The 72,089-nt window shown below is 31.3% G+C and overlaps 7 protein-coding genes and 1 non-coding gene across 8 annotated transcripts in view; 5 read left to right on the top strand and 3 right to left on the bottom strand.

Moving 5' to 3' along the window:
- LOC132926245 (zinc finger MYM-type protein 1-like) overlaps nucleotides 1-1,691 on the top strand; it is a 3,910-nt gene extending 2,219 nt beyond the window's left edge. The window contains exons 3-5 of the mRNA XM_060990583.1: nucleotides 1-1,135; nucleotides 1,205-1,428; nucleotides 1,659-1,691. The exon at nucleotides 1-1,135 is cut by the window's left edge and continues 463 nt beyond it. Coding sequence (XP_060846566.1) covers nucleotides 1-1,135; nucleotides 1,205-1,428; nucleotides 1,659-1,691 — 1,392 coding nt within the window. The remainder of the gene's footprint in view (nucleotides 1,136-1,204; nucleotides 1,429-1,658) is intronic.
- A 13,009-nt stretch (nucleotides 1,692-14,700) lies between these two features.
- LOC132926244 (E3 SUMO-protein ligase ZBED1-like) lies at nucleotides 14,701-17,866 on the top strand (the record flags this gene model as incomplete). The annotated part of the gene is made up of 5 exons (XM_060990582.1): nucleotides 14,701-14,814; nucleotides 16,483-17,181; nucleotides 17,270-17,521; nucleotides 17,577-17,640; nucleotides 17,757-17,866. Coding segments are annotated over exons 1-5 (1,239 nt in total), but the record flags the coding sequence as incomplete, so codon positions are not given.
- A 24,759-nt stretch (nucleotides 17,867-42,625) lies between these two features.
- Nucleotides 42,626-43,615, top strand: LOC132926243 (uncharacterized). Its single transcript, XM_060990581.1, has one exon. It carries the CDS (start codon nucleotides 42,626-42,628, stop codon nucleotides 43,613-43,615), a length of 990 nt encoding a protein of 329 aa, XP_060846564.1.
- Nucleotides 43,616-48,312: 4,697 nt separating this feature from the next.
- On the bottom strand, nucleotides 48,313-53,304 carry LOC132926242 (uncharacterized). Its single transcript, XM_060990580.1, has 3 exons — nucleotides 52,973-53,304; nucleotides 52,257-52,509; nucleotides 48,313-48,460 (listed from the first exon to the last, which is right to left on the bottom strand). The coding sequence occupies exons 1-3, from the start codon at nucleotides 53,302-53,304 to the stop codon at nucleotides 48,386-48,388; spliced, it is 660 nt and encodes a 219-aa protein (XP_060846563.1). The 3' UTR covers nucleotides 48,313-48,385.
- On the top strand, nucleotides 50,061-51,904 carry LOC132923912 (uncharacterized). The gene is made up of 3 exons (XM_060987909.1): nucleotides 50,061-50,217; nucleotides 50,670-50,823; nucleotides 51,331-51,904. The coding sequence occupies exons 1-3, from the start codon at nucleotides 50,061-50,063 to the stop codon at nucleotides 51,902-51,904; spliced, it is 885 nt and encodes a 294-aa protein (XP_060843892.1).
- Nucleotides 53,305-64,599: 11,295 nt separating the features above from the next.
- Trnad-guc (transfer RNA aspartic acid (anticodon GUC)) lies at nucleotides 64,600-64,671 on the top strand. The gene has a single exon. It is a non-coding gene; the product is annotated as a tRNA-Asp (tRNA).
- Nucleotides 64,672-65,418: 747 nt separating this feature from the next.
- LOC132926241 (putative nuclease HARBI1) lies at nucleotides 65,419-67,333 on the bottom strand. Its single transcript, XM_060990579.1, has 4 exons — nucleotides 67,100-67,333; nucleotides 65,910-66,239; nucleotides 65,695-65,839; nucleotides 65,419-65,627 (listed from the first exon to the last, which is right to left on the bottom strand). Exons 1-4 carry the CDS (start codon nucleotides 67,331-67,333, stop codon nucleotides 65,419-65,421), a joined length of 918 nt encoding a protein of 305 aa, XP_060846562.1.
- Nucleotides 67,334-69,575: 2,242 nt separating this feature from the next.
- On the bottom strand, nucleotides 69,576-71,175 carry LOC132926240 (tigger transposable element-derived protein 4-like). The gene is made up of 4 exons (XM_060990578.1): nucleotides 70,761-71,175; nucleotides 70,050-70,694; nucleotides 69,794-69,978; nucleotides 69,576-69,728 (listed from the first exon to the last, which is right to left on the bottom strand). The coding sequence occupies exons 1-4, from the start codon at nucleotides 71,173-71,175 to the stop codon at nucleotides 69,576-69,578; spliced, it is 1,398 nt and encodes a 465-aa protein (XP_060846561.1).
- Nucleotides 71,176-72,089: the final 914 nt, after the last annotated feature.

Raw genomic sequence — 72,089 nt, 5'->3', positions numbered from 1 at the left:
TGTGCAAATTTTGTGTCTATACAAGCCGACGAAACTACCGATGTATCGTGCAAATCACAAATGAGTATTATTTTAAGATACGTTGTTGACAACAACATTGAAGAGAGATTTATAGGTTTTTTTGATGTATCAAAAGATAAAAGTGCTGTTGGGCTCTCAAATATTTTATTGGCAGAAATAACCAAATGGAATATAAACGATAAAATTATATGTCAGACTTATGATGGAGCGGCCGTCATGGCTGGAAACCAAAATGGAGTCCAAGCCATTATTAAAAAAACTTATCCAAAAGCCCTATTTATTCACTGCTATGCCCATCAACTGAACCTAATTTTTTTACATGGGTCAAAAAATATTAAGTCCGTCCGTATTTTTATAAGCGACCTTACAATGTTTCACACATTTTTCAGTAGATCACCAAAACGAACTGAGCTGCTTCGGGAAAAAGGTTTTAAGTTGCCAAAAAGTTGTGAAACAAGGTGGAATTACCATTCAAGAGCAGCAGCTACTATAAGTACACATTTTAAAGAACTACAAAAAGCGATATCGTATGTAACAGAGGGGGAAGACTGGGATCCGATTTCTATAAGTACAGCGTATGGGTTACTGCATAAATTATCAAATCAAAAATTTGTGTATTTATTATGTCTGTTTCATCGAATATTTATATACTCGGATCATGTATTTTTAATACTTCAAACAAAATGCACTGCGGATGTACAAACTTGCATAAATGAAATAAAAAATTTATCTACACAATTATCAGCTATGAGAAATGACCAAAATACTATAACCGAGTGTTGCGAGTCTGCAATGGAATTGAATAACGAACTTCAATATACAGACAAAGATATAAATAGTCTCAAAAATCTGACGTATGAAATATTGGACTCAATAATTATCCAAACTGAAGTTCGATTTCAAGATTTTCACGTTTTGAAATTTATTGAGCTCGCAAACAACAATGAGTTTATTAATTACAAAAAACATTTTCCAATTGAGAAACTAAATCAACTACTAAAAGTTTTCCCAGGAGTATTCGAACAAGAGAGATTACAAAATGAATTAACAGTTATTTACAATGATAATAACAAACATCTTCCACCAAAAGAATTGCTGAATTATATTATTAAAGGTTGGTACATAATCATTATTATTTTTAAAATCTATGTATTTAATTATAATATAATCATATTTGTTTCAGCTGAGTTACAAGAAGTGTACGTAGAGCTTACAAAATTGTTACAATTAATTTTGTGTATTCCTGTAACAACGGCTTCTAGTGAAAGAAGTATGAGTACTTTAAAAAGAATCAAGACGTTTCTAAGAAATACAATGACACACGATAGATTCTCAAATTTGTGTACTATGGCTATCGAGAAGAAAATGTTGAGTGAATTAGCTACTGACCCAACATTTATTGACAATGTCATTGACTTATTTTCTAAGACAAAAAATAGAAAAATAGATTTAACGTATAAATTAACGTAAATTTGTTTTTAAACTTCATGTTAATGCGAGTTGCACATATACAGTTTATTATATTACATTTTATTTTGTTTTGTTGGTTATAATTTATAAATTATAATACATTTGTTTTATTACATCAAATATTATTATTTTGGAAGTTTTTAAATATAATTTAATTTTGTTTTTAGTTTTTGAACATTTATTTATTACCGTTTAGATAATGGCCATAGTTGCCGGGTTCAAGAAAAAAAGAGGGGGTCTAGGCGTATTAGTGCCATTTTTTTTTCAGTGTCTCCCCAACCAAAAACCTCAAGCCTCGCTACTGGTAGGTAGGTATCTAGTGTTACCTCATAGTGTTATTTTACCTCTGATGTATTGTTGGACGCCATTGAACTGCCCACTCATCGATGCAGCACCATCATAACCTTGTCCTACAAGAAATTTTTTTTCGAGTCCAAATTGCTCTAGCAACTGAAGTATAGAAGTAGATAATCCTTTACCAGTCATATCACGAACAATTGAAAATTCAAGAAAATCTTCCATAATACAGTTTGACACACCGTCAACGTATCGTACACAAAAAGACATTTGTTCTAACCGAGATACGTCTTGTGTTTCGTCTACTAAAATAGAAAAATATTTTGTATTTCTGATATTTTTTAATATATTTTCTTGTATTAAATTGCCACAAATAGTAATGATTTCATTTTGAACATTAGGACTAGTGTAAGATGCAAAAGAAGTTGCGTTTTTTAAATGTTTGTCTAAAATAGGATCAGTCAATGATTTAAATCTTAATAAAGATCTAAAATTCCCGTCATTTGTTTCTATACTTTCATCATATATTTTTCCACTGTCATTATTACCTCTTAAAGCAATATTTTGTTTTCCACATAAAATTAAGGTTTCAATTATTGGACGAAGAATAGATCGATTTTCAATGACTTGTTTTTTTCGTGAAATATCTATCTCATTTGCAATATTATTATTAATTGGTAATTTTTGGGCGGTGTCCATGGATTTTTTAATAACTCGTACTTTTTTGCATCATTTATATTATTAGAAGCTGATAAAAATAATCCAATATCCAGAGAATAATTTTTTAACGATTCATTATCTATATTTGTATCAAGTTGGGTCTCCAAAGCGTTTGGTACATCAACTTCGGTTGCAATATTTTCAATACTACTCGATTCACTTTCAGTTTCTTCATTATTTTTAATTTTTTTTACACCAAAATTGAATAAAGATGGTTGATCACTATTTCTTTTCATTGTAAAAAAATAATAATAAAATATAAAATATTTAATAAATTTGGTTAATCAGTTTTCATAAGTTAGAACTCGCAAAAATAACCAAAACACTATCGCACTCGTTACCGTTCTAATACCGAACACAGACTAAAACTAAACGATCGTCATCGTTTAATGATTTTATTATTGTAGACTGTAGTTTAGAAATTCAATAGAAATTTTTGTTTCGATCGAGTAGATACGGAAATAAGATAAGATAAGATTATCCTAAAAGTATGAGTTTTCTAGGTATATCGCAAATCGCAACTATACAGTTCTGTGTTCGGACGTAGTTCTCAGTAATCACCTCGATCATTCAACTATAATACTATAATATAGGTATAAACGTGTATTTCATACCCGACTAATAAACAGAGAAAACTAGTCACAAACAGCTAATTATAAAAATATTTTATAATAATAGGAATATAATAAATTTGACTTAATTTTTAAAGAAATTATTTCGGGGGGGTTTGAACCCCAAACCCCCCCTGTATACGTGCCTGTACAAAATATATATTTTTTATTATTTGCCTGATTCGAAATATGTATTTAAATTTTTATTTTTTCAAATTACAATTATATTTAATTTTTAAAATTATATTATTTCAGTTAACACCCGCAGTAGCTGGTCAAATGCCGAATTCAAAATGTTTAAAAAGAACAATAAACGAGTTAGAAAAATTGTTGAACACTGGTTTTCGGACGGAACATTTTCAAGTTGTCCAAATTTATTTTATCAATTTTATACTATCCATGCAGTATTTCATACTGAAATAATATCTTTGGTATACGCTTTGCTACCAGATAAAAAAGAAACGACATATGTAAAATTATTTCAAGCTTTAAAATCAATAAAGTTTGGTTTATGTCCAAAATCCTTTGTGGTAGATTTTGAAAAAGCAGCAATTAATGCTATTAAAAATTAATTTCCAAATACAAATATTCATGGATGTTTTTTTCATCTGAGTCAAGCAGTTTGGAGACAAATACAACACCACGGTCTGTCAAAACAATATAGCGACAATGTTAATTTTGCATTAGAGGTACAAAAATTACCAGCTCTTGCTTTTATACCTGCAGATAAGGTAATTCAATGTTTTGAAATATTATTAGAAAGCCCATATTATGCCGAAAATGAAGAGATGTTATCACCCCTAATAACCTATTTTGAATGTACATGGATTGGTATTTTAGGCAGGAGAGGAAATCGCCGACCTCCATTGTTTCCAATTGAAATCTGGAATTGTTTTAATCATATTAAAGAAAATCTACCTAGAACAAATAACAAAATAGAGAGCTGGCACAATGGATTTTCAGCAATGGTAAGTTGTACGAGACCAATCATCTTAGATAGATTGTTTGAAAAAAGAAGAAAGTTTGAATAAAATGATATCAGAACAATTTCTTGCTGAAAAAAAAAAAAGTATAAGGATTTATAAAATAGACTCTTGGAAGTATGTTCAAATGTTGACAATCATCCATTAAATTAAATTTTACTAGGTATTTCCCATAATTTTAATTTTTGTTAATAATAAGTTTCGTTTTTCCTATATTTAATTTTAATTTGACATAAAATGAGTAAGCCCAATTTAGAGGATTTTGGCCATAATATTGAAAAAAATAGTCTAATAACTTTTGTAAGTCTTCATCAATATTCGAAAGGAATGTGTATAATTTGTTTTTAAATGCCTCTTCATCCAACTCTGTTGATAAATCATTAAGTATTTTACGAACAGTGATTCGTTTTTCTTAATTATTTATTTTCGATAAATTTTTTCGCCATGCTTCATGTACGTGCCATATACAAAAGAGTTTTTGTTTCACAGGGCCCATAATTTTTACCCAGCTATTAAAATAAGACATCTGCATATCCGACATTATGGTTTTAGGCGACACATTACCAATTCGGATTTTTATTTTTTCAAATAGAACACTAAAAACTCTTCATAATTTCTATTAGATAATAAGAAAGCAACTGGATAGCCTTCACAGTCAACATCTATTACTAACATTGTATGTAAAATGAAGTCATTAGGATTTGTACCATGTGTACCATCAAAACAGATGGTTTTATACCCATAACGCTTCAAAGTTTGCTCTTGATTATGGTCCATGTATCCTAATGCAAAATCATTTTTTTTTAATGTGGGAAACTCCTCATCTAAAACTCCTTCATCTTTGTAAAAAATAATTGCATTTTTATTTTTTATTGTAAAACTGGCTATATTTTTAGAATCATCTTTGTACAATGCTGGAAAAGGTTCATTCAGATTATACTGCTTAGCAATATTTGCCACATCGTGGTAATTCAACAAATCAATACGACTGCATCGTTGCAAATCTTCATCGTTTCGCTGCGTTGATTCGTATTGTCCTAACAAAACTTTAAGTGGTACACTTAAGGACAACTTATTGGCAATGGCTAATTTCTCGTTGGGATTTAAACTTATATGTGGTGTTAAGAACCACTGATTTAACTAGTATATGTATATGTTAATATTATTGTATGTATATTTGTGAGCCGTCGTCGGGCTCAAGGAATGTGCTGATGAAGCCATCGAGACCCGACGACCGGCCTGGACGCCCCGCGCATAGAACGCGAGTGCGCCAGTCCAGGATTGGAGACAGAGCATTACGTTTGTACAGAGCATTCAGAACCTTATTTTTTCATTAATATAGTTGTACGTTTATTCTTAATTACAAATACAGAAAGTTAACTTGTCCGAAAGTGTTTGTGAATTTATTTGTGAGGACATCTCAGGATCGTCCATAACATTTTTGGTGGCAGCGGTGGTATACGCCCAACACCAGTATCTCGCTACTACGGACATCAAACGGGCAGAGACTTTCAAAGATATATTGAAAGAAAAACGAACAATCGAACCATATCATTCCAAACAGAAAATCATTACCAAGGACATAAAAAACTACGGTAATATTTAAAACACAAAATATTACATTTCAATAATATTTCAAACAAAAAATAAAACACGCAGAATATAATATAAAATTTATATAATTGTATATTATATTACGTGTTGGCTGTATTGTGTGTATATATAACTATATCCGTCTACAATACGAATAAACAAATACGCATGGTCAGCGTATTCGGATTTCGGAGGCGACATAATACGTAGAATTTTTACTGATATTGTCGCAACTGTCATCGTCATAATTTCGAAGACGCACGAACCGTCATCGGGTGCCGCCTAAAACCGTGATTGCACGAGTGTGCCCGACCGGGGACTTCGAACGAAATTTATCGAAAGGTCGTGTTGCCGCCGAGCGCGTATTAAACTATTAATTTTGGAATTATTTTTGGCACGCTTTTTAAACGTTTTTCACCTGAACGATGACATACATATTTTGTGATAGTACATTTTTTGGTTTCCACCACACAGCTATAAAAAATTGAAAGTATGATTTATGTTCTAAATCAATTTTCCATCTTTCAAATTCTTTTATATTTTGGAACTGTAATTGTTCATATTGGAAGACAATTCTGTGGTCTTTATGGTAATGTTCGTTAACAGGTTAAGCGCCACGTAGGATCTATTGACCTTTCATTCGACTTTTCAAAATGATTCTTATTAAATTCAGTAGGTTTGTCTAAACATTTTTTTATATTTCATCGAGACGAAAGACAATTATCACTTTTGTTCACATATTAACTATTGATTATCTTTCTTACCTGAATTGAATGCACACATAAAAAATGTGATGGATCTTAGAACCCTACGTGGCGTTAATGACAAGTGTAGGGTCATTAGATCCTTTATTCAATTTTTAGTGTTATGTAAAAGTACAATTTTTAACTTATGATATAAAATACACATTCATACATCAGATATAATGAATAATAATACATTTTATTTTGAAATTAAAAAAAAAAATTACATAAGATAACATATGCAATATAATATATTGTAATTTATATATTAATAAATGATTATAACTGTAAATAATGTCTACAATACATTTTTGTGTTTTTTTATAAAGCAATCTCTACACATTTGTTGTTTACATCCTTCACAATGAGTAAATACTTTTCTTGTTTTGTTTTGAGCTTCTAATCTACCAAGATTTTCCGACTTCTGCGCATAACACGGCTTACACATTCTTTTTTTTTGTGTTGTAACTAGTAAGTGTTTTAAGCCTGGTGAAATAGGCTGAGGAACATTTGGTTTGTATAGTAGCTGCTTGATAATTTCTTCTTTGAAAGTAGTTATTGTTATAGATTTATTTTTGGTTACAGACTTAAATAATGATAATGCATTGACCGTTGCTGTGGATAGAAGAATATCAAAGGCCACTTTTTTATACCATTTAATAGTCTTCTTCAAAGGTGAACTGTAAGATGACATTTGATCAGAACGGTCTATGTACGATTTTCCTGTATTATAATCTTCGACAACGAGTGGTTTTTTTATTATCGTATCCCTTTTTTGTATTTCTATTATTTGGTCAGAGTGTTTGGTTGTGATTAATAAAATGTCACGTTTATCCCGCCATTTAAGAATAACTACGTTAACTACTTCACTGTTGTTCAGCCAATTTACTATGCGTTCGTCCATTTTAAAACAAACAAGAATTTAAATGTGTCAATCACGAAACACGTTCCTCGACCGACTGTGTTGTATCGTAATATTACGATAGGTTTACCACTTATTATATCACAGTAATAAAGATTATTATTATTATTATTATTAAAACTGACGAACTAATTGTGCGATTACAAATCGATAACGATGGAAATTTTCCAAACACTTTCTATTTATACATTAGGCCATATAATTAAAACGCCGGGGTATTTCAATGAACCATTTTACAAACTTGCCCTACAGGCCACGCTCTATTTGAATTCCATAAGAAAACATGTAAAATGAAGGTTTTGCAGACCCTACGTGGCGATAAAGACAAGTACTGCACGACGGGCTTCAAAACCCTACGTGGCGCTATTTACAAGTCACATCGACGGGTTAATAGACCCAACGTGGCGCTTTATCCAAAACTCAATTTTTTGGCTTGGCGCTTAACCTGTTAATAAGTTTTCTAGTGTCAAAATCTTGTTCACACAAGAGGCATTTAAAATGTTTAACCTGCAAAAAGGTTATGTAAAACAAATGCGAATTATAATAATAACTATGTTGTATAAAATATAACCTTAGGACAATCAGTAGTCTTGTAATTAAAGCATCGTCCACTGAGATGCTTTGATAAATCATTCTTTCGGGTATATTTCCTTGAACAATGAGCACATTCCTATAAAATTCAAAAAATACCATAATGATATGATATGTTTCAATGTTGAATATAAATATTTAATAATTATTATTAAATATAAGTAAATGTGACATATTATGACCACCAAAACTAAATACTATACACTCAAACTGTGCTCCGCAGAGCCCTAGGACTCCGCGGGCACATTGGTATTTCAATTTTTTTGGGGCTCCGTGAATTTTTTTTAGCATTTCAAGGCTCCGCGAAAAAAAAGTTTGAGAACCGCTGCACTATAATATTATTCTATGTCCACTTACAAAATAATCTCGGTTCAACAAGTGTTTAATTAAAGTTCAATAAAATATATATAATATGTATAATATATTATTATTATTACATATTATGTCTAAAAATTACAAATAATATCATCCATGATGATAATATGTATAAGCTTCAATATTAAATTTTATTATATTAATTATAATATTTAAATTCACGCGGTAATTTGAATGCTATCGGTGGTATCGCCTATCACGTATAATGTTAATATCCAAACAGTGACTCCGCAACACTAATACTCGCCGCCGGAATTGAGGCATTAGTTGGCTCGTTCCGAAAAGTGTGTCTTGTTCCGCCATAATATGCAAACACGTCAATGTTTACAAATATTAACAGATAACAAGCAATACTAGATTATCATTTTGGTGAATAGTGAATACTGATTAGTGATTACTGTTCTGTCTTCAGGGTGAATTTACACCAGAATATAGTACAATGCTACAAATGTCAAAGACACGGGCACACGGCCCTAAGATGCAGTCAGGAGCATCCAACATGCAAATTCTATGCGGGTCAGCACGACGGTCGGGAGTGTGGCGATAAATCCAAACTGAAATGTGCAAACTGCAAACAGGCGCACCAAGCCTCAAGCACTACCTGTAAAACGAAACAGCAAGCAGTTCGAAACCTACTAAGGCGAACTGACTTTGGCCATCAATGATCATGTCCATTAAGATCGCACAACACAATCTTAACAAACTAAGGATTGCTAGCTACCAACTCGCTGACATGTGCAAAGCAAGCAACGTAGACGTGGTGCTTCTACAAGAGCCAGTAATGACCAACGGGAAGGTAGTTGGATTTTAAATGTGCAGACAATTGCATACTGGTAAAACAGCCGAAGCGGCCATTATAATCATTAATGAAGAACTGCCCACATTGAGCCTCGAGCAATATAAGACCAACAATACTGTGGCTGCCAGGATAAGTTCAAGAGATGGGTCAATCACCGTAGTGTCCTCTTATTTTAGGTACTCTGTAGCTACGAATACCTTCCTAGAACAGGTAAGACCTATTCTCGACGCAGAGCCTAGCACTGTAATAGGAGCCGATGTCAATGGTCTCTCGAGTCTATGGCACTGTCGGGACACTAACGACCGAGGCCGCGCCGTTGAACAACTAATTGACGACTATTCGCTCCACGTTGCCAATAGGGCTGGGACAATGAATACCTACGAACGGCCTGGTATGGGCACTTCAAACATAGATGTTACCCTCATGACAGAAAGAGCCAGCGCAAAATTGTCGAACTGGTCAATAAGCGATGACATGGATAGCGACCATCGAGTCATCAAATTTACAGTCATGGTAACTAGACCAGTCCTGGAGCCAAGAAGTGCAAGGTTCAACACCGGAAAGGCCAACTGGAGAAAGTTGACTTCGTATATAGAACAACACCTAAATGAAATAGACGAGAGCTCGGTGAACAGACATGGCGAAAGTCTGACAAACCTTCTGAGAGCGGCCACGGAAGTAGCTGTGCCACGGTCTAAAACGGGCAACCACCGAATAGGTCGGCAACCTGGTGGACAGATGAATTAACCAAATTAACGAAGACTCTTGAAAGGTCCCGGCGCCTTGGACAGAGGACCGGAGAGCCAGATGTATACAGAGGCCATCGAAATCAATACCTAGCGACGATACGAAAAGCCAAGATGGCAGCCTGGCGTAAATTAGCAGGAGACCTAAACACGAATCCCTGGGGAAAGGCCTTCAGGTGGGCTAAGAGGAAAGGTCCCGCCCCCTGCACAGTGTTGGGAACCCTAAAGAAACCGGATGGCACACACACGGAGTCCATCGAAGAAACAGCAAAGCAATTGCTCACTACGTTTGTCCCGGAGGAAACAACCAACCAAGAAATAATGTACCACGGTCCTGTGTGTGAAATGAAGGAAAGTCTTTCTAGCCAAGAAATTAAGTACTCCATTTGGAGAATTAAGCCTGACAAAGCCCCGGGCTTGGATGGCTTAAATGGAAGGATAATTAGAAAAGCTTGGCCAATCCTAAGTACGACAACTACAAGACTCTACAACACGGCGCTAAGAGAGTGTCAATTTCCCCTGACCTGGCGCAATGCTAATATTATAGTAATCCCCAAAGGAGGAAATAAAGACCCGGCTACAACAAGCGCCTATAGGCCAATCAGCCTACTACCGGTGCTAGGCAAAGCACTTGAGACTTTTATAATAAAGAAAATTGAAAATGAGACAAGGCTGAGCGAGATTGGCGAACAGCACGGGAACAGCACGGATTCGTTCAGGGTAAGTCCACCATAACGGCTATCGATACCCTTTATAGTTGGGTAAATGATGAAAGCAGTCGCCACGTAATCGGAACCTTTTTGGATACCACAGGCGCCTTCGACAACGTTAGCTGGGGGCCCCTCATGAAGCAGCTCGAAAGAATAGGTGCATCGCTAAGGACACTAAGAACTGTGGAGTCATATCTCACGAGTAGACGGGCACACCTTACGCTTGAGGGCAGGACGTACCAAAAGAAGCTAGAAAGAGGGTGCCCACAGGGCTCTCAGTTAGGACCCACTTTGTGGAAGATTGCTATGTCGGAGCTGTTAGCCATGCCTAACGAAGAAAACGTCAAGGTAATCGCCTATGCAGACGATATAGTAATATTAGTTGGTGCGGCAAGGCATGGAACGGCCGTAAAAAGAACCAAGATGCATATAGACAGAGTTATAAAATGTGCCTCAACGTATAAGCTGAGTTTCTCGCAGACCAAGACGCAAGTACTATCCTTAAAGGGAGGTGTCAAGCCGGGATACCAGATCCGCTTTGGCACAGGGCAAATGGCTCCAATACTCACAGCAACAGGCTCAGTAAAGTATCTGGGTGTGGTACTTGACCCGCGTCAAAGTTACTGGGACCACGTTCAAGCATTAGCTGAAAAATCAAAAAGTCTGTACAGCAGACTAAGGACGCTCACATCAGCTAATTGGGGCATCAGCCAGTTAACATCTAGAGTGCTGTACAGAGCGGTGTTTCTGCCCAGAATAACCTACACGGCTGAGGTCTAGTCAGCAGGAGCAAAGTGGAAAAAAGCTGAAAAGAAATTGTGTAGTATCCAAAGGCCCCCGCTGCTAGCGATGACTGCAGCGTACAAAACAGCATCGACCAACTGCCTGTCGGTAGTCGCGGGAGTCCTCCCTTTGGACTTGGAAATATTAAAAATCGCGGCCTTGAGAAGAGCCAGGAAAGGGGAGATAACCCAAGAAAAATACTAAAATCAAATAGACGAGATCTTTGAGACATGGCAAAACAGATACATGTCCACAGATAAGGGCGAATGGACCAAGGTAATGATACCAGAAGTTAAAACGCGATATGGACTTCCGATGCCCCTGGATCACTACACAACGCTACTAACAGGACACGGTGATTTCAAATCAAAATTATTTAAATTCAAGTTAGTGGCATCACCCAATTGCGTATGCAGGAACGGATCAGAGACTGTGCAACACGTCATGTACAGATGCCCGAAGACACAAGTCCATCGGGAGGAATTAATAAGGACCATGGCTGAAGAAAACGAGGGTTGGCCACCCAGAGATGGAGCCTTCCTAAAAACGAGAAGGACGTATGAAGCGTTAAGGAAGTATGTTAGAAAAATCCTAACAAACAGAACGGAAAGATAAGGAGGTCAGGACGCTGCCACACCGGCAATACGGTGATAGGCTCAGACTCGGGGTGACCTGGGTGAGCACGCATGGCGCGAGTGGCACAAGCGGCGGGTCACGCTCGAGCGCGTCCTGACCGGGGCGTGCTCACGCGTCTAGGACGAGGAGTTTCGGCCCTGCTGCAGGGGGCCGTTCAGAATTTCGCAGCAGTATTCCCTGCTTGTCGTAAAAGGCGACTGAAAGGGACTGGCCAGCAGGGGCCGGCGTCTGGGACGCGAACACACCGAAACCTTCGGGGATTAGGGTGTTGTGAGGTTCTGACCGTGACCTCATGAAGAACGGGTCGATCACTTCGGTGATGCCTCCAGGAGGCATGGCACAGGCTACCGAGCCTAAACTCGGGGGTCACGGCCACCGCGCCGGCAGTGAGCGCTGCCCGGTAAGGGTCCACCATGAACCCACGGTACACGGCCCAAATCATGGTAGGATCACAGCTGAGGCTTAGGCCGACGAAGCTCGGTCCGGGCATCACACCATTGATGTGCTTTCCTAACAGGGACGATAATGGTACTTCGGAATGTGGGGGGCCCCGCGGCGCTGAGCAATTGGCAACGTGCCCCCTCACGGCGGTCGCGCACCGGTCCCGGCCGGGTCGCGGTCGTTGGCGGATTGGTTTCGGAGTGGAAGTAGCAGGAGCTACCATGTGGTTAAAAGACTGATGCTTGGTCTAGGGGAAAGCTGCTGAGTGAGACTACTCCTTAGCGCTCACCCAGTCTACCGGTGGGGCTATATGCACCGGAGGTTGCCCGTAACCAAAAACGGGAAGCGATGAGGATAGCTCGCGGTCCGACCAGGGCGGTGAAAGGCACGTGCAAGCCTCAATCAACGGTACGCGCGGACACTCTCCCGACTTCGGTGGGAACTAGCTCCGTGTGGGGCTAGTGGTCCATCGACGACCCGCGATCGATGCTCGCTGGATAACACCGGCGGACACCGATCGTGAACTTCCGTGGCTCTTGACTAGCGCACAGCGCTAATATAAGGTCCACCGTTGTAGCTGCAAGGCACCAAACCCGGGAGTCTTCGTGTTCTGTCTTCAATGTCTTCAGTTCTTTACTATACAGTTAAGTAAAAACAGAACATCAGAAAGCAAAATAATAATTAATAGAAACCATTATATGATCTCAATTCTCAGTTTTGGTCTACAACATATTTCCGATGGTTAGTTGGGGTACAACAAACTTTCGCAACATCGGTGCTGGGTACGTACATTCAAAACTTGTTAAACTAAAAGAAGCATACTGAAATTTAATAAACTTGATAAATTTAGTAATATGTATATTAAGGTAGGTATATATAATAAAATATAAATACGATACATAATATATACAGTAGATACAAAATACAATTTGATACCAAATATTGAATACATGATTTAATTTAATATTACTGGTGTGAAAATAAAACAATTTTATTGAGTTTTTGCCTTTTACTATCTGGATTTAAGTAGTTACAAGAAAACATTTTACCATATGACCTAAGTCTAATATTAAGGAACTTTTTTACTAAAATTGTAATGAGAGTAGTTTTATGTGGTTTATCAAGGATTGTTATGTTTGGACAATTTAATGATGGGAAAATGGATGTATTCAAAGAAAATATATTAATACAATTATATAAGATTCTAGTTTCTAAATTCTGTACATTAAGGATTTTTTAATTTGATAAAATATTAATAGATAATTTTCAGCTTCGCAAATAATTTTATATGCACTTTCTGATCCACTGATCAAACTACCACTATTTTTTAATATTGTGTATTGTGTATAAGAATGTGTATTACAATAGTCGTGGTCTGTAAAATCTTTAAAAAGACATTGTTTACACGACTCACAGTCTAGTATTTTTATTTCTGTTTTATAATATAACCTAAAATAAAGTAAATAATATTGTCTTTGGCTTCTTTCCTATTAGTACTTAGATTATTTAATAGCGACATCAGTGGCGGTTTTGGGGGTGAGGCAAATGAGGCGGCGCCTCATCTAAAAAATTAGGATGAGGAATAGTATGTTTTGTTAAGATAATTAGTTATTATATTACAATTTTCTTTGTTTCATTTATATAAAATATTATTAACAATCAAAATTCCACCAAAGTGAAATGTCAAAAAAAAAAATTGTATTTTAATAAAAATCTGGCCCTTAATATTGTATTAGTTAATGCGGGAATACGGCTGTACGACAACGGGATACACGTTGTGTTAGACTAAACGTCACGATTTCGTTGTCCGGCGGTCGGCTGGTCTCGTAATCATCCGACCGTACCAGTAAGAGCGATCCGCTGCCAGTGCCTCTCACGTGCTGGTGTATTTAGTATTACTAAATTATACGTAGCTCGCACTAACACGCGCCGTACGCATAACACTATTCCATAGGTGATGATTGAGGCGGCATGTTAACATTGGCTCCGTGACTCGGCCGACGAAGATACACAAATTTAATTATTGAATTATCAGTGTTGGTGACACTGCGTCAAAATCAGATAAACAATGTACAATTCATACAGTAATGGTACAAATTACAACACTGCAGCTATCTTATATTTGTATTTCATATTTTCATTTATCAGTGCTATTTAACTAATTACTTTTATCTCGTACTCGTAGAGTCGTAGACCATACTACTGTAGTCTCGTATTTGTGTGCGAATATTATATTATATTGTGTAATATTCTGGAATTATGGACCCTATAAATGATCCAGTAGTTATATTACTTGAAACGCCTTTTAGGCGTTGGAATATCATTCATAAAAATGATTTTGTTAGAAAATCACTTGACAAAAAAGGTGGCAAAGTACGACTGTTAACCCAGTAAACAATTGGCCATTATAAATATTTTCCCAATAATTGTTAACGGTTTATATTAATCGATAAATGTTTATACAAATATTAACAAATAATGGTTATAGATTATTGAGCGAGTATTGTTGTACTAACATTTGTGTATCAATTGAATAATAAAGGACATAACAATATTTGGTTCTTAACTTTTTAATATCTATAAACAATCATTAGGTATCTAATATTTAATAATTAGTTTTTATCAAACATTTGTGCAGTAATTAAATAAAAAGAACACACAAATGTTTTCCTTAAAAATTTGTTCAACTATAAACAATCGTTAGACATATAATTGATTCCTGTTACCCTAACTGTTAATATTTGAATTCAAGTAGTTGTAATAGATTAATAAGTTGGCCACCAAACTAAGTATACCTAGTAGGTACGTACTACTGCAATACCTACTAGTGATGTGCATGAAATCCGAATATCTGAATTATCCGGATATCCGTATATCCAAATCCGGATTTGAATCAAATTCTTATCCGGATTTCCCGAATTATCCGGATTTATGGATTTGCTTTCTATGTGACTTCAGAGTTCAGACTTACAAACATTTTTAATGTATGGCAAAATAGTTTTATTTTAATGAAAATTTAACAATAAATTAATACTTAAGTTGTATGATTTTTTTTATATTTATCATAATTTCAATGGTTATTTATAAGTATCATAAGTCATAACAATCGTTCGAAATGTATATGTTTCAAATAGTGTATAGTGTATACCCAATTAACTAATCTTTACTGCATAACCTTCGAATGGTTATTGAAAAAGGTTTTTTGATGATAAGTTAAATTTATATTACAACAATAATTGTTATCGATATAATTACCTACTCGGACATGTTCTCTTACAATTATCAAATAAAAATTATCTTAAAATATCGAAAAATATCAAGTGGAGACATACTTGTAGGAATTAGGAATAGTATTTCTGTTACATCAAACGTGTAAACATTGATTTTTACTATAATGCCTCCAAGTCAAATTTGGAATTTTTTTACGCGTGGCGAATCAAATAAAACTGCTATATGTTCTGTATGCCACGATGTTTCAAAAAAATATGGGATCTACATCTATTTTGTGGACACATTATAATCGGTGGCATAATCCCACAAACGAAAAATGAAGAACAGCACGCTAATGAATATATAGGGTAAGCAGGTTATCAATACTACATTGTTTATGCTTAATTATTGAATAATAATTTTTATTATAGTTTATAAAAATTCCAAAATATTTTTTTGTAGAGAAATTGATAGTAATGAGAGCAATAGCGTGAACAAATAGCTTCAACATCTTCAACTTTCATTTCTTCTCAGTCAACTTCCTCGTACTCAGCCGGACCTGCTTTGAAACGTAAAAAGCACTACCATAACATTAGTAAAAAAAATTCAAGACCATTAGATAAAAATCAATGTGAAATTATTACGCAAAGTATTTGAAAAATGATAATTGTTGATATGTTACCATTTAGTACAGTAGAAAATAAAGGTTTTCGTTCATTAATTTCAACAATTGAGCCACTTTATACTATTCCATCGCGAAAAAGCATTACTACACGTATTGAAAAAATGTATATAGATAAATCACAAACTATCAAAAATATCATAGAAAACATTAATTATATTTCTTTAACAACTGATGGTTGGACATCAACAGCAATTGATTCATATTTAACATTTACTGCTCATTATTTTGATGATAATTGGAAATTATGTAGTGTAACTCTTTCAATTGAAGAAATACAAGAAAGTCATACGGCTGAAAATTTAAAAGACAGTATTATAAATGTTATAGAGTCTTGGAATTTAAATAGTAAAATAACGGGAATTAGTCATGATAATGCTGCAAACATTTCAAATGCTGTAAAACTATTTTACGATCAAGATATTTACTCAAATCGTTGCGCTGCTCATACACTACAATTAGCCGTGAATAAATATTTAGATTTAAGAACATATCGTCCTTTATTAAAAACCGCGTCAAAAATTGTTGCTAGTTTTCGACAATCTTCTAAAAGAACATATGCCTTAGAAAATTATTTGGTCGAGAAAGAGTGCAAAAAACTTAATCTTAAACAAAGTTGTCCTACACGTTGGAATTCTACTCTGGATATGTTAGAACGATCGTTGGAACTTCTTTCAGCTGTAGTTGTCATTATGTCTGATCGGACACTTTTTAATAGTAAGATCGCGAAAGATCAAGAATTACTTGAAGAAGACTGGGAAAAAATAGAAATACTTGTTACTTTATTGAAACCATTAAAAACAGCAACAACAGTTTTATGTGCTGATCAAAATGTTACTATATCAATAGTAGGTTGATTAAAAATTATAAGTATAATTAATATTCAACAGTAGTTATTATTTTTAAATATCATAATTTTTTTGTGTTTATTTTCAGGTTTTACCAATTGTTAAAAGTCTTATTGTCAAGCATTATAAACCCAATGATCTAGATGATTGTAGATTTTCAACTCTTTTCAAGGAGTCTATTATTCATGAACTATCAACACGTTTTTCTGTACAAATTGATGTTAACAACGATTGCGAAAGAGAAATTAGTATTACTCAAATAGCCAGCATACTCGATCCTAGATACAAAAATATGTCATTTGAATCTTCCGAAAATATTAAAAATCGAATTAAACAAATAGTACGTTCATAAATGATTTTGTTAAGTAGAAATACTGATGCACATATACCTACAGAAAAACGCACAACACTCGATGAATTACTTGAAGAAGACCCAAATAATGATACCGAGTTTTCAAGGTATATAGCGGAATTTCAAATAAATCATAATGCAGATCCATGTGTATGGTGGAAAGATCATGAAAAAATTTTCCCATCGTTGGCCATATTAGCTTAACAAATATTATGTATACCAGCATCTTCTGCTTCATCAGAAAGAGTTTTTTCAGTAGCTGGTAATATATTATCCCCAAAACGTAATAGAATTACACCATGCCATTTGTCAGCCTTAGTTTTTTTGAAACAAAATAATAATTTTTAATTAAAAAAAATTAATTAAGTTATATGTATGAATATGTTCACTGTTTTGTATGAATTTTTGTTGTATTATCCAACAGTTCGACCATTCTGACCTTTGTTCGTCTCGAACAATTTTCTATATAATAATAATTTAAGTTTAAATAATGATATAATGACAATCTTAAATTCTTAACTTCATACACAAAAAAAATAAATAAATATTATATAAGTATATAAATGTGCAACACTTAAACGACATATTGCGGAATATTATATAAAATTAAAATTACATCGAACATAAATTAATATTTGTTTTATAGATACATACGTATAATAAAGTTTACTTGTGCAAAAAAATGATAAACAAACAAAGAGAGAAAAAAAAATTATAACAATAAACAATAAATCAATTGACATATTATATTATATTAAATTTGTCGTGAATGTAAAAATGTACCTATGTAGCAGCATAATAATAAATAATGTACTTTAAACACGGATCCACATTTTCATGCGGTCCGGTCCAACAATACCTTCGTATGGGCGCTTGAGTGGGGTGCCATAAATTATTTGAATTTCAAATATTTGAAAATACAATTTTGGAAAAGATGTTTTTTGAAGATATTTATTTTTGAATCTTTATAATTTGGAAACGATAAAATTGGAATGTACACATCTTGAAACTACTATTTCGGAAAAGACGTTTTTTGGAAATATTTATTTTTATTTTTATCTTTATAATTTGGAATAAATTACATAAATAAATAAATAAATAAAATTAAATCAATAAGATTCTATAATTAGTTTAAATAAATAAATAATAATATTCTCACACAACTTGTATTTTTTAGTATATCGTATTTGTGGGTGATTAGAAACAGGTTTAGGTACACCTTTCAGATGTTACGAGTATATCTCTGGATCTAAAATTCTAAAATATGTACAACGCTGTGAATTACATCAAAATTTGGGTCTCGCCGTGTACTACATGATAGACATTTCAATGATTACCCAACTATAAAATTTGATTTTATAAATTTTCATATAATTTGTTATTCAACCCTAATGCGGTTGAATAGAAACAAATATTTGATTTTTTTTTAAAAAACCGTTCAAATTAGTCAAAATACTACCGTAACACATGAACTATAAATTAAAAGACTTACTTATTTAGATATTACTACTAAAGCAACAGGACACTACACTATAAATATTTATACTACCTTTAAATTTATAATATAGGTCAATAGGTCAAACCCCTGCCATTACAAAAAAAATATATAATACTATTTACTAATTATTGATGTATCTACTAAATATTTTTTTTTCAAAACCCCCCCTTCATCACAAAATCCTAAGCATGATCCTCATCAGAACTGGAACCAAATGGTAGATCAGAATACCTAAATTTATTTTAAAAAAAGAAAATTATAAGATTGATAATTTACAGTAGGCAAACATAAAATGGTCTTCTTTTAATAATATTAAGTTGTAAATTATTATATTAAATTATAAAATATTCAGTAATTAACTAAATGTTTAAAACGTTTTTCTACTAGCTTCTATCAACTTTCTGTTAGTGGGCTTTGGTATACCAACCAAATATTTTTAATCAAAAAAGGATAAAACTGTTTAAGATTACAAAAAACAAAATTAATTTGTTTCCTTTAATAACAATTCCTTTATTAATGATAAAAAATAATATACATCAATTTAAAAATATATATATATATATATAAACTTATATATTAAAGAGTTGTTGCATGTAATCTTACAAACATGGTTATATCACCACGACAATATGGACAATAATTTGATGAGCGCAGCTTACAATCACGACATAACCATGAATGTCCACATGGAACCACAATATATTTTTCAGCAGACGTGCCAGGAACATGACATATCATACACATCTCAGTGCTTATTTCTTCATCTGGCTCTTCTGACAGTTGTCTTTCATTGCTCCTATTCATACTGATTTCTGCATCATTCTCTACATTCTGTACATTTTCTATCTCTGTCTCTATTTCATCCTCCCTCTCAGAATCAGGATCATCTTGGTCACTTTTTGTTTCATCCACATCATTATTAACCATATTATCATCAATATTATTTTCAAAATCTTCCTCTGATTCACTTTCATTAATTATATTTTCTGTCTCGGATACTTCTTCATCACCCATCTCAGAATTGTCACCTTCCACCTCTTCACCACTATCTGTATCATCTACAACTTCCTCTTCAGACTCATTATTCATTCTATTATCAGCTGCCCGAGCTTCATGCCTATTTTCAGCCAAGCAACGACGGTGAACAAGTGTTGTCCAGTTTCTCATTCTTGCCTCATACCCAGAAACACTATGCGAACAGCGAAGTAAAAAACCTTTTATGGTTATAAGCTCGAGATCTAGTTTATCTTGAGATGATTTTATTTTGAAGCTGTTGTTCATAAATTTGACCCTTGCCGTTCTTGTTGGTGTTAAGCCTTCATTTAACTGACTCATTACAATAGAATAATTTTCTTGTATCTTGCATAAATTATCTATTAAAAAAATTGGTAAAATTATCTATTTTTTTTAATAATATTATAACTTACTCAAAAAACTCCAGATGTTTGGATGCCAAACAAAAAATGTCATACGTAGTTTATTATGAAACGACTCTATATTATTATTTGTTCTTCGGGGTTGTCTATATACTGATAACACGTTGACTCCAACCCGATTCAACCAAAACCTTTGAAATAAAAGTAAAATATAATAGGAAATAAAAAATTATGATAAATATGTATGTATATCTGTAATGATATAAGACATCAAATAAAATTAAAAAATAATTAATCAATGAAATTAATAATTTAGACTTATGTTTTGGTTTAGTGATTTATTTGTAAAAAAAAAATACTTTTACTAAAGAAATAGTTACTAATGTTACTATATAAACAACTATTAAAATTTACCAACAAACAAAAATAGTTCTAATAATATTATTTTATTCTTACCTTTTATAGTATTGAAATAACCTGCTTAGATTAATATTTTTTCTTTGAGCATAAACTTCAATTATATTAAATCCTCTTTCAATTTTTGCAGGTGGTAATAATGGTAAGCATAGTAACATCCTTAAAATCTTTGCAGCCTCTTCATTAGAGTTTATCAATCTCAAATAGTTTAGCTTTTTCATCTGTTTCCACACAGCCTGTTAAAAAAATATTATTTGTTAAAAATATATTAATGAATAATATTTGAAAAAAATTGATTTTAGTTTAATGCCTTTATATATTTCAGTTGCTTATATTTTGCTTCACTAACAATTAATTATAGTATTGAAAATTCTCGGTTTTTATTATTCATACATTTTTTGTTACAAATAACTTCTAAGAATTCTAAATTTGACGCGAAAACTAAATTTACTGCACTCAGTCTTTTAAAACTTGAAGTTATATTTACTGCGGCCATTTATATTGATATTGTTAGTGTAAGTTCTCCTGTTTCTACATTTTTGCAGTATCGTTCATTAAAATAATAATATAATTAAATAATTAAATGTACATTTTAAAAATAAACACAGCTAAAAATGTTAGTGGATTAGGATAAAAAAATAAAGTTTCACAGATTTATGCTTCTCGTTTATGTGCTAAATCTCATGCTACTCTACTGTAAAAATTATATAAATTTCTAAGAATTAAATTAGTTACTTGATTGTGATGGAACCAACATCCTTGTGCTCGACCAGTATTAAAATAATTGGTCAGGGTATCTCGAAGAGCTGATTAAAAATCGGTGACTATTGTTTGAGGGTTGAAGTTTGGCAAGATTGTATCTTTAATATAAGAAATTACACGTTCATAAAGTGTTCTTGTTTTGCTTTCCATCAGGCAGTATACTATTGGTAAACTCTAAAATACAATTTAAAAATAAGTTAACTAAAAGACATTAAAAACTTTAATAGATATTTAATAATTTATATTCCTTACCATTTTTTTTACCTATATTTATACTAATGTACTACCTATATACCTACTTATATTTAATTAATTATAATAAACCTAGTCTAAAAAAAATTAAAATTAAAAACCAACATTAATATTAGACTTACATAGTTATCAATTATGCAATGGAGAACAAGCATTTGTCTTGATTTTGGTTTAGACGGAACAATTTTAAAAGTACCATCAGCATGGAGTTCATTTGCACCATAGTTTACTACACGATCAACAAAATTCTGGTTGGTTAAGATTATTGCATAGTTACTATGATCCCTTACACAACCTAATTGGTAAATAAAAGAAAAAACCAAAATTGTTATTATGATAATATTATCATCATTTTTAATAATATGTCACTTGACAACTTATAACCGTTTAAGAGTAATACCTTTGTAAATAAGCACACCATTTGCCTTATATCGGTCTAATTGTCCATTTTCAAACAGATTAGCAAGTTCTAAAAGGGTGTCAGGCACATTTGGCAATGAATCTTTTCTAGCTCTACGCATAAGTGGTTCTGCAGTTTTCCAGGGATAATACTTTGTAACTTCTTGATTCCTATAAAATAATAAAAGTTTATAAAATTATTTAAGCATAAATTTAAACATTACATTTATATAGTTAAATTATTTAAACATTATAGTTATATGAGTATAACCTTCTTGCTTCGTCTTCATAAATTGAGTTTAATGTACCAATATCTTGTGTGGCTCTTCTTTTTAATATATTTCTAAAATTAATAATATTTATCTCATTTCTTTGAACAGGTTCATGGTTATGCTTTTTTGTAACTGTAAACACATTATTTGTGGATTTTGCTGTGCCAAGACAAAATGTCTGGTTTGACTGAGCACATTTATAATATCTGAAAATTAAAGTAATATTTTTAAAATTTAAAAAGCACAAATAAACTATTATTAAACTAAATAATAACATTACTAATTTCATTGAAGCTTTGTTAAAAATATAAATAATTAAATAATTGTTGTAAATTTTTACTTTTTTTAATAATAACATACATTTTTAGTTTTATATTTTGAAACATTTAAATATTGGTTTTCGATACATAGATCATTGCATTTTTTAACTAGTAAACTAGGGGACACAAATTATGAGTAGTGAACATTTTTTGTTGACTGTATTTTTAAAAACTGAGTGACACAATTCTTAAAAGAAGAATTTGTATAGTATGTGAAAAAATGATAGGTAAATGTGTTGGTAAAAATTGACATATTGCCTTATTGTCATATTAATTATATTTTATATTAAATTCACAACTAATTTATTACTGTAAAAAATGAGAAAATAATTTTTAATAATTACTATACATTCATAACAATAAGCGTAAAATTCCAAAGTGTATAAATATAATGTGTTATAATACATTTTAAATCTATAGAACAAACATAGAAAACAAGTTTTATTTTTATTTTTTACTTATTTTATTGATTATTTTTTTTCAATTTAGCATTAAGATTATTTTATAATTATTATGATGCTCGAGTGTGAAATATTTCATCTATCATAATATAATTAGCTATTTATTTTGAAAAAATATAATTTTTTATACAATATAGATACTTACAAGCTATCTCATAAGAAATTCAATTTGTTCATTGGAAAAGAAAAATTTAAGCCCCCTTAAAATTAATGAAATCTCCGCTTATGACTAAAACCAACAGTTAGTAAATGATGTAGGGATACTCACATTACATTTCCTTTTTTTCCATTTTTGATGTACCGGTAACCTTCGTATTCCATTCTTGGTTGTTAAAAATATTGCACTAATAATTTTAATTTTAGTTGCCTAAGTATTCAGCAGTTCAATTACATAAAAACTGTGAACAACGACTATGAATCTGTGATACAACTATACAACCGAAAATAATAATTGTATTATGGAATAATTTGGATTATCCCATGTACTACTTCCTTACCCCACCAAACATGACCATTTGGTATAAACAGCTATTACGTTCCCTGTGTTTTTATTTTTATTTATAGATTTACTTATTTAAATATAGGTAAATAAGTGGTATTTTCAGCTATTCTAAATGATAATAATAATATTAGTTATAACTTATAATATTCGTTGGTTTCGATCGTCGGTTACATCCGGGAATACTCGGTAAAATGTCCCCTGAACTTCCAACACACGATCGTTCAAATCTGTTATGTAAGCATTGTTTTTTTGAAGCTAATAACACCTTTTTTTCTAGCCTTTTCGGCACTGCCTAATATTTTTTTATTGTTTTTCAAATCTTTTTTTTTACATTTATAATTATTTATTGTGGGGTGGCCAAATTTAAAATAAATGTATATAAATTTGAACCAAAAAAGTAATTCATCAAATAACATACATTCATTAGCTAAAATTGCGTGGTCCGCGTACAAATCGTATAATTACTAAAATTGTTATAGACTACTATACTACATACACTAATAATAGTGACGTTATTCACGTTAGATATAAAAAAAAAAAAGTAAAAATTGCGACTGACAGACCACTCGTCGTTAATCGTTATCTTCAATTATCCTACACTTTCTATTTTTAAACTATATTATTAAAATGTTAACAACAATCGATGTATATGCAGTGGTGGTTGAGGGGTTATAACCCCTCCCGAAATTTTTCTGAGGCCTAGTATAATGGGGAATAGTAAGTTCCTACACGGCGGGAAAAAGAACAATAATAATATGTATATATGATATATAATATATAAATGAGACATTCTGTACCAAAATACATTGAAGTGCCACAGCCACTTTTTATTATATTTTTTAATCATCATATATTTATTTTTGAAAATTCTTGTATACTTATTTAATTGTGTATATACATATTATGTACCCTTTCCGCTGTGTAGGAATTAACGGGCAACGTGGAATTGGTTCCCGGGTCAATTAATTGTGTACGAATTGGTTCCCGAAAAAAAAACTTTCCAGTATACAACTATTCGAATTGGTTCCCGAATAAAATTACTTATCAGTTATCAGTCTACAACTCATTGTTACAAGATACGTATATGTATACGATTATGTTGAGTTGATGGCTATAAAACCAGTACACGAAAAACTTGATACATTTTTTGATTATGTACTTGAAAATTATATTGAAAATGATAGTGATTTTTTACCAAAACTTGGGCATATTTTTCAGGCACTTCAGAACGAACAACAAACTGTTGCGAATCGTTTCATGGAAAACTGAATTCTAGATTTTATTCTGTCCACCCAAATATTTTTTTATTGATTGAACAATTAAAAGCAGTGCAGTGTGAAACATATATAAAGCAAAGAAGCTCACTTAAATTAAAGTCGAAAAAAATTGTTGAAAAAGAAAAGTTTATTGATGAAAATATTAAAAAATTGAGAGACAGCCAAATTTCGAACCTACAGTTCGTTAAAAATGTGTGTTGTAAATTCATATCACACTAATTTGTTTCTAATATTATTTAACAATTTTGACTTATTATTACATTATTATTAGTTATTACTTATTTATTACAACCACAATTATTATTATTGACAAATACGTATGTAGCGTATATTATGTATATATTAATATAATATATTATACTGAGCAACATTTTTAACCATACCTAGTATTTTATATAGTGTTTGAACTATTCGAACTTATTTGAATTCTAGACAGTGCTAAGTCTGAATAAAATGGGAAGGAAATTGTTGCTGGTTGAATATATCATAATAATTTGAAAAGTAAATTTAACAAGGTTAATTATTATGAAAGCTTGCGGGAACCAATTCGTATGTTACCTGTAGACAACCCGGGAACCAATTCGTAGTCGTCCCTGTTTACACCATAACTTGTCGAAATAATGATTCAATTTATTTAAGAGAACCCTACTCCCTAGTTCCTATAAAGAATGGGAAAAAAATTAACGAGACCCTTAAAAAAAAAAACAAAAAACGGCCGACATATTTAGATTTGTGTTAATACCACCCCCATAAGCACCGGTTTAGTGTGTATTCCATTTAAATAGCGCAAAAATATAATTGTTAATTCTAATTTATACAATAAATCAACATTGATTTTAATAATATCAACCATTTGAATACAAAAAGAACTATTGTTTATTTGTATATAACTATATAAGCATCTCACTATACTTTACTATCGAAGTAGGTAACTAGGTAAGCAGTGGTACACCAATTCTATAATACAATAACACTTATTAATATTACCTATATACCTATTTGTTCTATAAAATACGTTTATGCCACCTTAGTATTTCTATATCTATGATATTGTGTACTTGTTATATACCAAACCCAGTGCCATAGCTGTCCTCATTGACATTTTTTTATGGACAATGAGGTCCTAAATCAACAAATGATAAGTATTCTAGTTTAACAAAAAACAGAAAAAAAGTGCCCCCCCCAAGGTTTATTCATTCTAAATTTCCAAATTATATAGATTCAATAAACGTTTTTTCAGAAATAGTAGTTTCAAATATTTACGGTTTCCAAGGAATGCAGATTCTTGGAATATTGTTTCCAAATAATGTATAGTCCAAATTTATCGTTTCCAAGTAAAGAAGATTCAAAGTTTATAGATTCCAAATTATGTCAGTTCCAGACTTATCGATTCCATGTAATGCCGATTCCTGATTTGTTGATTCAAATTTATTATCAACCCATGTTTATCATTTCCAATTAATGATACTTCCAATAAATAAAGATTCAAAGATTAATAGATTCAAAAAATTGTATATTCAAAACCATATTATTCAAAGTTTTTACATGCACCCCTCGTCATTAATTTCGCCTACTTGGTGCAAACCAAATAATAACATGCTAGGGCTTGGACCTGTTATTAATAGCGAATTCTACCTTTTGTAACACTCTATTCCATCTACCTGTTAATTCCGTCAATTTAGCTAGCATTGGTACTATCGAGTTATTCACTATTTCTACTTGACCGTTGGCTCTGGGCGTATCTGATGCGACCAAAGTCAATTTCACTGATTCGTTTTTTAAAAACTCTTTAAAATTAGTAGCCGTAAAAGATGTACCACGATCGCTAATTATTTGACAAGGTTTGGAATAAGTTTGGAAATAATTGGACAACTGTTTTATCACTTCGTCGGATTTGGTAGTACGGCACGGGTAAAGGCGTACGAATTTACTAAAAGCATCGATTACCACTAAAATGAATTTGGTTTTATTGCTTGTTTTCTCTAATGAGCCTAAATGGTCTATGTGTAAAGTAACAAACGGTTTGTCTCCTTTCGGGATACTAAATAAAAAACCTTCTTTTCTTCCACTAGGTTAGAAAACTCAATACATTTTAAACAATTATCTATGTAACGTCGTACTTTATTTTTCATATCGGGAAACCAATACACGCGAGATATATTTTCAATAACTTTCCGCAAACCTACGTGGGCCATTCGTCGTGGCATGTACGTATTACATTATTCTCCATTGACTTCGGAACATAAAATCTAATGCGCTTGTTTTCTTTGCGATAAACCAAGCCATTACGTAATTCATAAAATTTGTTATCGCTCGTCAGCAATTTATCTTTAATATGTACAATATCTTCGTCCGTGCTTTGTCGAACGGCGAGTACCTGTTCAAATGTATTTGATTCTAATACGAGAATTGCATGACAACGGCTAAATGCGTCGACGGGCTGCATGTTTTTATTAGGACGGTGGAAAATACTGAAATCGTAATTTTGCAAAAATAAAGCCCACCGGGAAATTCGAGTATTTACGTCCTGTTTATTTAATGTTAATCTGAAACTATCGCAATCCGTCATTACTTTAAACGATATACCATATAGATATGCATGAAAACGTATTATCGCATATACGACCGCCAGGCATTCTAGCTCGTAACTATGATATTTTGATTCAACGGGAGATGTGCGTTGACTGAAGTAAAACACAGGTTTAAATTTGTTATCGAGCTGTTTTTGAAGTAAAATTTCCCCAAAACCGGACGAACTCGCGTCGCAATGCACAGCTCCGTTTCCACCGTGGGGGAATATATGGCTAATACCGGTGTCTTTGTTAACACTGAAATCAAGTATTTGAATGTTTCCTGTTCTTGCTCACCGAAAGAAAAATCGACATCTTTTTTTACGAGATCATATAAGGGTTAGCTATTATCGAAAAATTATTAATGAAACGTCGAAAATAACGTTGACTCCAAAAACCGCACACTTTTGATAAAATACAGGACAAAACCGCACATTTTTGGTAGGTTAAAACCGCACACATTTAATAGGTTAAAACCGCACAATTATAAAAATTGTCGTATCCAAAAACCGCACAGTTATGATTTTGACCCCAAAAAGGTCGATAAACAAAAAACGCATATGTATATGTATAATTCATAATTTGTAATTCATAATTTAAATCAATAATTCATATTTATAATCTCATAGTTCAAAAAAATGTATTTATTTAAAAATTGTATACCTCTAATATTATGAATTAATGTCAACTTAAACATGTGTATATTAAATAATTTAAAATATTAATTAAAAAAAAAAAAATGTAAAACTAAAAATTTATAGGAATTTCAAAAATTTAAAATATTAATTTAAAAAAAATTTAAAACTTTCAAAGTTTGATTGGCTGAAACCGACTGCCGACGTTTTTTAAAAACTGCATACGATCTCCGTCACGTAAAAATACTTCCCAAAATTGAAACAAATACTCCTAAAAATAAATACAATTTAATTAAAAATCAAAAATATTATTATTATGTACCTATTTACTAACTTGTTTTTGTTTTTCAATTGGACGGATTATATTTTGAATTCCCTTATGGTACTGGTTCATACGTGTCACTGTATCGATATGAATATTTCTTAAAACATCAATAACCATAAATACAGATGGATTCGGAGAATAAAATTCAGAATTAAACCCTTGGTGAAATCTTTCAGCTCCATTCGTAGTCCTTGTTTTTATATTTGCATTGATTGGATGGGTCCAAATTTCCATTGGGAATTGTCCTTCAATGTAGGTGTTAAGAATGTAGTCTCCAAATTCAGAACATGCATCTTGTGGACATATGGACATTAAATCAACGAATGCATCAGTGACTTCATAGTTCATGTACTGGTAAAAATGGTAATCCAAAAAACATTTTTAGCCACTCACCAGTTTCATTTTGCTTAGCATTATATGATTGTCGAAGGTTATTCTTTGATTGGATTTTCCGCCATAAAGCTTGACCAAAGTGGAATCTACAGCCTTTAACTGTTACTCCAGAAAATGTGCTTTGCACAGCCGTATGAGCAGCTATCTCAAAATCGAGATGGATAATGTTTATATTTAAAACTTGTCTTAACTCCAAACATATATTTTTAATATTGACCCACATTTTTAAGTAACACGATTCAGTTTTAGAAGGTAAAAAACAATGTACTAAAGGAAAATAATAATTTCTGCTCCATCCGTGTATAGTATACAGTTGATAAAAATACTTTGGTTTGTATGTAAAAGTACCGTCAGCCAAGTATTCATCACAATGATTACATAAAAATTCAATATTTTTTTTACACGTAACAATAATCATTTCATCTTGTTTATACACGAAGGTCATTTTTTCATTTTGGCAGGTTAAAATATCGCTATTTGAAACAAAGTTTAGAGCGTCCTCCAAACTTTTCGGTAAATTTGGTAAAAGTTTCCTTCGTTCATTATATATCGACTTCCTTATTAAGTTTACGTCATTGCTTCCTATAACTGCATTATTGTCTATGGATAATACCTCTTTCCGTATTATTTTTCGCGGTCTTTCATAAATGTCATTACAAGCCTTGCGTTTACATACATTACGTACCTCTTGAATTTGAATTTTCACAGTATCCACCTGTTCATGTTTGTGTGTGTTATTTATTTTTAATATATTCTTCAATTGACTGCATGTTGTAACTGAGGATGTACAATTTTTAATAAAACACCGCCAAACAACATTTCCACTTATATTAACTCGAAATTTTCGGTATTTAAAATCGTCAAGTAATAAGCACTTTCCCCCTTTATTACTTTAAATAATTTTAAAATCCATTATACAAATTTAAGATATCAACGTTTTAATACTAAATTATAGACGTAGGTACACTAATCGAATCGAGACCGCCTAATAACGAGTGACAACTAAATACTTGATTATTGAATAGTACATATCTTATAATCTTATCTTTTCACTATTATAACTAAAAATAGTGTGCGGTTTTAACCCACTATAAATGTACGGCAATTTGTATACAATGACCGATAAGCTGTGCGGTTTTTGGCTATCGACCTTTTTAGGGTCAAAATCAAAAGTGTGCGGTTTTTGGATGCAACCGAAAATAACTAGCTAGCCCTAAAAACTGCCTGACCTGTTTTTGATTTTTTAGGGTTGGGTAAGTAAGCATTGCGTCTATATGTTTGGTACTAGGTCATATACCATGCTCATTTACGATATATCCGAGATACTCTACCTCACAAAAACCAAAAGAACATTTATCAAAATTAAAACGTAATTTATGTTTTGCAGCTAAACGGACAACTTTAGATAATATTTTAAAATGCTCGAGAAAATTCCGTGTTGCCGCGATTAACATGTCGTCTAAATATACGATTAAGTCCCCCCGACTAATTAGGTAATGAAATATAAATTGAATATACCGATTGAAAATTCGAGGCGAATTTGACAATCCGAATGGCATTCTCAGATATTCATATTGTCCTATTGGCGTGACAAAGGACGTATATGGAATAGAAGTTTCGTTCATGCGTACAGGATGGAATCTATTTTTGAGGTCTAACGAAGTAAATATTTTTTTCTCTTTTAAACGGTATAATTGGTCGTCTATTAAAGGCGCCGGAAAATTGTCTCACAGTAATTTTGTTTAATTCTCGGTAATCTACACACAACCTAAAACCTTTATTTTTTTTTTTACTAACACGATCCGACTACAATAGGGGCTATTACTTGGTCTTATTATGTTTTCGGCCAATAACTCGTCAATAATATTACGTAAACTGCCTTGCTCGCTGTATGACAATCTCCTCGGCCGAAAAGAAATAGGTTGCTCATGCTTCAAAACTATTTTCATTTCAAAATTGCAATGATCATCACTCTGTGGTTCGACATTTATTCTCGCTAGGTATTCGTCATTATAAATTTTAATAAATTCGTTATTTACATCGCAGTCTAATTCGGGATTTACATTCACTATGTCTTTACGCGTATTTACATACGGGTAAAAATCGATACATAATATTTCGTTCCAATTATCAATTGCCTCTTTCATGGTCTCGTCATCGTTCAGCTTAATTATATTTATTTCATTATTTATAAATTCGATTTTATATCCTGGCTTTGTTAAAAGATCTCTACCTAAAATCGCGCTTGCGCTCATAGTATTATTTGATACGACATAGAATGTAATATTCATTATGTTATTATTTACTAACAATTTTGTTTCAAAAATCCCTAATACGTCGACTTTTGCGCCATTAATTCCCGAAAAATTACAACCGTCCGCGGACTTAAGTACAAAATTATTATTCGGAATAAATTCGCTTTTAATTAAACTTACCGGACTTCCTGTGTCGACCACCGCGTTGACATGACACTCCTCCCCTTCCTCCGCTGGTACATTGAACTCGCATTGAACTTCATACGGCATCGGGTACTCGTCTGTTGGCCCACTGTCGCTCTCCACATCGATGTTCATCAAACCAGCAGACATATGTTTTCCGTCATCACCAAATCGTTTTTATCGTGACGGACAGGCTCCTATTTGATGATCCGTGGCCGCGCATTCGTAGCACGCGCCTTTCTCCCTTCTTGGCTTCGGACATGACGGCGAAATGTGTTCTTTCGACCCGCAGTTATAACACGAGCGTATGGTTAGTGCTCCGGTCATGGTTTTTATCTGATCCTTCTTTGGCATGGCTACAGCCGTCGGTCGGGTTGCACTTGACTTTTGCTTGTCCTTTTCCTTGGTATCCAATGTATGATGAATGCAACTCGAACGGGATGCATCCAAGCGTCCATATTCGACTACGTCGCTCAACAGTTCGTCCTCGTCCTCATGGTTACGACTTAACAAATAGACACACAAATCTTTAGAGTATAAACCTTCCAATATTTGTATTTTCATTTCGTGAAAGGACATTCCGACCATCTTACATAGGTGTACTTTCTCGTGGAAGTATTCGTGTATATTTTCGTTGCGAACTTGAATACGGCGAGACATTTCTTTCCATCAGTCACCAGTCATGACGGTACCAACGAAAGTTTTGTGGAATTGTCTTTCGAAGTCCACCCAGTTTTTGATGTCACGTGACGCATACCAATGGCGAGCATCACCTTCCAAGTTTGCGCGTACGGATTGTAGCTTAAAATTATCGGGTTACCTATGTAGATTAGCAACTCCATTTACGGTCCGCAACCAGTCTAACGCTTGATATCCAGTGTTGAGTCCATTGATAGTCGGTATCGCTTTATTTAAATCTGGAGCAATTGTTATATCGTTGAGCGGTTTATTTTGCTGCAATTTCAATAACTCCATGAGCATATTATTTTGTACCATCAGCGTATCGAGCATAGTGGTTGTATCGACTGCATTCGCGTTCTCGACGTTCGATCTATCCTGCGATGTTTTTTTCGAATCATTTTGTACACCTAGTGCCTTCTCGTTGGTGGGCATATTATGCTGTGAATTTTCCTTAACTGGTGCCTCGACACTTTGTACAATTTCATTCTGTAGTGCAGTACCCATGTTGTCGTTCGAGCTTTCTTCATTACGTTCCGCATCCTTCTTGGTTTCATTTGCGCGAGACCGAGTATACATACCGTCAATATTGTTAGCATTCGGCATTTTCGTAATTATTAATCAACTTACTATACTTTCAAAATTAATAATTAAGCATTCAAATTAACATTCAAAAAAAAAAATTTTTATACGCACGATTCATAATCCCACTTTCTGAAAACTGTGAGGGGAGGTCCGTATAAAACGGGGATCGTTCATAAATAATAAAATACTTTACGGCAATACTCAACGGCAGGTAGCACTTTCGATATAAAAAATTATGTTGGAAAAAAAGAATTAACGAATTCCGAAAAGATTGATAGTCTTTCGACAATCTGGGTACCTGGTAAGTAATAGACATTGATCTAATTAACTTTGAATACATTCTATATTTTAATCATCATTATCAATTCATAATGATGATACATTAATATAAAATAAAGTAAAACATTTTATATTTTGATTTATATTAAAATAATAAAATGTTATTTGATTATTATAAGTATTATAATTATTTTTATTAAAATGTTAAATAGTAAGATAATTGAAAGAAATTAATTTTTTTAGGTCCTAATTTCAAATTTCCATCTACTGCATTTGGTAAGAATTGTTTAAATTTTAAATTTCAATATTATTGGCTTCATCGGTGGAAATGGCTTGCTTATAGTGGTATTGAGAATAGTGCTTATTGTAAATATTGTGTGTTCTATGCTAATAATAAACCTGGCTCAAGTAATAAAGCACTTCGTCAACTATGCTTATAACCTTTTAATGCTTAAAAAAAAAGTAATTATAAATTTAATAAGCATAAAAACAGTAATTATCACAAGCAAAGTTTATTAGAATACCAGTCACATCATGCAATAGCTTCAACTAAAACCTTACCTTCATTTGGAGAAAGTTAAAGAAAAACTGATAAAAACTAACCGTAAAATTATTATTCCAGTAATCGAGACAGTCATAGTCTGTGGACGGAAAGGAATATCTCTAAAAGGACATAGGGATTTTGGACATTTAAATTTACAAGAACCAATTGAAAATGATGGAAACTTTCGAACCATTTTAAGATTATATCTTAAAGCTACCATTAACGCTGGTAATGATACATTTTTACTTGCAAGAGAAAACTGTGGTAACAATGCTCAATATACTAGTCCTAAAATTCAAAATGAAATATTAGATTCTTGTTTTGAAATTAAATCATCTAAAATAGTTAACAAAATAAATTCAAACTGTTATTTTGCTATATTAGCTGATGAGACTTCTGATGTCTAGGTACTGAACAGAGTTTTCTCTTTGTGTGAGATATGATTTGGAAGATAAAAAAATACATGAATCTTTTTTAAAAATTTTTCCTGTTACTGAGTGGTCATAGTTTAGCACAAACTATTATTGATGAACTTACAAAATTAAAACTTGATTTAAACTATCTTAGAGGACAAGGGTTGACGCGGCTACGGCGGTAATTACAGCTAAGGGTTCCGCTGTGGTCCGGTCAACTCGTGGTGTTGGTGTTGGTAACGACACGAGGGTAATAAAAACAAAGTCGAACACCGATAAAAGTATAATAGTGTATAGTGTTTATTTATACGTCAACGTTACACATGAGTTTGGGTACAGATCGCGTGCGGCGAAGAGTAGCACACGAACGACGAACGCCTATAATAAAAAATAGCGACGACCAGTGTCGATGAACACACCGTGTGTGTTGAATATGTCGGGTGGTAAAACCGGATGGTGAACGCCACCGATGAAAAGCGTGTACTCACAAGAAATGTCTTGCAAAATGAAAAAAAAAAAAAAACAAGGGAAAAACGTGGTTTTTCTGAGCAGTATTGCTGACCGTAACGAGAATGATTTCGGCACGTCTTGTTCGTATAACAGTTGTTGCGAAAGAGACCGATACCGGGCGGCCGGTACTTGCCCGGGCCGACCTGTCTTCCCGTCCCGCCCTTTGCGGCGAGGTGGGAGAGTTGACTATGTCGTGCCGACTTTGCCCGTAGTGGTGGTTGATAAGGTGCAGACCGGTCGTTGTGGTGCCTGTACTTTGTACTGGCGACCGTAACGTGCCGTGTCAGGGTATGATGGGGTAGCAGCCATGAGTGGCAAATTTAATGGTGTTCAAGCTTGTATCCGAGAGACATACAAAAGTGCTTTATACATTTATTGTAGTGTACATAATTTAAATCTATCTGTATCATATGCTTGTAATATTCCCAGCATTAGAAATGCTATGGGCACAATAGAAAATATTTATGTATTTCTTAACACTCTTAAGCGTAGATTTGAGTTTTCAAATCACTTGAATAAGTTTAAGTAAGATAATTCTTGTATGAGTAAAAAAAAAAATTAAAAAGACTGTCCTTCTATATGGTCCGAAAGATATAACTCAATTGGTGTATTTCAGTACCAAATACTGAAACGTCATCAAGATCAGCCCAGTTACTTTCAGCTATACAAACATCAGAATTTAATGTAAGTCTTATTGTCATTCATAAAATATTTCAATATACAAAAAATCTTTGTTCATATTTACAAAAAATCAACATAGATTTATTTCAAGCTTTACATCATGTTGACCTAGTACTTTCTGAACTTCAAAAATAAGAGAAAATTGTGATGATGAGTTTCATAAGTATTTTGAAGAGCTTACAGAAAGGTCAAAGAAAATGGATTTTGAAATTACCATCCCCAGAAAGGTTAAGCGACAAAAACATAGATCAGATTATTCTACAGATGACCCTGAGCAATTTTTTAAAATTAGTTTATTCCTTCCATTTGTGGACAACTTAGTTCAACACTTAAAAGACTGATTTTTAAACCATAAAAGTATTATAGCTGGCTTTAGTTTTCTAATTTCCAATGAAAATTATGATGACCAAGTGATCAAAGGTTTAAGTGAATTTTATTCAAATGATATTGATCAAGAAGTTTCTGAAGTGGAAGTAAAGTTTTGGCGTACACATTTGTAAAACTCAAGTGTACATGGTCTTCTAGATGCTCTTGATAAGTGTAATAAAGATCTCTTTCCAAATGTGTTCAAACTGCTTAAAATTTTTGCAACACTTCATGTTACATCGTGTGAACCAGAAAGAAGATTTTCCACTCTAAAAAAAAATCATAAACTTATCATAGAAATTCAGTTGGGCAGTTAGGAATGAATGGTTTAGCAGCTCTTAATATTCATCGCGAAGTTGATGTTGAGGTTGAGGAAGTAATTGGAGTATTGGCAAAACAAAACCGTCGTACTGTGTTTATTTTATAAATCGGGCAAGCGTCAAGACAAACTTTTACACCGAATGATTACTGATAACTCACAACCATGGAAATCGACTTTATAAAAATTTTAGTGACCTATTTCTAGACATCCGATTACCATTCCCTACCGAATAACCGGTGAACCGTACTTCACTCGACCACCTTGACCACCTTCTACAATGCCCGGGACCGAGACACACCAGCCACTAGTACTTTTTATAAAATACGAACATATTATGTTCAGGGGCGCCGGAACGATTTTTTTGCTATGGGGGCAAAATATTTCAAGCTTTATTCTAGAGAGCATAGGAGCAAAAATAGTGGTGTTTAATTTTTAGTGCTTTGTCTCCACCCCTCCCCAATTTTTACAGCACCTATGCCGAGGAAATAAGATATAATTAATTTTTTTTCTTACAAATATTTATTAAACAAATTCAAATCATGTAGGTATAAACATTTATTAACAATACAAATTACAGTTGTAATTAACTTTTTCACATACACAAATTCTTTGTTGTACAGTCTTTAAACAAAAATCCCATAACTATATTTTATTATACAATATTAATAAATATAATATACAGTTTAAATTTTAATGAATAATTTACATTTTGCCAAATACACTTTTTCTTTCTGCTGTACGGCTAATGAACTCTTTTAGGATATCATCCAAAGAAATCTCATACAAAATGGTTCCACGACATTTGATCCGATAAATAATATCCGCCGACAAATGATCCGCGTTATTAGATCCAGTGCAAAAATATCCTGTACTCAAATTAACCGGGTTAAAAATATCCGGTATTTTATAAATAATATAAAATCAAAATTATTGACAGTTAAAAAAATATATAAATATAAATGTAGATATAATAATTATTGTAGGATAAATATAATTGTGTTTCTATGATAAATAAATAATATAAAATCAAAATTATTGACAGTCAAAATATAAAATAATTGTTTTTCTGTGATAAATATATATAATTTAATGATTAAAAATTGAAATTATGAGCAATACCTTTTAAGTAATTTAATATATCACCTCTTTGGTAATTTAATACAACATTTTCTAGTCGCTGGTCCAAATCTTTATATTTTTTTCTTTTTGATGCATGGCTTTCTCCTAAATTAATTTTTTCTATTTTAGCTTCCACCAAGTTTTGTTCAGTTTTAATAAAATTAATAAATTTCCATATTGTCGTATGATAGACTCCTATGGAAGAATTAAATGCATTATGCCACCCCTCTACTGCATTATTTGTTCTTGGTCGTTTCATTAAAACATTTTCATATACATTCCATATATTTAATGGAAAAATTGGACTTCTTCTTTTCCTTCGTACAGGACGTCCAATCCAAGTGTCCTCGAAGTAATTCAGGATGGGCTGGAAAATAGATTCATTTTCTATGTAGTATTCTGACTCTATAAGTTCTTCAAATGCATATACTACAATGTATACAGGTACGAACGCCAAAGCACACAACTGTTTTACTTGAAGAGCAAATGTTGCGTTTTCAGAATACATTATTTGTAATCCTAATGATTGTATTTTACGCCAAACACACTGACAAAAGTAAAAAAAACATCCATTAATTTATTAATTTATTTAGGAAAAATGTCTTTAAATGCTGAAATAAACGCTTGCTCAAAATCAATATGTATTGACTTTGAATCAAGATCGGGCTTACATTTCAACAATTGATTTAATACTTCTGTATATGTATCTTTTGTTCTATCAGTCATTAAAACGTAAACTAATGGTAATACGTATTCGTTTTTATGACAATGTATAGTATACAACTGTGAAAAAATAGATGGGACCGATTTAAAGGTTCCATCGCCAAACCAACTATCGGATTTTTGAAGCTTAATCAAATTACTTTGAGTCGAAAATATTAGAATTCGATTTTCAGTATTTTCATTATCATAAGTTAGAAATAATTCATTTTTTTTAGTAAATTTGAATAAATCAGGAATGATCAAACTGTTTACGTGGCTAGGATTAATTGGTGGATTTTCTTTTATTAATCGTGTTCTCTGAATTATTCTAGATAGCGCTTTAGTTGTAGGTAATTGTCCTATTACCGGAACAGACACATCTTCGAGATTTTCACTGATAATATTTCTTGTGCTTTTTTGTTCATTTGCAGCTGTTTCTTTCATAGAATTAACCACCTTTTTAGCTTCGACTTGAGCAATATTTGGTGAATGAGAATGGTCCGTTTCTTTTATTAACTCCCCTGAAATTATTATTTAGCTATTATATTATTATCAAATTACATATCGTATACAGTACGTATGTAGTAGTTGGTCGTACGTTGCATTTATATATAATTACATTTAATTATAAAATATATAATATTATATTACCTGATTCACTGTCTGTTGTAGTATGACATCGGCCTTTACAAGAAAATTTCTTGTACTCCGTGCAACGCCACACAATTTTTTCATCGTATTTTTGATGTATGTTATGTAAATATCCATTTAATAATAAAAGTTTTTTGCCTTTTTGACTTATAACAAATTTGAGTGGCATATTTAATTTTATTAAAAATAATGTTAAAAAACGTTTAATAAAACCTTACAGGTGTTAATGTGTTGAAGTTGTGTTGTGTTGTGTCAAAGTGTTGTAGTGTGTTGTATTTATACAACACGAAAACCAGAAAACTGATTATCGCCGGTTATCGTTGTCACGGGATATTTTTGATGCCGGTTATTTTGTCGCCGGGTTATTATCTACCGGATCATTTGTTGTCGGATATTATTTATCGGATCAAATGACGTGTCACGATACAAAATAGTTTGGTTTAAGTGTAATAGTAACAAATGAGTCAAACGCTTTTGACTCATAGTTGAACGTGTATAGGTTTTTAAACGCCTGAGCCCACTAAATGACCTTTCTGGTGTGGCTTTGCTGAGGGATTATCAGAATTTAAAATATTGGGAAGCATTATTAACTGAGCAGCTAATTGATCTACATTAAAATCAGTTACGTGAATACCGAGAAGTTTTTTTATTTCACTTATTTCAATTTTTTCTCTATTTATTGAACGTATCAAAATAGTTTCCATTGATATTACTTTGTCTAACCCAGACTGAGTGAATCTTTCATTTAATTCGTTCAACAAAGAATCAATTAAAGCAAAAAATTCTTTTCTTAAAGCAACTTTTTTATTGATGTTGGCTGGAGGTGTGCGTGTAGTTGAATACTCAAGCTTGGCAGGGGGCTTACAAACTAGGATTTTTCGGCATTGTAAGGTTAAGATGTACGGCCAATTGTTTGGTTTTATTCCAAGTATCATTGAAAACATCATCATTACGTAACGATGTTAGAGTTTTTATTAACAATTCTGATGAATGTTTGGCTCCAATAGCAGTGTATGATATATTTTGCAGAGCTTTAGCCAACTCCTCACATGGACTCAAAATTAAAGACAAAGATTCCAGAGCAAAAACAGTTTCAAACTTCCAAAGTTTCGTCTCATATCCGCGGAGAGCTGCACGTCTATCTTTACTATTTGAATTTGAATCTTTTAAAATTTCTTGTACTGTTAAAAGAACTCTTTCATAATTTTGTATAAATCTATTAACTGCTTTTACTCGGACTGTCCATCTTGTAGGACAAAAAGGAATAATGCCTGGTATATTTTCAGTTTTATAGTCATTTTCTTCATCTAAATTAGTCGAAAGATCAATACCAGAAAATATGTTTTTACGTTTTGATGAATCTAAGATTGTATTGCTTACAAATCTGATTAAATTTAGAGCATCATTAGCAAAATCTACAGTTTTAATAGTATCACTCAATGCTAAGTCTAATGAATGATTTGAACAATGAATAAATATAGATTTAGGTTGTACATCAGAAATTCGCTTTTGTACTCCACTTATATGACCAGACATAGTTGCCGCTCCGTCAAAACAAAGTCCTCTAACATTTTCAAAACTAAGACACATACGTGTCAATAAATCATTGATGCAAGAAAATAATGTTTCGGCATTTCCACTTGGAGGATTATACATACCCACAAAAAATTCATTTATATTTAAAAAAATTGTATTTAAAAAACGAAAACAAATGCTAAACTGTTCCTGACCAGAAATATCTGTAGTGCCATCAGCCATTATGGCCATAAATGGACTTTTTAGAACTGAATTTTTAATCTTCCGTAAAACAAAATGCGCCATAGTTTCAAGTAACTCATTTTGAATATCCCCACTTAACCAATTGTTTCGTTTTTCAAGCCAAATATTAAGTGCAGGATTTTCAAGTGAACGTTCTTGTAATAAATAAATTAAGTTTCCAGAGTCCCATGTACCACCACGAATAGCTTGACCACTACGAGCTAAGTAACGAATAGAGCTAATAACAATTTTAAATACTGTACGAGCTTCTTTTTGTTCATTTAAAGACTGTTCAGTAATTAAAGATATAACAGGACGCGAGTTGTAATGAAAATTTAAATATTCTATTGATGCTCTATGGTTTTCATTTTTTTCGTGTATAGAAAACCGCTCAGTGCCTTTCTTTCAATTTTGAAACCCAGTATCAATAAACGATTATTGCCCATGAATTTTTATTTTAGTTTTTTTAGTTTGACTGGCCAAAGCACACGGATAACATAAAACAACATTTTTTTCTTTCACATAATGTAGCCAACTAAACGAATTGAACCATTTCAACTGACATGATTTTCCTTTTGTTTTAGGGAATACAAAATCGTTATTGGGAATAAATTGTTCAGTTAAATAAATATTATCTTTAGAGGTTTTTGTTTGTTATGGGTAGTGTAGATGAATAAATGGGGATGATTTCTAATGCTTGTGATTGTTTGTTTCTGTTTTCTGTATAAAATAAGCAAAAACTACATTTTTTAATTTGAAACCAAAACGAAATTAAAAAAAAGAAAAGCGAGAAGTGGGGTAAATGTCAAGTGAATAGAATAACAGTTAAGGGTAATAACTGAATTGAATTAAATTAAATTTGAATTATTCAATAGATAGTGTTAAGAACCACTAAATACTGTTTGTAACACTATTCTATTTATGTTTTAGTATTAATGTAGTTAGCTGTAGAATAATTATATATATTGTAAACTGATACGTGTATGACAACAGGCAAGTAGGACTCTCTCCATACGACTGGTCAAAGGAATCTGCTGAATAAACCCTTTTGGACGGGCGACCAGCTCGTATGCGGAGACTCACACACGTACAAGTCAGTCTTTGAGTAACGCAGTATTATTATAGACTTTTTCGGAGTATTACTATTATTAAAACACTATAACAATTAAATAAAGAATATAATTTATTTTGAGCCAAAGTAATTTCATCTCGTTATTTTATTTGTTACAAAGTCGCTAAGTGCGTATCCATAATAAAAATAATGGTATAGTTTACATAAAAACAGTTTACATACCATTGTCTTTAACTGTTGTTTGTTTTGACGGAATCTCGAAAATACTAGGGTCGTCTACGTTAATTTCTTTGTCACAATCTAAAGTTATTATATACTAAATATTAATATAACTGAATAAAAATGTAATTAAATAAAATTGCATACCATTGTCTTCAACTGTTTTTGAACATTTTTTTAAAAAAAATGTGTTATTGTAGAACAAGAAGATGATGCATGTTATTCATTAAATAAAAATTGGTCATCTATTGAAAATGCTTTAATTAAGATTGGAGAAAATGAAAAAGAAAAACCAACTATTCGATGTGAAGCAAATGGTATACTCAAAATACTTAAATCATTAGAAACATCTTTCTTGTCAATTTTTTGGGGAGACATATTACATAGGTTTAATACAGTTAGCAAAAAACTTCAAAGTGTAAATATTGATTTAAGTGTTGTTGTTGAGCTTTATCAATCATTAATTAATTATGTTGGTGATATTCGTACAGATAAAGATTATGAACATTTTAAAAGAAATGCTATTGAAAAATGTGGAATTATGAACTTTAGAAATACTGAAAAGCGACAAAAAAAAATTAAAAAATTCAATGACAGTTCAATGGAAAGTATTGTAACTAATTTTAAAATCAATACCTATTTTGTTATTTTAGACCAATTGAAGTCAGAATTGTTGAGAAGAAAAATTGCATATGACAACCTTTTAAAAAATTATTATTTTTTTTTTAAATTACTAAAATGACAGCTGCAGACATAAGGGTATCTGCTGAGCTGTTAAGAAATGAATATAATACAGATTTGGGAACTTCATTTCCTAATGAATGTATTCATTTTAGCAGCTATTTGAAAACTATTTCTAATCCTCCTCAAAGTATTCAAGATATGTTAGTGTTTATAAGAAAAAAATAATTTGAAGGATATTTTCCCTTATATAGATATTGCTTTAAGAATGTTACTATGCACTCCAGTTAGTAACTGCTCAACTGAAAGGTCATTTTCAGCCTTAAAACGTATAAAATCATATTTAAGGTCAAACATAGGGGAAGAAAGGCTCACTGCATTAGCAATCATGAATATAGAATCTGATGTTACTACAGCAATAAGCTACGACGATATTATTCAAGAATTTGCTCAAGACCATGCACGACGAAAAGTATAAGTACATTTTTAAATATTGTTTGTTCTAGTATATTAATAATTATTTTAAATATATTTATATTTATTATCTACAAAAATATTAAATGTGTATTTCTTGAGGAGGGGGGGCGCTAGTAAAATGTTGCCCCATGGCGCTAAATGTTTAAATGCGCCACTGCGGATGTTAAGTATAAAGAACTTATTAAAATTATTTCACAAACAACTGGCGTGGGTCGAAATACAATTAGTTCAACAATTTACGAGTACAAAAAAACGGGAACAATTACATCATCAAATAAAAAAAAAATTAGGCCGACAATAAACGAGAAGTTAGACGATTTTCAAAAAAATGCTATTCGGCAAATCGTACATTCTTTTTGGCACAAGAGGGAAATACCAACTTTACAAAAAATTCTTATTGCAGTTCATCAGAATGAAGATTTACCAGATTTACCCCAAACAAATTTATATCGCGTGTTAAAAGGATTAAATTTTCAGTACACTAAAAGAGTTCGGAACAGTGCTTTAATAGAGAGAGATGATATTGTGATTTGGAGAAATAAATATTTAGAATCCATCAGGAAGTATCGACAACAAGGTCGTCCTATATATTACTTAGACGAAACGTGGGTGAATGCCGGTGATTGTACACAAAAAACGTGGGTAGACAATACAGTTACATCTCATAGGGACGCATTTCTCAAGGGATTAACGTGTGGTACTACCAACCCAAGTGGCAAGGGAAAACGAATTATTGTAGTTCACATTGGCTCTGATGAAGGATTTGTACCTGGTGGGCTATTGTCATTCGAGTCCAAAAAGAATTCTAATGATTACCATGAAGAAATGAATGGTGAGACATTTTTTAACTGGATTAAAAATATTATTCCGTTGTTAAAAAAAAATGCTGTTGTGGTAATGGACAACGCCTCGTACCATTCCGTTAAAATTGAATCGTGTCCTACAGCGAGTTGGCGAAAGGCAGATATTGAAAAGTGGTTGTACGAAAAAGGTGAAACATACGAAAAACCTATGATTATACCACGTTTATTAGAAATTGTGAAGCGGATCAAACCTAGATACGATAAGTACGTCATTGACGAATTTGTAAAAAACTATGACATTGAAATACTTCGTTTACCACCGTAACCATTGCGAGCTCAATCCTATTGAGCTCGCGTGGTCGTCTGTGAAAAACCATGTTAAAATGAACAATACGACATTCAGATTATCTGATGTTCATAAACTGTTAATTGATGGCGTTGATCGTGTCACTCCCAATATGTGGAAAAACTTTGTCGAGCACACCATAAAGCAAGAAGACAAATTTTGTGAAATCGATTTTATTGTTTACGATGTCATGGAAAACATGGGCTCAACTGTTATGACTATAAAAGGCGAAACTGATTCTGATTCAGATTGCACGGAATAAATTGTAATTGATTCAAATAACTTAAAATAATTACTACTTTTTAATGTATTGACAACACGAGGCTAACCGAAAATATGTAAAAAAAACCATAAAAAACTGATTATTAGGTATAACAATTTATTTTATTATGTAAATATGTACAAATCACTTTATTCAATGTAATTCAAGACTGTGTATTATTATGTTTTTATTATATTTTAATATTAATTTTGTTTATTTATGTGTGTAATATTTTATTTAAATTATATAATTAAAGTGCTCTCTCCCCTGCGTAAATAAGACGATTACGGTATAACATATTGGTAAAAAAAATTAACCATTTGAACACGGTGTACAACTCGTCGGTGACGTCGTCGTTTACCGTCGACTATCGCCGGCGGTTACGTGGAGGGGATTGCACGGCCCGGAGAACGTTTACGGTCCATTCGACGTGCGCGAAACGGTACCGTTCTCTCGTGGAAAAGACTATAGAACGCAGGCCTCGAATTTCTATGCAATTTCATATTATTTTCCTTTTCACATTTTTGGATTTTTGTCAGTAATCTTTACAAATCATAGCTTGAAGATACTGTCAAAATTTTTTTTTACATATTTCTGCATATTGAATGGTTATTGAATATATTTTTGCATATTTTTACGAAATTCGAAATTTACTTGCACATTTAACCGAAAATTTTAAAAAAAATGTATAAAATATTTTTTTGTCAAATAGAAATATTAAAAATAATTTTGTTAGCATTAAGTACCTAAATAATAATTGAAATAATGATAAAATTTTAAAAATTACATTAAGTTGTTCAGAAAATACGCTAAATTTTTTTTTTCAATAAGTATTTAATTACTTAATTAATCATTTGTTAATAAATTATTTATTTTATATTATTAATTAATTTGTAAATTTTAAATAAATAAAAAAAAATTCTTGCATATTTGATGCATATTTTCATGATTTTTACTGCATATATTATATTATACTATTATAGAATATTTCGATACTTTTTAGTGCTTAAAAATCCGCGCTCTAGTAATGACTGATGACTTGAGTAAAAAACTAAAAACTAACCTCCGGCACACGAATATATGTTTTTTACACTGTTCATTAGGTGTCATATGGGTCACTGTGATGGATATGATAAATTTGAATTCAATCATATAAAATTATAATTATACGAAAAAGGCAAGCTTTGCACCTATTGTCATTTTATCATAGTCCCAATATCATAGGTCTGTGCGAGTTATTACTTATTACACCTATTTTACGTTAGTAAAGTAAGTTTTACTTTTTATAAATATGACTTCTAGTCGTAAGTACTTTAATTGTGGTAAAAATAAACGCGATTATCCAAATTTAAACTTTCACTCGTTTCCAAAAAATGAAAACATGGATTATACATTCTGGTAAGTATATTTATTATTTACATATTTTATGTACCTAATATTACTTAATTTTTGAACAATTAACAACTATTATTATAATTATTTATTAATATATTATATTATATTATGAGTGGAATTAGTGTTATATTAATTATTAAAATATTACACCTAAATATAATATAAATATATCTTTTTTTTAAATTCAGGAAACATTGTTTTGGACTCGTTAAGTCCAAAACGTCTTCGTCAACGATATATATATATGTGGTGATCATTTCGAAACAAATATGTACATGAACCCAAAAGCTAAAGTGCTAACATTAGTTCCAAACGCTGTTCCTAAAAAATACAATAATGTCTCTTCTGAAAGTAATGTTTTTTATAATATAACGTAACATTAATATTTTATTATATTGTTAAACAATTTCAGAATCTCCAGATCATAGTTCATCGGCCTATAATTCAAACTTGGAGATAACTACGCCTGTTAGTCGTAAAAAATTTGTAAGCCGTGTGTTGAATTTTGATGATGAAAATCTAACAGGTATTTTACTTAAAAATATTTAATAAAAAAAATTTGTTTTTATTTTTTATCTACAAATGACAATAAAGATAATTTAAGAAATTTTAAAAATACAACTGATAAATTGATGAATAAATAAATTTATCTATTTATCTCTCATAAATTGTTTTTATGGTTCCTTTACAATATTGAAAATACATATACACTAATTTTCTTGTAAGCATTTGTAGTTAAATTGTTACGAAAAAAAAATTGTATAGACATTTACAATTTTTAACTAAAATTTAGACCAAATATATAATAATATTAAAATAATAATATGATATTATAATATTGAAGCACCAAATATATTTATACCACGAACTTAATAATGCTCCAATTTAAAACTTTGGGGATGGTTTCCGATGGCAAAGTGAATATCCTTGGTGCATTATAGTGGTCATTAGTAATTTTTTTTTTTAAAAATCGGGAAAAACAAAAAAAAAGTGATGGAAAAACAATAATTTTTACGCAAAACCAGTTTTTGGCAAAATCAATATTTTTATGTAGCTGTAACTCAAAAACTAATCACTGTAAATACTTGTCATTTTCACCAAATGTTTATATTAGTGTTAAAACTAGATTTATTACAAAGTCTCTAATAAAGTTGTTCTTATTGTAGTTAAAAAAAAATCAAAAATCATTTATCACAATTTTTTTTATAAGCGTTTGAATTTTAAATTTTTACGTAACAATAACGATTTATCCTCAAAAGATTTTAAATATTTGTTATTATTCAAAATCTGTGTCGTAGATATTTGAAAATTTCACTAGTTATTTAGATTGGCATTTTCTTAACATAATTTAATTTTTTTAAATATTTCGCTTATTTTAATGCTATTTATAGTCATTTGAAATATTCGTTTTTGTTTAGTTTTTTTTTAATAAATATCGATAAAAATTCCTTGGCCGAGTCAAAATACAATTTAATACAAAGTTTCTCATGAGTTATTTTTATTATGACTAACAATAGTTAAACAAATACAAAGTCCCAATTTCTTTTTTATTAGCATTCGAAGTTCAAATATTGACAAAAATTCGTTAAAATCATAAAAATTTATTTATTATTACTATAAATGTTTAAATTGCATACAAAATATAAAAATATAATTGAGGCAATAAAGGTAATTGATAATATATGAAAATATTTTTTTTTTATACCTTGAATTCAGAATCGCCAAATATTTTAAAAGTATTAACACCGGTACGTACATATGAAAGTAGGCAATTTGGATCGTCTTCTTCAGTTATTCCGGAAAATAGCCCTTCATTATCAATAACACCAACGACCAGAAACTACGTATCATCTTTAATAAATATGTCGAGTCCTCAAGAAGTCCCCACGGTTGGTTTATATAAAAAAGTTAATAAACACGAGATCCTTAAAAAAAAACTTGAAAATCTTCGCAGAATATTAAAAAAAAAGCGTGCCGTCATTAGATCTTTAAAAAATAAAAAAATAATGATAAAGTCAATAAGAACTATATTCAACAATTTTTCAATAAAACGTTATTTCCATCAGTAAATTCAAAAGCTATTATGACAATGCAAGTTTTACACAAAAATCGTAGGCCCTGGACAAAAACAGAAAAAAATCTTGCACTTTCACTTTACTACAAGCCACCTTCTGCATATATTTATATGAGGAAAAACGGCATAATTTTACCTTCTGAAAGTACTGTGCGGCGCTGGTTAAAATCTATACTTTACGTACCTGGTTTTGTCAAAGAGTATTTAAACCAAATTAAACTAAAAGTTTCTGCAATGAAAGAAAGTGATAAAAAAATGTTCAGGTTTTATTTGATGAAATATATTGAGTACAATAAATCACTTGATTTGATTGAAGGGTTTGAAGATATGGGTGTCTTAGGACGCTAAACATGCTTTGGTAATTATGGTGAGAGGGTTATATAGTAACTGGAAATTTCCGTTATGCTATTTTTTAACTAGCAATGGAGCAGTGGCGGTTTTACGGGGGGGGCGATAGGTGGACCGCCCCCCCCTTGGGCTGAGTAAAAACTAAAAATATAAATGAGCAAACAGTTTACTAAAAATCGTTTTGGCGATATTTTTATTTTTTAATTTTTGTCAAAATGTTTACTGTTAACAAAAATGTTTACTCCTATTGAAGTATAGAGGGCGCTCGTTCTTTATTGGCTTACTCGCATGTACCGTGATATGCCGTATCAGGGAGGTATCAACTATCAGTAAACAGTCAACAGACCGTTAACTTTGCTTTCGTTAACTTTGCTTTCGTTACCTTTGCGGCTTTGCGAAAACACGAATATGGTTTTGTCGTTTATCATTAATCATTATTAGATTAGGTTAATAACAGTTTTTGAGTTCACAACGTTCACAAAAGTCATAATTTATAATTATTACCTTCATATAAAATATAAATAATATATTAATATTAGTTATAAGTTTATTTAATATGTATAATATGTTTGAAGTTTGACTGTTAATTTAGTTTGAATAAAAAATAATTTTTGTTTTAATTTTTTTATTGATACCTATTTCTTTATGTTATGCCGTTGTAGTATAAAGTTTATAATTTATATAATTTATAATTACATCTCATGTACCAAACAATAGAAAAAAAAATTTGATATGAATGCAAATTGTAAGTATAATGTAGGTATATGCAAAATATTTTTGCCGCCCCCCCCTTGTGGCTTCTCAAGAACCGCTCCTGCAATGGAGTCAAGGGTAATGATTTGTGTATTTTAATTAAATCAAGTATAAAAGAAATTGTAGATATTGGATTACTACCAACAACGCTTGTATGTGACCAAGGAACTCAAAATCAAAAACTATTTTCTCTTCTGGGCGGAACTGACTCCAACCCAACAACAAAAATACCTAACCAAAAACTTCATTTAATATACGATATACCACATTTGTTTAAGAGTATCCGTAACAATTTATTGAATGGTGATATTCAAATAAATAATAAAAAAATTGTATTTAAAGATATTATTCAAACGTATGAAATTGATACTAAAAATTCAAAAGCTCGTAGTATGTGTAAGATATCATCTATTCATTTAAACCCTAATCCATTTCAGAAAATGTCATGCAAATTAGCTTTACAAATATTCAGCAACAGTGTATCTTCAGCTATAAAAACGTCAATACATACTGGTCAGTTAAAATCAAAATCTGCCAATGATACAGCTGACTTTTTACTTGAATTAAACAATACATTTGACGCATGTAATAGTCAAAATCTTTATGATAAAAATGTATATTTATTGCTAATGTTTATGTATATCACCAGTATATCTAATTTGAACTTGTGTTATTATTTAATAAAGTATTTTATTTTAAATTTCAATTTATTTAGGTTGATAGGTACATAATTTAATTGTTGATCTTTTATTAATTTTGATTTGTATATTGTTAATTTTTCTGTTTGTATAATTTCATATTTGTTGCTTTATTTTATTTTGCTCATTATGTTTATAAAAATCATATCAACAAATTTAACACTCAGGTAAATATAAATTTAATAACTTATAAAGGAATATTATTTAAGCCTTTAAAGTGAAAGTTAAAGAGTACCCTAATCTAACGTACCTATACCTACATTTATAATATAAATTAGGCATACCTACCATAAAAATTATTTCGTGAGTATGTTATTTTTGTTTTATGTTTATTGTAGTAAAAAAATTAACAGTAGGTATCTAATATTTTATTCAGGTAACCAAATTCGAAAATTAGAAGTTTTGATATTTGTGAATAATTGTAAGGAAGATAAAACTTTTTGATTTCAATACAAGTGATAAACCTGAATATCTCAGCACAAAAAAAGTTTGATTGGTAAGTTTGAACAATATTTTAGGCGTCTTAAACTCTTAACTAGTTGGATTCGAGTTTGTCGTGTGCGAGTCTCCGGCAAGAATTTTTGGAAGCAATAGGGCGGTTCGTGAATTTGCACGTAACGACATGTCACGCGACGGCGGCCGTCAACGACGCGCGACGATGCAGTAGCCGATTAAGGTACGGTTTCCTAGCTGCGGCCAGCCGCAACGACTCACGCACTCCGACTGGTGCTATTTATAATTGCGAGCGTGGTTTCCAACACGCCATGGACGTTTGCGTTTCATAAATAGTCGTTGCGGCTTGCGACTTATAGTGATCAGAAAGCAGTATACTGCGTGAGTCGTGTTGCGTGCGGTGATATTATTTTTAATTTTTAATTTTTGTTCATAATAATTATGTCAAAATCTACATTTTTATCGAACGATGATGAAGTTTTGGTCGAAGAAATTGGGAAGCAACCTGTGTTGTATGACAGCTCCCACGATAAATATAAAGACATAATATATAAAGATGTGATTTGGAACAATATTTCATCGATAGATGGAAAATCAAGTAAGTTTCACAAATTAGATTAATTTTAACCTGTGCTTTTGGAAACTACTGGAACTTTGAAAAATGACTTCCCGAATGGAACAACTAGATTCACTTTTCCATGGTCAGTGGCGTATTTTTCATTACAATATTTGATGATTACATTAATTAAGACCTTTGAGGTAGTAGATGTAAAACAGAAATATTGCAACCAATTAACAAATAAGTATATACCTACCTATATATTATCTGGACACCCCTCAAAAAAACATACAAAATACGCCACTGTCCATGGTAAAAGATACTGAAGTTGAAATTCGAATCATTATTTCGACTACTTATCGGGTACCTATATATTGTAAAATCAATACATTCACCGCTCCTGTCAGAATCTAATACCTATAATGAATTATAAAAAAGGCGATATTTTGATTTTATGTTTCAATACATAAACATTATGTTATATATTACAGCAGAAGATTGCAAAAAAAGATGGCGTAATATTCGCAATACATACATGCGAAATAAGAAGAAGCTAGGAACTGGATCAGCCGCTGCTTTAGCTAAAAAGAAATGGCCTTTAGCTGGACATGTAACATTTTTGGATCATGTAGAGTACGAACGGAAGTATCAATAAAAATAAAAATTAATAGGTACTTGGAATGTAAAATGTCGATGTTATACCAAGTGCTTATAATTACGTATATGTACTTAATAAGTAGGGCTGGGATTAATATGTAATAAAAAACCAAAAATATGTACATACCTATATATGTAGTTAAAATGGCCAAAATATGTAATATAAAATAAAAAATATGTAATAAGAAAAATGTATAATTATGTCAACGTGTAAAATTAAAATAAAATTCTAAATAATTTTTGAATAATATAGGTACAATTAATTGTTTTTAATTTCTAATCAATTTAATTTAAAAAATATAAAATATTGAAATGTCGAAATATATAAAAATATGTAAAATAAAATATGTCTTATTTCATTGCAAATCACGTGAAACGAATTTATCATTTACAATAATTAATTTATCATGTTTTAATAAAAATATGTATTTACATACAAATCCCAGCCCTATTAATAAGTAATAAAAACTTTTTATATCAAATGTAATATTTCAGCACCACAACAAATGTATTGAATGATCTTGAGTCGACATGCACGACAACAAATGTAATGAATGATCTTGACTCGACGTTATTGGAAGATAACGAAGGCAATTATATTGAAGAGTCAATCGATAAACCTGCAGATCTCATAGGCAAAGAGGCCACACACACAGAAAAACGTTCAAGAAGCAAAACTGAGAAGCTGGACTATGTAAAAAGAGTTAAGGAACGAACAGCTATAATAAACACCATACAAGCTCAAAATCAAGCCATTTTAAATAAAGAAGTTGATGACGAAATTGATTTATTTTTTAAAAGTATGGCAATATCAGTAAAGAAACTACCATCTAGAGGAAAACTAGAAGCGAAGTTACAAATTCTAACATTGATATCAGAACTGGAACGTAAATATACAGAAACGCCTGCGCAACCCGCTCAAGTTTTGTTTCAAATGCCCTCTCAGAAAAGTCATAATCTTATGTCACTTTCGAGTTCGTCATCACCATGTTTTAGTTCTTCATCGGGCACTTCGCAATCACAAGGATTTGAACCATATGACATGTCAGCAGCGTATGTTAATAATTAAAATTACAATCATAATTAATACGTAATAATAGTAGTATACCTATATATAAGTGAGTAACAAATTATGTTGTTTATTTTATTGTTTAAAAAAATTACAAGGACTGGTATTTATCATTATCATTAAGTTATTTTTAATATTTTAATAACTATACAAGGACTGATATATTATTATGTTTTATTTTATAAAAAAAGGTTTATTACACATAATATGTTTTTTTTTTAATTTTATGCTTATAAATTGTTATTAAAAATATGTAATATATTTTGTAATTTAAAACAAAATCAACTTAATTAAATGTCTAATTTATTTTCCTGCCATGAAACAGCTCCTTCGTGATTGAAAAAGTCTTTATATGAATCTCTGACCGACTTCTTACTCGAACATGTTTCCCATCAATGGCTAAAATACAATTTGGAAAGTTCCATTTGGTCCAAAATTCAGAAGCTTTAACATTGAAATCTACTGTTGTTATATCAGGAAGAAATATAGGCGTTAAATGCTTCTTTAAAGCTGACAGAGTGATTTTTATTATTAAACTGATATAACTGTGCGAAATTCTAAATGCAAATGACAGTGATCTGAACGATTCTCCTGTTGCAAGATACCTACGAATTATATAATAAAAAAATATATTAATTTATATAATATGAGATTTAAACTTGATGTTTAGAAAATAAGGAATTATAAAATGTATTCCTTGAATTTTAATATTCAAATCATAATAAAAGTATTATATAGGTAAAGTTAACAATTATCGTAAAATGGGGCGACTTTGAACAAAACCATATTTTTGTAGTTATCTTATCATTTTAGATTATGTGTGATAAAGATTAAAAATTAATACTCCACATTAATATCTATTATAACCTCAATAGAAAATAATATTATCAAGTATCTACAACTTATATTTTTTGAACAATTACTAATATTAAAAATCGTTATACAATTTCGAAAAAATTTAAAAATCAAACGCACTAAAAATTTAACCTTAGACTTAATTCAAACATTTTAACTACAATAAGAACGACTTATAGTCTAAATATAATAGGAAAGTATTAAAATATTTACCTTAAAGTAACGGCTAGTTTTTCATCAGGCGTAATTGGTTTTTTCACGCGATTGGATGGAGGTAATGATATGTCGTCCTTAATTAATGATAGTATATAAATAAATTGATCATAATTTAAGCGAAAAAAATCACGAAACTTTTTTTTATTATCATTTAAATGTCCTTTTATGAGCACTTCAAAAAAACCTTCATCTTCTCTGGTTTTAAACAATTTGTTAATTGAACTTCTTTTTTTACTAGTTAACAACGGATTATACCTATTATCTTCTTCTTCCTCCTCCTCTAATAATAATACAATTATTTTATTGTTGTTAGCAATTATTTCTTCCATTGCTACTTTTTTAACAATAATTATTAATAAAATATCATTTACCAAAACATACGTCAGTACTCTGCAGAATATTAGGATAAAATGAATTCCGGTCGCAACGTTTTGCGGCAGTCAACTTTATTGGAAACCAGTTGGTACGCAGCGGCTGGCCGCAGCTAGGAAACCGTACCTTAACACCGAAACGTAAATATGATAGGCGTCAGAGATCAATTAGCCCCGTTGCCAAGCAGCTTTTTTTCGATGAAAGTCCAAGTTTATCTATTACACCAACTACGAAATCTTTTGTATCATCATTGATTTCATTTCCTACTCCCCAAAAAAATCACCGAAAAAAAAATTGTTCACGGAATCTGTTCTTAAACAAAAGCTATTGACTTTACGAAGGATGTTAAAAAGAAAACGAGCTATAATAAGCGCTTTGAAAAAAAAAAATGAAAAAACTCAAAATATGTCAAAAAATTATTAATGATCCGACAAGTAATCAGACTGAAATAATTCAAACTGATATTGTTAATACAAATAATACTGAACTTGAATCTACCAATAATTGTGTTACACAGGTAAAAAAAATCACTTTATATTTTGTATTATCTTATATATTTAGGAAATTGATTTACTATATGTCTATATTTATAACAGAATGTATATAAAAAAGTTTATGTAATGATCAATACCTAAGTCTTTAATTAGTAACATAAGCTATAGCTACCTAAACATTTGTTTCATTACACAAATAATTTAAATTTAAATTGTATTTTACATATTTTATAGCACTTATTGTTAGATATTTTTTTAATTAATAGTTGTATAAACTGTTAAAAATATTTAATTTTTATGTTGTATTATAATTTCAAAAATAAAAAGTATTTAAAACACTACATTAATATCTAAGTATTATAACAAAAGTGACAAATTTATAATAATTAACAGTATATTAAATTAATAATAATTATTTAAAATTGTTTATAGAAAGATCAATGGCCAATGATATGGACTTTTGATCAGTGGATTGAAAAAAAACCAAAGTATCCATGGTTATTTTGTTCAAAACAAAAAATTGTCTGTGAATATTGCAGAGAAATTGGTATATTAAAGACAGTTAAGAAGAGAGGTGTTGAAATTAGTAAAGAATGGAGTATGTGTACAGTTGATGAAGGCAATCATCTAAAAAAACAAACCAGGTTGGCTAATTTAAGAAATAAAGTAAAAAAACATTCAGATTCATTTGCTCATCAACATGCTTATGAAATAAAAAAAGAAAAAGAATCTGAAAAAATTGTAAAAAATTTTGAGGCAAAGATGCATAAACACCATGTTAATACTGAGTATATTTTCCGCACTGCATATTACATAGCTAAATATAATAGGCCATTTGACGATCATACTAAATTAATTGAACTACAAAAAGCTAATGGAATTTCTTTAGGATCAATTTTACATTCTAGATATTCTGCCACTACAATTATAGATCATATTGCTACTAAAAAAAGAGAACAGTTAGTTAAGAATATTATCGATTGTAGCGCCAAATTGTCAGTACTTATTGACGAATCCACAACTTTGAGTTCAAAGACAAGCATGGTTGTTTATATTAAATCTTCAATATCTCACGATGATCCTATTTTTATGTTTTTGGATCTTGTTGAGCTTGATAATCAATTAGCTGTCAATATTGTTGATAAACTACTAGCCTGCCTTCATAAATGTGGCTTTGATGAAACATTTCTTCAAAAAAACTGGGTGTCATTTGTCAGTGATGGGGCCAGTGTTCTCTTAGGTAAAAAAAATGGAGTAGCCAAACGCCTAAAAGATAAATATCCTTTGATATTTAGTTGGCATTGTATGAACCACAGATTAGAGTTAGCTGTCAATGATTCAGTAAAAGATGTTACTGCCACAAATCATTTTAAAGCATTTTTGGATAGTCTTTATGCTTTATACAACAGATCACCAAAAAATCAAAATGAGCTAAAAATGATATGTTCTGAATTAGATATGATATTTTTAAAAGTTGACAGGGTACTGGATGTTAGATGGGTGGCCAGCAGCTATAGAGCAGTTCAAGCAAGACATAACTAAAGATAAAAAAAACTCAGTCCAAGTATGCTGGTTTATATAAAAAATTAGGAAGTCCTCAATTTGTTTTAGATTTGGCACTTATGTGTGATATTCTTAAGGAACTGTCTTATTTATCTAATCAATTACAGAGCCATACAGTTACATTACTACAAGCAGATCAATTAATTAAAAGGACCATTAGAGTGTTAGAATCTTTTAAAACTAAGGATGGAGAACATGTTTCAGTAGCAAAGGAAGCTCAAATAATTATGCATTTCAAAACAATCAGTTTGACCAATAATCAAAAATTAATTTATATCAACCCAAATCAATTCATAACAAGTGTATGTAATAATCTACATTCCTGTTTACTCGACAATAATGAAAATGATACATTAATATTAAACAATATTCAAATTTTAAACAAAAATACATGGCCAATAGATGTTGATATAAGACATGGGGAAACTGAAATAGAACAATTGGGCCGAAGATTTATGTTAAATACACGTGTACTATTGCAAGGGATGAGAAACTTAATTCATAATAATACCATAAATAAAGAAATTCAAGAATTAAATTTACTTATAAAAACATTACCAGTGTCTACAGCGGAATGTGAACGAGGATTTAGCTTAATGAACATAATATGTTCAGACTTAAGGTCTAAATTAAGCATACAAAATATAGCAAATCTTATGTTCATTAATATAAATGGGCCACCCCTTAACACACGGAATCCAACCAAATACGTTGGAAGCTGGCTGTGGCAGCACAGATCGGCGGACGATAATCGTTCTAGGAAAGTGAAGCCATCAGAAGAGCAAACAGACAAAAAATCACTGCGGAAAATTTTATAAATTTTAAATAAATAAATACATTTGCTTTAATATAGAATTCTGTATTATTATGTATTTTAATAAATGTAAGTTAATTGGTATACGAGGGGGGGTGTGGGGGGCAGAGCCCCCCACATATTACATATTTCTCAATTTAGGTGTATACCTAAAACAATATTTACGACTACACCACTGATCTTCGACTGTCATGGGTTGATCGATTATTTTTTTCATATATGTAGATATTTGATCAAACTGATGTAGTATCAACGGTAAAACAAATTTATTTTTTCGTTCAATCGTTACAAATATAGAATATTCAATATTCTGCAGTGATAATAGATCGGTTCGATTTAATAGTATGCGACAGTCTTTTTCAATTTTTGATTCGATTACCAACATATTATCTTCACGGTACTTCATAGTCGATAACTTGTAATATTCAGTTTCCAAAAAAAATTTTTCTTTTGAAAACAGGGTAATATAAAAAATATATTAATTTATATAATATGAGATTTAAACTTGATGTTTAGAAAATAAGGAATTATAAAATGTATTCCTTGAATTTTAATATTCAAATCATAATAAAAGTATTATATAGGTAAAGTTAACAATTATCGTAAAATGGGGCGACTTTGAACAAAACCATATTTTTGTAGTTATCTTATCATTTTAGATTATGTGTGATAAAGATTAAAAATTAATACTCCACATTAATATCTATTATAACCTCAATAGAAAATAATATTATCAAGTATCTACAACTTATATTTTTTGAACAATTACTAATATTAAAAATCGTTATACAATTTCGAAAAAATTTAAAAATCAAACGCACTAAAAATTTAACCTTAGACTTAATTCAAACATTTTAACTACAATAAGAACGACTTATAGTCTAAATATAATAGGAAAGTATTAAAATATTTACCTTAAAGTAACGGCTAGTTTTTCATCAGGCGTAATTGGTTTTTTCACGCGATTGGATGGAGGTAATGATATGTCGTCCTTAATTAATGATAGTATATAAATAAATTGATCATAATTTAAGCGAAAAAAATCACGAAACTTTTTTTTATTATCATTTAAATGTCCTTTTATGAGCACTTCAAAAAAACCTTCATCTTCTCTGGTTTTAAACAATTTGTTAATTGAACTTCTTTTTTTACTAGTTAACAACGGATTATACCTATTATCTTCTTCTTCCTCCTCCTCTAATAATAATACAATTATTTTATTGTTGTTAGCAATTATTTCTTCCATTGCTACTTTTTTAACAATAATTATTAATAAAATATCATTTACCAAAACATACGTCAGTACTCTGCAGAATATTAGGATAAAATGAATTCCGGTCGCAACGTTTTGCGGCAGTCAACTTTATTGGAAACCAGTTGGTACGCAGCGGCTGGCCGCAGCTAGGAAACCGTACCTTAACACCGAAACGTAAATATGATAGGCGTCAGAGATCAATTAGCCCCGTTGCCAAGCAGCTTTTTTTCGATGAAAGTCCAAGTTTATCTATTACACCAACTACGAAATCTTTTGTATCATCATTGATTTCATTTCCTACTCCCCAAAAAAATCACCGAAAAAAAAATTGTTCACGGAATCTGTTCTTAAACAAAAGCTATTGACTTTACGAAGGATGTTAAAAAGAAAACGAGCTATAATAAGCGCTTTGAAAAAAAAAATGAAAAAACTCAAAATATGTCAAAAAATTATTAATGATCCGACAAGTAATCAGACTGAAATAATTCAAACTGATATTGTTAATACAAATAATACTGAACTTGAATCTACCAATAATTGTGTTACACAGGTAAAAAAAATCACTTTATATTTTGTATTATCTTATATATTTAGGAAATTGATTTACTATATGTCTATATTTATAACAGAATGTATATAAAAAAGTTTATGTAATGATCAATACCTAAGTCTTTAATTAGTAACATAAGCTATAGCTACCTAAACATTTGTTTCATTACACAAATAATTTAAATTTAAATTGTATTTTACATATTTTATAGCACTTATTGTTAGATATTTTTTTAATTAATAGTTGTATAAACTGTTAAAAATATTTAATTTTTATGTTGTATTATAATTTCAAAAATAAAAAGTATTTAAAACACTACATTAATATCTAAGTATTATAACAAAAGTGACAAATTTATAATAATTAACAGTATATTAAATTAATAATAATTATTTAAAATTGTTTATAGAAAGATCAATGGCCAATGATATGGACTTTTGATCAGTGGATTGAAAAAAAACCAAAGTATCCATGGTTATTTTGTTCAAAACAAAAAATTGTCTGTGAATATTGCAGAGAAATTGGTATATTAAAGACAGTTAAGAAGAGAGGTGTTGAAATTAGTAAAGAATGGAGTATGTGTACAGTTGATGAAGGCAATCATCTAAAAAAACAAACCAGGTTGGCTAATTTAAGAAATAAAGTAAAAAAACATTCAGATTCATTTGCTCATCAACATGCTTATGAAATAAAAAAAGAAAAAGAATCTGAAAAAATTGTAAAAAATTTTGAGGCAAAGATGCATAAACACCATGTTAATACTGAGTATATTTTCCGCACTGCATATTACATAGCTAAATATAATAGGCCATTTGACGATCATACTAAATTAATTGAACTACAAAAAGCTAATGGAATTTCTTTAGGATCAATTTTACATTCTAGATATTCTGCCACTACAATTATAGATCATATTGCTACTAAAAAAAGAGAACAGTTAGTTAAGAATATTATCGATTGTAGCGCCAAATTGTCAGTACTTATTGACGAATCCACAACTTTGAGTTCAAAGACAAGCATGGTTGTTTATATTAAATCTTCAATATCTCACGATGATCCTATTTTTATGTTTTTGGATCTTGTTGAGCTTGATAATCAATTAGCTGTCAATATTGTTGATAAACTACTAGCCTGCCTTCATAAATGTGGCTTTGATGAAACATTTCTTCAAAAAAACTGGGTGTCATTTGTCAGTGATGGGGCCAGTGTTCTCTTAGGTAAAAAAAATGGAGTAGCCAAACGCCTAAAAGATAAATATCCTTTGATATTTAGTTGGCATTGTATGAACCACAGATTAGAGTTAGCTGTCAATGATTCAGTAAAAGATGTTACTGCCACAAATCATTTTAAAGCATTTTTGGATAGTCTTTATGCTTTATACAACAGATCACCAAAAAATCAAAATGAGCTAAAAATGATATGTTCTGAATTAGATATGATATTTTTAAAAGTTGACAGGGTACTGGATGTTAGATGGGTGGCCAGCAGCTATAGAGCAGTTCAAGCAAGACATAACTAAAGATAAAAAAAACTCAGTCCAAGTATGCTGGTTTATATAAAAAATTAGGAAGTCCTCAATTTGTTTTAGATTTGGCACTTATGTGTGATATTCTTAAGGAACTGTCTTATTTATCTAATCAATTACAGAGCCATACAGTTACATTACTACAAGCAGATCAATTAATTAAAAGGACCATTAGAGTGTTAGAATCTTTTAAAACTAAGGATGGAGAACATGTTTCAGTAGCAAAGGAAGCTCAAATAATTATGCATTTCAAAACAATCAGTTTGACCAATAATCAAAAATTAATTTATATCAACCCAAATCAATTCATAACAAGTGTATGTAATAATCTACATTCCTGTTTACTCGACAATAATGAAAATGATACATTAATATTAAACAATATTCAAATTTTAAACAAAAATACATGGCCAATAGATGTTGATATAAGACATGGGGAAACTGAAATAGAACAATTGGGCCGAAGATTTATGTTAAATACACGTGTACTATTGCAAGGGATGAGAAACTTAATTCATAATAATACCATAAATAAAGAAATTCAAGAATTAAATTTACTTATAAAAACATTACCAGTGTCTACAGCGGAATGTGAACGAGGATTTAGCTTAATGAACATAATATGTTCAGACTTAAGGTCTAAATTAAGCATACAAAATATAGCAAATCTTATGTTCATTAATATAAATGGGCCACCCCTTAACACACGGAATCCAACCAAATACGTTGGAAGCTGGCTGTGGCAGCACAGATCGGCGGACGATAATCGTTCTAGGAAAGTGAAGCCATCAGAAGAGCAAACAGACAAAAAATCACTGCGGAAAATTTTATAAATTTTAAATAAATAAATACATTTGCTTTAATATAGAATTCTGTATTATTATGTATTTTAATAAATGTAAGTTAATTGGTATACGAGGGGGGTGTGGGGGGCAGAGCCCCCCACATATTACATATTTCTCAATTTAGGTGTATACCTAAAACAATATTTACGACTACACCACTGATCTTCGACTGTCATGGGTTGATCGATTATTTTTTTCATATATGTAGATATTTGATCAAACTGATGTAGTATCAACGGTAAAACAAATTTATTTTTTCGTTCAATCGTTACAAATATAGAATATTCAATATTCTGCAGTGATAATAGATCGGTTCGATTTAATAGTATGCGACAGTCTTTTTCAATTTTTGATTCGATTACCAACATATTATCTTCACGGTACTTCATAGTCGATAACTTGTAATATTCAGTTTCCAAAAAAAATTTTTCTTTTGAAAACAGGGTCTAGTATGATTGAAAATACATATCCCATCAACGAAAATACCTTTTTTTTAAATGCTGGTGTTAATTTCACATAACGCGAAGGCGTCACTATTTGAATAATTGTGTTGAAATTGTCAGCCGGATCTAGTCCTGTTGTAATAAACTTGCGTGTATTGAAGTCGAGAATGAAAACACTTTTATCTATAAGTCTTCTCGGGGTCGGTGGCGCGATGTACTTAAATAATTTAGTAGTAGAGCCGGCCATATTATTTTAATTTTTCGGAAAAAAATAAAATCGTAGAATAAACTGTTTACATCAGGAGAGCACAACACATACTGATTTTATTTCATTCTCATCCCCTCGTCGAAATATTAGGTTTTTACTAATTTCTGAGAAGGGGTAAAATATACAACATGAAAATTATATATCATTATATCAGTTATCATAATATGATAAGATAACATAATACGTATGGTTAAAATAATTTATGAACATTTTTACCATTGGTTATAATATGATAAGAGAACTTATTAAAATAAAATAATTTGTATAAATTAAAATGGTGTGCCGTGGTGCGCCATATGATAAAAATAAATTAATAAATTAAATTAATTTATGTTAACAAGTGTAAATGGACTTGGTGTGCGCCGGGCTATGGTGCGCTATGAAGGTGTGTGGAGGGTGAGCCGGGTGCGTGGGCTGAGGTGTGCGTGGTGCGCCGGGGTGTGCATGGTGTGCAGGGGTGCGCCGGGGTATGTATGGTGTGCAGGGTGTGCATGGTGTGCAGGGGTGTGCAATGGTGTGCATGGTGTGCATGTTGTGGACCTAGAACCGGCTTTTTCATCCTACTTGTGTATAAACTAAAAAACATTAAACTAATCGCTTAAATATTGTTATAGGTGGATATGATAGAAACACAAGATAGAAAAACAGGAACAAAACCGGGTAGTCAAAAGAGGGTCTGCGAGAAAAAAAACAATGCAAAAAAATCGAAAAAAGTAAGTGATTTTACATAACCCATCAGGTGAACAAAATTATAATTATATTATTCTTTTAAAGAATGTTTCTTATCGAGAAAAAATTGGAAAAATGATGAAAGATCAGAAAATTGCACTCGAAATTACAAATTCAATGAGCATTCGGCAAGACGACGGGATTTTGATTGTAAAGGCACCTGCTGATGAAAAATCTACTGACTATTGGAGTAGTATGTATTTGTATGTTCTAAGCACTTTTGGGCAGGGAGATTTTAAAAGTTTAAGTGGGACTATCCCCCTCAAGCCATTTTTTTTCCCTGTAACACGAAAAAACACAGTTTTTCAAAAACCATAATGTATGTTCTGAGCACTTTCGGGCAGGGAGATTTTAAAAAATCAAGCGGGACTTTCAGCCTCAAGCCATTATTTTTTTCCCCTGTATATCATACATATTGGTTACACTGTATCTTTTTAAAAAAAGTTATAAATTGTAAAAAATTCTAGGTATCGATTTTCGATCATTTTATTATTTTTATTCTATCAAATATTTTTTCTATTGCTAAATACAACTTTCACTGACAAATTTCATTAATTAGTTAATCTTAATTTATAATTTTATCCAAAGAAAAGTCTTAAATGTTTCAAATGAAGTTGTTATTTGGTTCAATGTAAATTGATCACTCAAGCAAATCCATTAAATTAACTTTAAATCATTCATATTTGTGGACCGCTTGTAATAATCAATGCATAACTAGAAAATAATTGCTTAATTCTTATTATAGCTTTCAATAAAAATTAATCATAATAAGGTAATCCACATACTATTTGTATTTATAAGTTATAATCTGAAGTTTTGATAAATATATTCTAACTTTGCCGGTTAAAAATGATTCTTAATTTCTAAGCATTTGCATTATTATAATTTATAATGTTTAGTAAGTAGTTTAAATGTTTAAAATATTCTAAAGAAGCTTCAGTTGCACATATTTTATTACTTTCAATCTTTAAAATTTCTTGATTAAATAATGATGCATTACAAAATGTTTAAACATTATTTTATTTGTAAGCATTTGCAAATAAATTATATTTAACTAAAACATTATAACAATATATTATATAGTTTTTACAAGACTCGTTACACGGTTTCACAACTTCTGTACTCTCTAAGTCTTCATTTTCAGAGTCACTTTATACTTAGTTCATTATACTCCTCATCAACAGATTTTTTTTAAAAATGCCACGATTTTCCAAAATTAAGAAGTTTATCAGATAGGTTGTTTTTTATTTCATTTTCACTTAAATTATCATCAATAAATGGTTTAATTTTGTGAGATAATTTTGTTAATGAATCAGTCGAAAGTCCACTTTTTAATAAATTGAAATTTGATGGAGATAATAAAAATAGGTCAATCAACAAATCATTATTATTTGAAGACCGTTTATCCATGCTTTCAATAATAGTGTCCAACACTCTGTTGTAAATTTCTATGGTAAATTTTTTTTCTTCTTCTACAATTGGTTCATCGTTGGTTACATAATTTGCCATTTTTCTTTTCTTAGCCACACGTTTGACTTCAAATTTACTCTAAATCTTTTCAATCTCTAGATCTTCGCTAGATTCATCAATTCTCGTTTGTATCTCATTATTCATTTTAAGAATAAACTCGTCACTAACTTGCATTGTGTTTTTCATATTTCTCTGAATCTTTTTAAGCTTGTTTAATGATCCCTTCACCTTTTGAACACATTTATGTAAATCTAATCCAGATGTCTGCTAATATCTAGATAAGGGCCCCGTTATTGAAAATATATTCATATATAGATGTGCGATTAAGATAGTTTCATACTTTAATAATGGAGTTTATAAGTTATTAGCTTTTGATCGAATATCAGGTTTAAACGATTCATTTTTGGAAATTTTAGAAAGTGCAATAATGAAATCTGGATACATGACATCGTTAAGTTTACCATAACTTCCAAAAATTCTATTCACAGCTGTTTGTTTAGCAGTCCACCTAGTGTCTGAAATAGATTGCAACCGTTTGTGACGTATGTTTTCATGTTTATTTTCGCCAATATCTCTCCATATGTTCATTCGTTGATACGATTCTTTAAAGAACACTAAACATACATGCATTGATCAATGAAAATAAATTAGCCACACGAACTGGATTCTTAGTGGCATCGGTAATTACTAAATTTAATACATGACTGAAACACCATACATGTATCTGTTCAGGAACAACTTTGCTCAACCATGCAGTAAAGCCATTATAAACAACATGTTAGTTGCTCCACCTATAGCATTACCAATGCATTTTTCTGGGTTAACTTTGACCTGTTCTAAGGCAGTTTGCAATAACTCCATCATTCCTTTACTAGTGGAATCAGTACAACACTTCACTGCAATTAATTTTTCATTTATTGTCCCATTGGTAACATACCTTAAGACAATTGAACACTGATCCATTATAGTGACATCTTGTGTTGTATCAATCAAGACCGAAAACATTTGGGCTTTACTAATTTGACTAGATATTGTTTGCTTGATTATTGAAGAAATTGTTAATATCACATTTCTAATTGAATAATGACTTAGAAGCGATACAAAATTTCCTCTACCTTTAGATCCTTGCAAATGCATTTTTTCACTTTTGTTTATAATATTATTGATGTGTTCATTTAATACAGCATCATATTTGCTTATGAGTATAATAATTTCTAAAAACGATCCATGATCCAGAGTTGGATCTTTGAAAAAGTATGCCGCTTCATTTCGTTTTCCACGGACACTTTGACACGGTCCTCGGTAGTATAGTGGTAAGTATCCCCGCCTGTCACGCGGGAGACCGGGGTTCGATTCCCCGCCGGGGATCCATTTGACGCGACCACACGTGATGTGGTTGGTCATAGGAGAGATATCGAGAATTAAGTTGAAAAAATTACGCACGATACGGGATTTGAACCCGCGACCCACGAGACTGGGGTGACAGTCTCGTAACAATGAGCCACCGCGGTCTTATCAACTTAATCTCGATATTCTCCTATCTGGGCCAGAGTGGCAGCGTGTACGGCTGAGGAGAAGCGCAGGCGCTAGGGCCGTGTCATACTCCACCGCCAAGCCGTACATGCGGGCACCACCGATGGTTGGTGGGTACCCCGGTCGCCATCTGACCAGATGATGATGAGGTAGATGTTCGATATCCTCTGCGGAGAGCCATTTTTGACGCGGCTACTGCGACAATCGACGTTATTGTTCCGTGTTGGGCCGGTCAATGCGTCTGAGGTGGTAGGCAATAACACCGTTTTAATGATTTGAAGGCGAACACCGGTGTCGATATAATGTCACTTTATTGTGGTGTTGACAAAGAGATCAACAAGAAGAAAAAAATATAATATAAACAGAAAACGTGGTTTCGATATGGTGGTGACAAATACGAGAGTCGCAAAAGATCGAAAAGAGAAAAAATACGGCACGTGTTGTTGGTCTGACAGTTGTTGCAAAAGAGAGGGATACCAGACGGCCGATACTTGTCCGGTCCGACTTGTCTTCACGTCCCGCCCTACACAGCCACGCTTTCCTATTACCTTACATACTTCAAAAATTTTTTCAAGAACTAGTCTATTTTTTTTTTACTTCTTCTCTTTGTTGATGCATCTGATTTTCCATTAATAAAGAACCAACATCTCTCTTTTGGATATGCATGAAATAAGCTTCACAACATTGGTTATGACCCTTACTATTTTCTTGTTTAGAAATCCTTTGATAAATGTGTTTCCAATCACACATTCCATAAGTAAATGGATTCTTATCAATAGAAAAAGCTAATTCTCTTAGTTAAAAAAAGAAAAAAAAATGTTTGTTTTTATTTAAAATGTTTTCATATATTTTAAATACCTATTAACCATGTTTGGCGTTCACCATTATTATAATGGTACTCCATTCCACGACGCACAGGTGACATACTCCAAATATACGAGTCATTTCTAGCACCAGGATATCTTGCATTAATATTTAGAACTTGTAGTTTCGAATTTACAATCTATGATATAGGACATAGGTAATTCAAAGTATAAAAAAGAATACTGTAAGATGAAAAAAATTTATCTTACATCTTGCACATTTAATGAATGTTTACCATGATGGTTAACATATGCTTCTTCATGTTGCCGAGGAGCAAGTATATGTATGTATGTACAATCAATGGCACCAATTGTACCTTCAAATGATTGAGGAGCGTGTGCAAAATTTTCTCGAGCTCTTTGTCTTTCAGCACCAGTCATTGGAAATTTAATCCATTTTCGTAACAAACGCTGATTTATAGCTTCAGTAACATAATGTATGCATCGACTAACCGAAGGTTGGCTAATATTTAATATACTATTACCACCCAATCCTTTTTGGTAACTTTCTTGTGCATAAAAATGAAGACAAACTAATACCTAAACAAATATATTTAAATTTAGGTAATAGGCAATATTGTAATATATTTAAAATAATTTTTAAATTAAGTATTTGGAAACTATTTTAAATATTGTCTTATGCATATTTATATTTGAAAATCAAATACTTCTATGTAAAAACGTTTCAAAATTGAATAGAATTATCTATTCATCAAATCACATTTCAATTTGTTTTTTGATAATCATTATATTATTATTTTATTTATAACTAAAATTTAATTATTAAACATTTATTTTAATATTTATTTATTTTATATTTCATTAACAACCGTTTATTATTAATTGGTATTAAAGTTTAATATTATAATTTTTTATTAGAGTATTATCATTTTTTTTTAGTATATAATGAGGTAGGTAGTATATTATACCAAGTTCTAAATGTGACATTACAACTTTAAATTATTAATTATTAACTATAAAATTAATTTTAATACTGGATTTTACAATTAAGAATTATTTAAACACATGTCAAGTATTTGTTTATGTTCTTAAATTTTTTTTCTGATGTATTTTAAATACTTTCTGAATTGTATCTGTATTTAAATGAGTTCAAAAAACAACACTGATAATAAACATTACAAGCAATTGTTTATCCTTCATCAATGCTGTAAAGTATTTGAGTAAAAGTATTCAAATACTTTTTTAAGTATTGAATAACTTTTTAAATACTTTCAGCATGAAGTATTTTCATTGGTACCTATTTTAAATACTTTTCTTATATTTAATACTTTGATTTTTTTCTAATATTTTATTTTTATTTGAATATTTGTTTAGAAAAATATTATTGCCAATTACAATAATTGAATAATAGTTTTATTTAGTTTTTTTTTTATAGATACTTGTAATTCAGGAGATAATCCAGATGTTCTCTTATGCTGTAATGATGTCCTCAATGCATCAATTATATTTATAACCAATTGTTGGCTCAAACGAAATGCACCCATGAATTCATCATTTGGTAATTCAAAAGGATTATGACCATCCCTAAGTATTCTTCTTTCTAAACGTCTTCCAATTATAAGAACTCTTTCTTCCAAAAAAATCTGTTCCCAAGCCAAATAAGCAAGAGCCATACTTAAATTAAATTTGATTAAAATAATAAAAGAAAAAACAATGCATTTAAGAAAATAACTATTAGTTGTTATTTGATCATAGTTCAAGTACTTAAAAGCCAACGTTTTTCCATGACAATTGACAACATTTATTTTGTCATGTATATTTCATAATTATCATTTTGAAGAATTAGGAACATAGACTTATATTAAACTTATATTATAAGTCTATGATGAGGAAACACATATACTGTACATAAATATATTTCGTTAAACGTTAACAAGGGGTTTCAAAGTGGCACTATCGTTAAGGTCTGTTATCGATTTTATTAACGACAAATATCGATAACTTATCGAAAACTTAATTACAGAATCTCTTTTTTTTCAAATTGTCGATACACAGCTTTCGATAGCTTAACGAACCGAAAGTTGTCGTTAAGCTAACTTATCGACTTACAGAATTCATCTACTGCCATGACGTCCGGTAGTTTGTCCGGTGTTATGTTCAAGGAAAATATACGAGTGTCGGTGATATCGTTGGAAGCGGGTATCGCGTTCTTCCGATCCGTGTTGACCGCGTATCGGAAAATCTATTTGCGTACGTATGTAGGTCAGTGGGTCGTTGACCGTTGGTGTTGTGTGTGCGGGGTGATCACAATAACTGGTTTCCGGATTGTGGTGTCGCGGCTGCGCGTGTGTGCGTATTCCTGTCGACTATTTTGGTTCGGGACGGCGGCGGCGGCGGCGGTCCGGTTTTGTGGTGTCGTTGGGCGGGTGGTGGTGCTGGCGGTGGTGTGTATACCTTATCGCGCTCTAGCGGTCCTACCAATCCTATTCCCCGTGTGTTTGCGGTGTCGCGCGCGGTGAAGTCGGTGCGTCCGTAAATCAGGCGGCGCGGCTATCGTTACGTTCTTTATGGTTATGTTACGTAACGCCGGTTTTTCCGTTATAGCTCGCAAACCACGTTTTTGTCGTGTGGTGTCGGGAAACGTTTTGCGAGTCGCAAAATGGGGGGTTGATGGTGGTAGTTAGTGGTAAGAATAATATATTTCACTTACCGGTGATTCCAGTTCGGGGAGCCAATTTGACGCGTACCTACGGTTGTCACTGTGTGATGGTGAGGTCGCGTCGGATGGTGGTTGAACGGCACACGGGGGAGCACGGGGGAAAATGAATAAAATAAAGCAACACAAGTCTTTGGGGTACGACGGGGCTTTATTTGTAGGCAGAAAAAAATAATACAAATAAAGTGATAAAAAAAAACAAATGTGAGAAAAACACAGAAAGGTGTTAATGGACGGTGGGCACGGTACGGCGAAAAAGGTGGTGTATCGCGTACAGTGCGGTGTAGATGACTGGTTTGTCTAGGCCCGGTTCACGGTCGCGGCGGGTCCGACGCTCCGACGCGGATCGTCGCGCGTCGGCGTCGTCCGTCGTCAACTTGTGGTTGAGAGAGGGCTTCCGGCGAGGCTATTCACGCAAATGCCGTTCGAACTCAAACGGTGTTTGCGCGGGGCCGCGTCAATAGTTACCTAGGTTATGTTGCTCCTACATTAATAGTTTTAAGAAAATTGTTGATTCAGTCAAGTAATGTAAAATATTGCAAACCATTAGCTTCAGCATTAATAATTTCACTAGAAAAAAGGTTTAATTACATTTATGATCTAAGTAATGCAAAAAGCAAGGATTATATTATTGCCTCGATAAGTTATCCAAAGTTCAAAATGAAATGGGTTCCTATAAGATATATAAGCTTATGTAAGGCATTATTTTTAAACGAATGCAATACATTTAAAGATCAAATTTCTGTACCTGGATCTTCTTCTGATAATGAGGATAGTGATGCTAGTGATGACTTCTACAACAATTTATCTGGACAAACTAAATCGTATCATTCATCTGCATTAGACAGCGATTCAGCAGAAAATGATACATTTTCATCAAATACAGCTGGTGTTGAAGCATTGACATATCTTAACTAAAAAAAAAGAACTAATGTCTCTCAATGAGGTTCCAATTGTTAAGCAAGTAGTGGAACCTCGATAACTCGAATCGGTTGGGGGCGAAAAAAAAATTCGAGTTATTGAAAATATTTTTTTTATTTAAAAACACAAAGACTTCAATTTTTTAATTATTTATTTATGTATGTATTTACTAATAAATGTAAAATGTATGTACTATGTAGGTATGTATATTGTATAAAAAATTAAAAAAAAGTATGTATAATGTAATGAATAAAGTAGACTAAAGTAGAAAAAAAGAACTATTTTTTAAAGAAATCAGATATTTTTGATTGTTTCTTAATGTTTGACCTATCTGTAAAGTTTTCAATAACGTTTAGCGCGGAAAAAATCTCGTCTCCAATTTCTTGTTGTTCTTGAATGTACTTACGTACAACCTGTAAACTATCTAATGCCTGGGCAAGAGTAGTTTTAGGTAAAACCAATTCGCCATCGTCTTCAATAACTGACTCCTCCCCACTTGACTCGTTTGGAATTTCAAATCGTTCAGTATTTCATTATCAGTAGGATAGTATGTTGTTATAACACTAGAGTCCACCTCAACAAAATGTTGGAATTCAACTGTATTAGTCTCAGGAAATAGCTGCTGGTATCGATCCCACTCAATTGGAGTTTCTTCTTCGACTGGTTCGACTTCTTCGATTTCTAAAAGACAAAAGTAATACATAATTACAAATCATAGAAACATATAAATAAAATAAACAACTTATTTATACCGTTTGTAAAGCCAGCTTTATGGAAACAATTTACAATCGTGGACTGTGTGACTGCTCCCCAGGATTTATGCAGTAATTCAATTGATTCTAAAAGATTTATGTCATCTATCTCAAGTCCGGAATCCATTTTTCGCAAATTTCTTTGCATTATACTTTTTCGATAATGATGCTTCATGTTTTTTATGATTCCTTGATCCATTGGCTGTAACTTAGATGTCATGTTTGGTGGCAGAAATACTACCCGTATTGCTTTTAGTTCATGCAAAAGTGTTTTTGGATGTGCAGGGCAATTATCGACAAAGAGAAGCACTTTTCTTTTATCGTTGAAAAATCTTTTATCTAACTCAAATATCCAAGATTCATAAATGGTGGATAACATCCAAGCTTTTTTGTTATACGCGTATGTGACCGGTAACGATTGCACGTTCTTTTTCTTGAAGCACCTTGGTTGTTTTGACTTTCCAATTACAAGTAGTTTTAATTTTTCTGTTCCAGTCATATTAGCACCTACCATGACTGTTACACGTTCTTTACTGTTTTTTCCTCCGTGACAAGTATCTCCTTTAAATGTCAAAGTTCTGTCAGGTGTACACTTGAAAAAGAGACCGAATTCATCTGCGTTGAAAATGTCTTTAGAGTCGTATTCTTTTAACAAACTTGGTAGTATGTTTGTTCGGTAATGTTCACAGTCAACTTCAGACACCGCGGCACTCTCACCTGATATGATTTTTTCTACTATTCCGTTCCTCAATTTAAATTTTTCCAGCCAACCCGAACTAGCTTGAAATGTGAGGCCTAAATTTTTTGCGAACTCTGCTGCTTTTTCTTGAATTAACGGTCCTGAAATAGGTAAATTATAATCTCTTACTCGCTTTATCCATTCCGTCATAGCATGCTCAATTTCTGGGAAACTTGATGCTTTAAATCTTTTCCGGCGTGGTAAGCAGGGGGCTTCTTCAACTGCTTTGAAAATTTTATCTTTATCCTTCAATATAGTCGATAAGGTACTAGCAGGAATACCGAATTCACTCGCGATTTCTTTTTTGCGTTTCACTCCTTTTTTTACTTCTTCAATAATTTTTATTTTATCACCGACAGTTAGAGACTTTAAACTACGTTTTTCCATCTTGACTTGACAAAATCACAAAATAAACTGAACATTTGCTGTGTCAGCATTATATAAAATATCGACATACACATTTCGTATTTCAATCGTCGTATAATTTTACCAGTAATAAATACTAATAAAGTAGATAAACGTAACTTATCGGAGATATAGATTAGGTATAGACAATAGACATACATATTACATAATACAATATCGTTGAATTTATAACTGTTCCTTTTAAGTAGTATAGGTAATGATAAGATTGATAATAGTAATCGGTTTTCGATTACGATTTTCGTTATTTATAATAATATACATATGTACATGGTTATTTGACCTTCGAGTTATCGAGATAGGTAATTGTACGAATTATATTTTATTATATAAATTCGAGTTATAAGCTAAAATTCAACTAAAATTACTTCGACTTATCGAGCAATTCGAGATAGCGAAATTCGAATTATCGAGAAAATTTATTACACATATCATATATTGGAAGCCAGGGGTCAAGGTATTCCTTCGAGTTATCGAAAATTCGACTTATAGAGGTTCGAGTTATCGAGGTTCCACTGTATTTCTGAAATATAATACAACCTTACCATCCTCAGCCCCGGTTGAAAGATTGTTTAGCAAAGCAATACAAGTGTTAACACCTAGACGTAGCCGTCTTAGTGATGATGTATTTGAAATGCTTTTATGTTGTAAAACTAATGAATAATGATGAGTAATAATGATTGTTTATTTCAATTGTACAATAAAATCTATTAATCTTTGTTTTAAATGTTATAACTTATAATAACTAAATTTTAGAATTAAGTTATTTAAACTTGAATTATTATAATATTAATTTAGTTTTTTTATTTTGTTATAATATAATATTAATTATATTTCATTTTATAAGTATAATATAGTAAGTAATAACTACTAATGTT

This window comes from Rhopalosiphum padi, chromosome 3, assembly GCF_020882245.1.
Source record: "Rhopalosiphum padi isolate XX-2018 chromosome 3, ASM2088224v1, whole genome shotgun sequence".
Classification (NCBI taxonomy): domain Eukaryota; kingdom Metazoa; phylum Arthropoda; class Insecta; order Hemiptera; family Aphididae; genus Rhopalosiphum; species Rhopalosiphum padi.
This window is presented reverse-complemented; position numbering and strand designations above follow the sequence as displayed.

Bases quoted from the DNA above. Each gene is read 5' to 3' on its own strand.
- LOC132926243 (XM_060990581.1), top strand. From the start codon at position 42,626: ATGTTTAAATGCGCCACTGCGGATGTTAAGTATAAAGAACTTATTAAA.
- LOC132923912 (XM_060987909.1), top strand. From the start codon at position 50,061: ATGTCAAAATCTACATTTTTATCGAACGATGATGAAGTTTTGGTCGAA. The intron at 50,218-50,669 runs GTAAGTTTCACA...TATATATTACAG, and splicing joins ATCGATAGATGGAAAATCAA to CAGAAGATTGCAAAAAAAGA. The intron at 50,824-51,330 runs GTATCAATAAAA...GTAATATTTCAG, and splicing joins CATGTAGAGTACGAACGGAA to CACCACAACAAATGTATTGA.
- LOC132926242 (XM_060990580.1), bottom strand. From the start codon at position 53,304: ATGGAAGAAATAATTGCTAACAACAATAAAATAATTGTATTATTATTA. The intron at 52,510-52,972 runs GTAAATATTTTA...TATAATTCGTAG, and splicing joins AAACTAGCCGTTACTTTAAG to GTATCTTGCAACAGGAGAAT. The intron at 48,461-52,256 runs ATAAAGACTTTT...CATTATACTTAC, and splicing joins GAAGTCGGTCAGAGATTCAT to AATTTGCATTCATATCAAAT.
- LOC132926241 (XM_060990579.1), bottom strand. From the start codon at position 67,333: ATGGCTCTTGCTTATTTGGCTTGGGAACAGATTTTTTTGGAAGAAAGA. The intron at 66,240-67,099 runs GTATCTATAAAA...ATATTTGTTTAG, and splicing joins GATTATCTCCTGAATTACAA to GTATTAGTTTGTCTTCATTT. The intron at 65,840-65,909 runs GTAAGATAAATT...CCTATATCATAG, and splicing joins ATTCATTAAATGTGCAAGAT to ATTGTAAATTCGAAACTACA.
- LOC132926240 (XM_060990578.1), bottom strand. From the start codon at position 71,175: ATGGAAAAACGTAGTTTAAAGTCTCTAACTGTCGGTGATAAAATAAAA. The intron at 70,695-70,760 runs GTGCCGCGGTGT...GTTTGTTAAAAG, and splicing joins AAAAATCATATCAGGTGAGA to AATACGACTCTAAAGACATT. The intron at 69,979-70,049 runs GTATAAATAAGT...TTTGTCTTTTAG, and splicing joins TAAAGCTGGCTTTACAAACG to AAATCGAAGAAGTCGAACCA.